General features: G+C 38.7%; 2 protein-coding genes and 2 pseudogenes across 7 annotated transcripts in view; all 4 read left to right on the top strand.

Annotated features, from left to right (window-relative positions):
- Window positions 1–3,687, top strand: part of LOC110837756 (amine oxidase [flavin-containing] A) — an 11,614-nt gene extending 7,927 nt beyond the window's left edge. Inside the window, 3 exon segments of the mRNA XM_087359173.1 lie at window positions 1,045–1,253; window positions 1,869–2,081; window positions 2,878–3,687. Of these exon segments, the coding sequence (XP_087215299.1) occupies window positions 1,045–1,253; window positions 1,869–2,081; window positions 2,878–3,084 (629 nt within the window). The 3' untranslated portion in view covers window positions 3,085–3,687.
- A 10,923-nt stretch (window positions 3,688–14,610) lies between these two features.
- Window positions 14,611–23,949, top strand: LOC147872201 (amine oxidase [flavin-containing] B-like; annotated as a pseudogene). The gene is made up of 8 exons (XR_015537900.1): window positions 14,611–14,780; window positions 16,956–17,139; window positions 18,100–18,302; window positions 18,389–18,511; window positions 20,219–20,344; window positions 21,550–21,758; window positions 22,372–22,584; window positions 23,372–23,949. The product of XR_015537900.1 is annotated as an amine oxidase [flavin-containing] B-like (transcript).
- A 9,783-nt stretch (window positions 23,950–33,732) lies between these two features.
- On the top strand, window positions 33,733–42,240 carry LOC110837959 (fatty acyl-CoA reductase wat-like; annotated as a pseudogene). Its single transcript, XR_015537978.1, has 9 exons — window positions 33,733–33,945; window positions 34,691–34,902; window positions 36,916–37,164; window positions 39,103–39,248; window positions 39,902–40,011; window positions 40,352–40,547; window positions 41,070–41,315; window positions 41,410–41,667; window positions 41,836–42,240. The product of XR_015537978.1 is annotated as a fatty acyl-CoA reductase wat-like (transcript).
- Window positions 42,241–42,710: 470 nt separating this feature from the next.
- LOC110837957 (fatty acyl-CoA reductase wat-like) lies at window positions 42,711–67,383 on the top strand. 4 transcript variants are annotated; one of them, XM_087359138.1, is made up of 10 exons: window positions 42,712–42,888; window positions 54,029–54,131; window positions 61,781–61,992; window positions 62,971–63,219; window positions 63,539–63,684; window positions 64,353–64,462; window positions 65,217–65,412; window positions 65,937–66,185; window positions 66,292–66,549; window positions 66,752–67,383. In XM_087359138.1, the coding sequence occupies exons 2-10, from the start codon at window positions 54,050–54,052 to the stop codon at window positions 66,840–66,842; spliced, it is 1,593 nt and encodes a 530-aa protein (XP_087215264.1). In that variant the 5' UTR covers window positions 42,712–42,888; window positions 54,029–54,049; the 3' UTR covers window positions 66,843–67,383. The 4 variants fall into 4 exon arrangements, with proteins under 4 accessions (XP_087215266.1, XP_087215264.1, XP_087215263.1 ...); XM_087359140.1 differs by lacking the exon at window positions 54,029–54,131 and having other exon boundaries at window positions 42,711–42,888; XM_087359137.1 differs by lacking the exon at window positions 42,712–42,888 and having other exon boundaries at window positions 53,688–54,131.
- Window positions 67,384–72,089: the final 4,706 nt, after the last annotated feature.

Below are 72,089 nucleotides of genomic sequence, written 5' to 3'. Positions count from 1 at the left end.
AATGAATATTCCTTTACTCTTACTTGAAGCTTAAAAATAGTTAAATCAGTCATGAAAAAATTGCGTAACACACAATCTGTAATAGACTAAAATTGTTCCTTCTTAAACCAGCACTGATTATCTTTTTTTAAAGGTAACCAAAGTGAGATTTGATCATTTGACTACCTGCACACAAGTCCATGAGATAAATTGCATGTTGCTTTTGGAATGTAACATTAAATACCTGAATATGATGTTAATACATTTTTAGAACATTAAATGTGTGAGCTATTGTTCTGATTTTTATTATTCATTGGAGATCAACTTACTGTTATCTAAATATGATCCACTTGCTTATATATATGTTTATTTCTTCATAATGTTTTCTGCTGCACGTCTAGGCCAAATTAATATTTTAATATCATTACGTATGTAGAGAAATATAAGTTAGTGTCCATAAAAAGTTCTTGAATAGTGACAAGGATTGAAACCCCAAGTATTTTACATATTTAAATAAAGTTATGCCCCACTTAATGGTACCTGCACCTTGTCGTGGTGGTGGGGCTTGAGTACCTCAGTGATCCCAAGAGCTACTGGTAGGGCCTCCATAGCCACATTGGTCGAGGGGGAGAGGTCAGACTAAGACAGGTACCCTGGTCCTCCAGGTTGGGGGTTGGTCGCAAGGCTAACAACCCTGCACCGTAAAAAGGAAGACGTTTCGAAACCTCAATCAAAGCCTCGGACAGACGGACCTAACAGAGGACTGAATGGAAGAGGAGAATTGAGGAGACCATGGACCGAATACGTACCGGAGAGCCACAGAAGAAGAAGAAGAAATAACCATAGGATTATGTGTAACTGGAAAAGACCATGTCAAATTCATGGTCTTTCACTATCAGGCTTAATGTTAAGACACCTGCAGTTAATGTTAGGGATTTTTTTTATAATACAGTCTTTCTGAAATCAGTAGCAACTGCAGTTCAGAATTATACTTTGTGGATAACAGAAGTAAGCAGTAACATGAAACCTTTCCAACTTATTCTGTGGATGTTGTTATCTGTTTAGGATATAATGGATTTGTGTCCTGCATGGATGGATTTGAGGTTGTTGGTGATGTCCATGAGGACCGAAAACCAGGTATATCTCTCTATGGACTCACTTGCTTCATATTTGGAAAGCATGCCATCCAACTTAAAGACATGGAACAGTCTGCTCGCAGAGATTCCATCTGCCGTTCCCTTGCCAATTTTTATGACAGTCAAGAAGCTCTTGAGGTATGTGTGTTAACCAGACAAATATGGAAATATTTAGTAAAAATAATGCAATGTTAAAGAGAACTCATCTTTTATTCTTTAATTGCAACTGTATCATACCTGAGGGTATCCAATGTTCTTGGCAGTGGCAACCCTGAGACAATTCAGTTGCCATTCTGTATATTATAATGAGGTGGCAGCCATATAATAACATGGTTATTTGTTGATTTTTATTCTTACTGTGCTGCTGTTCATTCTTCCCATCTGTGAAAATCAAATTCAGTGGGTTCTCTAAAGTTTATTTGCCATCAAGTTGATGTTAAGATGTTTAAATGCTGCCATTAAAAATCTTCCTCTTAAATATGTGTTAATTATATATGATAATAACAGTTTGTGAGGATTACACACTAATTTATTTTAAAATTCAGATATCTAAGTATATTTTTTGGGCTTTATCACCAAGTATTAAACTGAGAGAAAATTGTCCTTTACAAAAATTGTAAGGATCTATAAGATACAAATGTTATGGTTAATATTAACTTCCTGCTATTGCCCTGCCATAAAGCTGATGTTTAAATAATGCAGGCTCTATTCTTATTGCTAATAAAGTGTGTTTTATTGCATTGTTGGTTCCAGTCAGTATATTATGTTGATAAGTTGTGGTTAGAAGAACCGTATATTGGTGGCGGTTACTCAAGCTACTGTCCACCAGGTGTCCTCACTAGATATGGGCCAGCAATACGAGAGCCAATTGGAAACAGAATTTATATTGCTGGTACCGAGACTGCATTAGAGTGGACTGGCTACATGAATGGAGCTATCGAGGCAGGAGAGAGAGCTGCCAGAGAAGTGTGTGGCTTATTTTGATGGTTTTATTAATATAATTTTAAACAAAGGAAATATTTTATTTATAAGTAATTTAGCCAAATTCAGTGTATAATATATAGGCTGTTGTATACACATTCTCAAAATATTTGGATGTACAATGTATTTAACATCATTTCTGCAAAATAATTATGATTCTGCATGTCAATTTAATACCAAAACTTGATTGTTTGCTTTAGCTTGATTCTGAAATTTCTGTTCCCCAAGGATTTTGAATTGTTACGGGAAATGACATTGCAGTTCTAGTTACTTTCACTCCATTGAAGACTTTGACCCTGTCCTATGTAATTTAATGTGAAAAGTAAAGTAAAATAAAGGTGTCTCGCTACACGCTATGTATATTTTTTTTGGGGGGGGGGGGGTGGAGTTATAATTCCCACTCTTTCTTAACTTCGGCACTAGATGGGGGTGAATGGTCAGCATTACACCCTGGACATGCTTTACCCCTGGGAAAGGACCATGGTACCCATTGGACATGAGGCTGAGTGGGCCCCAGAAAATCTTCTGCCCTCGCCAGGGATAAAAACCAGTCGTCCAGCCCATAGCTAGTCACTATACTGACTGAGCTCCCCCGGCTCATAATTTAATGTGAAAGTAAAATAATAAAATATCTATTAACATCTACAAATATACATTGCAGATTCTATAATATTTTACTATCTTCTGTCATGACCATAATACCCAGAGAAAGTGGAATACCTTTCTATTTCATACCTGTTCATGTCATAGTAACACTGATTTTATGTTTCTCACTTGACAGGTACTGCATGCACAAGGAAAAATCTCAAAGAGTGACATTTGGGTGAAAGGACCAGAATTTTCTGGAGTACCGTTAAGACCTCTGCAGCCATCATCTTAGGAGACATGTCAACTCAACTTTGAAACAATGTTGACAGTTACTGCCCTAATTATTGGTCTGCTTGTAGCACTATTTCAATGGATTCAAAGTACCATATACTCTAGATAAATTCTTTGAGGTTGGGTATGAATAATGGACACACATATTGTACTGAAGATGCAGCTTTCAAACTAACAGATAATGTGCTAAAATCTGTTAACCAAAAAATGCATGTTGGAGGAATTTTCTGTGATTTAGCTAAAGCCTTTGACTGTGTAAATCATGAAATTTTGTTTTGATAAATTGCAAGGAATAGCAGCGCAATGGTTCAGATCCTATTTAACAGATAGAAAACAAAAGGTCAAAGTAAAAGCACCTAAAAACAAACAAAGTTTTTTCTCAAACTGGGGAACAATAAAATATGGAGTTCCCCAAGGGTCAATTTTAGGGCCCTTGCTTTTTATAATATACATAAATGACCTGCTTCCAACAATAAAAACAATAAATACTTTAACAGACCCCATAACATTTGCTGATGACACAAGTGTCATAATTTGTAATAAAAATTTTGATGATTTCTGTTCAACATCAAACATAGTTCTGACTCATTAGAGTAAATTGTTTACTGCTAACAATCTGGCCCTGAATCTAGATATAACAAATATAATAAAATTTATAACAAATAACTCACCACAATATGCTTTAAGTATTGGTTATAATGGGAAGTATATACAAGAGTCAATAAACACAGAATTCTTGGGTTTGCAAATTGATAATTACCTAAATTGGACTAATCATATTGATAAACTGATACCTAAGTTAAGTGGCGCATGTTATGCAGTTAGATCTCTGTTGCATGTCAGCAACACTGACAAACTCAGATCAGTATATTTTGCCTATTTTCACTCTTTAATGAAATCTGGAATAATTTTTGGGGGAAATTCATCAAGCAGTAAAAAAAAATATTCACTTTACAAAAGAAAATTATTAGATTATTGGCTGGTGTCAAACCTAGAAATTCATGTAGAAGTCTATTTAGGAGATTAGAGAACTTAGCTTTTTCCTGTTAATACATATTCTCATTAATGAACTTTACTGTAAATAACCAAGAACTCTTTCAAACTAATTCTGCTGTACACAGTGTCAACACAAAGAATAAAAATCAGCTTCATAGACCAATTGCCAACCTCTCACGCTTTCAGAAGAGTGCATATTATGCAAGGATCAAAATTTTCAACAGTCTACCATCAAATCTCACAAGTCTTGTAAATAAGAAGGAACAATTTAAGGTAGCATTAGAAAGATTAAATTACATACTCCTCTTACTCTGTCAATGAATTTATGTTGTTTACAAATAAATGATAAATTTCTCTTGTGTGTAATGGGTAGATCTAAATGTGGCTTATCATTTCTCTAGGTGAATACTTTGTTTTGTATTATGTGATGTTTATATAATAGTACCAATTGTACTTTATAATATGTATTGTATTATTATTATTATTATTATTTTTATTATGACTTTTTCCACATTCTATCGTCATCTGACTGCGTTATGGATCGATGGAATGTAAATAAATTATTATTATTATTATTATCGAACCAAAATTGATCACAAAATGAATCTAATGTGCCAGGTGCTATATGTTAAAATTACTGTGTGAAAATGTGTCAGCTTGTACTGATCTTTGTGTACCTTAACACTGTAACAGTTACAACCGTAACCAATGAGTGCGTCACTACGGCCATTTACTTAACAGGACTAAGGTTTATATCTTTCTTATTCTCTCTGGTCATACAACGAGAGTCAAGAGAAATTGACATACTTCAGAGGAATGAATAGCAACAAATGTGAAATACAAATGAATATTTCAATTTCATTTTCCACTTTGATGAAATTCAAAAATTGACTACAAAATTCTTGTTGTAGTTTCCTAAGAGTATTATTGTACTTACTGGGAGTGTTAGACATGTGTATTTATTGTAGAACAGGAAAATATATAAATTTATTTTCCTCAACCGGTTTTGAGAACAACGGGTAATGTCTTTTGACAGCCTGCACCATTCTATACAACTCATGATTATGGAGTTCGTTTCTTGCTTAGTTGGTCCACATTGGCACAAAGGAAAGTGAGATTAGTATTGAAACTTTCATCTTTCAGTTGTAGGAATATTTCTTCTTTTTATTGTGTGTCCGTATTTTTTCAAGCAAATTCTGTAATCTCTTTATGACTGTATCAAACCTCATCAGTCAAGAACTGCAGTTCTATGGTGCATTATTATATTGGGAGTTCATATCTTCTAGCAGGGATATGAAATATGTGTGATTGAAAAATTTGCTATTACAAAATTCACATGTTTTACAACTGTTCATATTACATGATGCCTAATCAAACTGGTTTGCAGTGTAACTGTGGGTAAACTGTATGTAAAAATATATATTCCTCGTTCTACACATTTAAAACTCTGAACTACCTACTTCTCATTTCTTTTTCATAATAATTTTGTAAAGGGAACATTCATCAATTATTGTCCCTCACCTTATAACAGAGGACTAAACTAAGGGTAGTAACTTCCGAGGTATCTCTCTTTTGTAAACATCATCCAAAATTTCATCAAATATTCTTCTGACGCCATTATGAATGAAACTATCGGAGACGATCAATGTGGATTCCGCCGTAAAAGGTCAACTATTGATGAGATCTTTAGCGTTCGATAAATATTAGAGAAAAAGTGGGAGTATAATGGGTCAGTACACCAAATATTTGTGGACTTTAGGAAGGCATATGACTCAAAAGAGAGGAACTGTATGGCATTTTGATTGATTCTGGTATACCAAAGAAACTTGTAAGGTCAAATACGATGTGTATGAATGGAGTATCTAGTAGATTTCTTATAGCTAACCTTCTCTCGGATCCCTTCCCAGTGCACATTGGCATAAAACAGGAAGATGCTTTATCCCCAATGCTTTTATATTTTGCTCTAGAAGATGTAGTCAGGAAGGTAAGATGGAATCAGGAAGGGCTCGAATTGAATGGTCTGCACCAGGTACTTGCCTATGCTGATGACGTAAATTCGCTGGGGGAGGGTGTGGGTACCATAGCCAAGAATGCAGGAACTCTCCTGTAGACTAACAAGGAAATAGGCCTAGAAGTAAATGTAGACAAAACTAAATACATGAGCGTAATACAGGATGAACTTCAGCTACAACATAATTTGAAAATGTTTTTTTAAAAAATTATATATCTGGGAAAAACAATAACAAATAGAAATGACGTCCATGATGAAATTAAGAGTACGAGGTGCGATCGGAAAGTTTAAAGACTGTGTAAATAGAGGGCGAACCGGATGTAGTACGAGCATCTGCCGCTAGAGGTTGCGGCCTACATTCATAGTGAATCAGTGTGCCAGCCGGCATCATCGAATTAGCATTTGTTTCTTAGTTACGGGCGTTTTGGTAGTGCATTACACCGACCCTCCTGCGCTTTCGGAATGGCGTGTGCATCAAATTTTGCCAAAGACTCGCCAAAACGGCTACGGAAACGTATGAAATGCTAAAGCAAGCTTTTGGGGAGTCCAAAATGGGTCGTGCACAAACTTTTGTGTGGCATTCACGTTTTAAGAATTGCCGAACCTCTGTCGATGATGACGAGCGTTCTGGACGAACATCTTCGAGCACAACGCCCGAAAATGTTACGAAGATTCGGCATGCCATTCACGAAGATCGACGTCGTACCATCAACGAATTGTGCGACATTGTTGGGATAGGCAATGCGACCTGTCAGCTGATTCTAAAGGAAGAACTCCACATGCGACGCATCCTGTCTGAGGACCAGAAGCAGAATCGACTTCTCGTTTGTCAGGAGCTGAAAGATCTTGCAAGAACCGACCCCAACTTCCTTTCGAAGCTCCGTGTGACTTTTTTCTCTTCCCAAAGATGAAAATTCAGTTAAAGGGAAGGCGATTTGAGACGATAGAAGAGATTCAGGCAGAATCGCAGAAGGTGCTTGACAGGCTGACAAAAAAGATTTCCAGGGATGCTTCCAGGCTTGGCAGCGGCGCTGGGATCGTTGTGTTCACTCCCAGGGGAACTACTTCGAGGGTGATGGATGAATTTAATACCTGAGATAAGTGTACGGGTTTTTATACGCGCCGTCTGGAAACCTTTCGATCGCACTTCGTAGAATATACTCGGGGAATGTTTAATTTTTTTGAATTCAAAAACCTTTTATAATCTCGTTTGCTATCCAAAATCATTAGAGATTGAGATAACCTGTTCTTTATGTTACTTCTCCTTTCTGTTATAATGGGCTGATTGCTTGTTCTTTCCGGTCAAAGAGAATCCCTCCACCTCTTCGAGGGTCTACCTACGTCTTTCTTTCCTTGTGGCGACTTATCCCTTACAATTTTGTAGATTCTTTGTGGTTCCATTCTGCTGATATGGTCGTTCCAGTATCTTCTATCATCCACGTGGATACTGGCTGTACGTCACACACTTCTCTAATCTCCTTGTTTCCGCCTCTGTATTTAAAAATCTTCCCTACTATCGTTCTCAAACTTTTCATTTCGATGGTTTCTAATATCTGTCTACATTTGGCTGTTTCACATCTATTTTCAGCAGCATATGTCAAAGTTGATCGTACGACCGTTCGTTATCATTAATTCTTCTCTTGGGTAAACGAGACACGAGACTCTTATCCTGGGTTTACATTGAGATCGCCTCACCTGTGTTTTTAGGTTCCTATTGCTGGTGATTGTTAATTGAATTTCTCCGCTCGATATTGGCAGATGATGCAAATTTGTTTGTGAACAGAGTAAAGCGAATAGACGTATGCGTCCGTGATAACCGATTAATATTTTATAATGGAGCAATTCGAAAACGAACTCACGACTAACAACTGACAAATGGCAACTCGACTGGGCTAGGAAGAAGTTTGTCTCTCAAATATATCAATTTCTCTCACTCATTCCGAAATCTGAAATTTTGTAACGTCATTGGTTCGACTTCCCGGTTAGTTTTGTGATTGGTGGACAAATTTAAATTTAAGCCAAAATAACATTCCTCTGAGTGGTCGGTTCTATACCCGAGGCCAACATTGATAGTTTGCATCGCGTGGTGACGCTAGGTCACTTAAGCCTACTTTTGCATAAACCCGACCGCCTAGGGGGTGAAATACTGCAATGGCCTGTCAAAGTATCCGGTTAAAAGAGTTTTGAACTTCTCAAATGTGGATTTTTCGAAAGGACAGCTGACAGTGATAAATGTAGGTCTTTGATCCGCTGACAATTCGCGACATGTGCGGGTGTGAATGTATTGAAAACGGAAACATTGCTTCATATTTGATCGGTTGTCTTAGTCAGAGCTCGTCCTCCTGACTAGACGATTACAACTGCTTGTATCCAAGACCCTATAGTGTCATATCACGTCATTGAAGCAACCTGATATTCGGGATACTTTCATAACCTAAGTTTGTATCTTTTGCTGTTCACTCCCAGAGAGTTAAAATTAAATACTTCTTCGATTACGTTTCTTTCGACTTCAAGTTTACATCTAACGGGCCCCTTTACTGATTGCCATACACTTCGTCTTTTCAGTTAAAATAATCGTCTTTTACTGCTAACTTTTTTGATTACAAGCGCGAAAGAGTCTTTGTAAATCATCTTCTGATTTTGATATTAGAACCGCGTAATCAACGTAGCATATTATCGTTATTTCATCTCTTTGCATTTTATATCCTCTACCCTTTTTAACTTCGTTTATGATTTCATCCACATTAAAACTATGAATTGTAGGGGGATTATCGAGTGTATTTGTCTAATTCCCTTATTTACTTAAATTGAACCCAGACATTCTCCGTTTACTGATATTTTAATTTGATTATTCTGGTATATATCCTGAACTGAAATCACTGTTTTGTGAGGTACTTATTTATGTCTAGGAATTTGTAATACGTCCGGTAACATAATTCTATCGAACGCTTGTCAAAGAAACACAAGAATACAGTGTAACTGGAAGGACCTTGTTTCTATTGTTCTTGATATCTATTATGTTTGCGAGTGTGTACTCGATTTGTTCTGTTAATGAGGGCTGCGTGGGCAAACCGTGGTGAAGTTTCTCACGATCACTCCCTTCAAGGAAGGAGGCAATTACTATTGGGCAGTCTCTTGAAGGAAGGAATCCAGTTTTATTATTATTATTATTATTACTGCTATTATTATTATCCCATCTATTCACCACTTTATGGGGGATGTACTTTCATGTACCCGAGCAAGGCCGTGGCCTAGGCAACACGGAGTTTTCCTCCGGGGGCTTCCCCGGTTTCTCCGTGGCATCCCAACAATTACTCCATTCACACACAGAAGAAGGCAATGGCAAAACACTTCTGGATCATCTGCCTAGAACGTATATGAACAGGTCCCAGTCCGAGAAAAGGATGGAAGGATCCTGTTCATATGGACCTGTCTCCTGTCGTCAGACAGAACACTAAATAATAATAAGATGAGGTGGTCTAGCTGTTAGAACGCTGGCCTTGTAATCCTGGGGTCTCGGGTTCGATTCCCGGCGGTGCCCGAATTTATAACTTGTGTTGGGCAAGGCCGTGGTCTAGGCAACACGGAGTTTTCCTCCGGGGGCTTCCCCGGTTTCTCCGTGGCATCCCAACAATTACTCCACTCACACACAGAAGAAGGCAATGGCAAACCACTTCTGATCATCTCTGCCAAGAATGTATATATGTATGAGCAGGTCCCTGATAACCTGAAGAGGTTGGAAGGATACTGTTCATAATATATGGACTTGTCGTCAGACAGAACACTACAAATAAAAAAAATAAAACATGTTACATGTATTATATAATTTTATTTTATGACAGCGTCTTTCGGATGATGTTTGAAGTTCCCAAAATGGCAGTCTTCTGCAGTTCCCTGATGTCGTGTTCGCCCGGGATGTTGGCCAAATATTTCCTGAGCGACCTGCAGACAGTTCCTGTTGCCCCTGTAACTATTGGGATTACTTTTGCTTGAACCTTCCACATTCTCTGTATTTCTCTGAGAAGGTTCTTGTATTTCAAGATCTTCTCCGGTTCCTCCTTAATCACATTCCTGTCAGTCGGCGTTGCTATGTCAATTAAGAGGCAAGTTCCGTTTTTGTTTCAGATTATAATATCTGGTTTATTATTTGGAATATTTCTATCTGTTCTGACTTGTTGGTTCCACAAAATAGTTATTTGGCTATCTTCACTTGTCTCCACTGTCTTCGGGATCTGTTCACACCAGTTCGTCTCTTCTAGCTTTCCCCAGCGTTCCTGCATATGTTAAAATGTGACTGAGTACACACACGATCATGTCGTATATACTGCTCTTTTGCCAGCACGGGGCATCCGGACATAACGTGATCTCTCGTATCATCAAATTGCTGACATAGTCTGCATTTGCTGTCTTTATCTGTTTTCAGTATTTTTGTTGCGTAATATTTTGTGTTTAGTGCCTGGTCTTGTGCTGCTATAATCTGCCTTTCAGTTTCCCCTTTCAGATCTCCTCTCGTTAACCACAGAAACGTGACTTCTTTGCTTATAATTTGTTACTCGTTTTGCGTTCGATCCCCGTTAGCGACCTTAAGTCCACCCTGAGCTAGATGGAGCAAACAAACTTAAAATGTGGTGGACGGTTGTTACAGTCTTATTAAATTCCAATAATTTTTCTTATCTTGATTTAAAATTAAAACAGTCTATAAATCTTAGGTCGTTATAAGTGTTTCGAAGAAAACTGTCGTGTTCGTATCAACTAATTTCAGTAAGAGCTTACATAATCCTTGAGTTATAAGTTACCTTCGGGCTAGCAATATCAATTTAGTAATTACTTGTTTATTTTATCAAATGAATGCAATTCCTTTCAGTCACCTTGTAACGTCAACTTTATGTAATTTGCCTTTCCTCCTTCCCCTCGTCATTAATTTTATTCACCCTTTCCCCCCCTAAACCTAATGTTAATTTCCGCTGCAGCTCCATACCTCGGGGCATTTGACATTCAGGTCCTTGCGAGGTCGTTTCCATCTTAATCAACCCAGAAATTTTGTTAAATTTTTGCCGCACTGTTATGTAAATCTGGCCGTTCCGCGATACTTGTAGATATTGACACTCTACAGGTTGCCTCATCGTCTGAATGACCGTCTTCAAGGTCACTGGTGTGACCGAGGGGCAGCTGCTTTGAGTTACTTATCTGTAATGACAGCATTTGACTGGTTAACTTCCGCCACATCTTGTTTTCTGGTATAATTTGTTGTCTTTTTCTGTCATGTATGTTACTATCAGTGAGATATTCTTCTTTTGGGTCTGGCGTTGAGATTTAATATTTTATTGAATGTCGGTCTTTTATTGATTCATGATTTTGGCTTTCCACTCCGGGAACTTTAATTTCATTACTGTGTTACGCGCTGAGCCAGTCGTGATTACATTTATATTCTTAATTTTACAAATAACAGGTCGATAATATTTTATTGTTTTAATTTCTGAGATGACTTCTGAAAGACCACATATGGACGCATTTTTCAAGTGAAATCAGCACTTTTTCCTTTTGAACCTTACCACTCTACGGACGTGAAATCAGTTACGTTTTATTATTTGTGTAAATATGCATGGCATTGTGATCATAAATATTGAAGTTGGGATAAAAAACGTTTTCTGCTATTTCATTAACCAATCTCTGCATTCACATTGGAAATTACAACATTCAAGAGGAGCGTCACACAGTGGTGACAGCTGTCGACCGAGATTGTATTCAGTATTCTCGCGACTACAAATCAAAAATATTTATTACACTCTGAAGAACTGTGACAGAACGTGAGCATGGGAAATGATGGAGAGATTTTCATATGACAAGATTTGGTGTGTCGCTGGTCGAGCTTTATCCTTGTACATGTGCAGGAATAAGGCACAGAAGGTTTTACGTACTGGATCGTTGAACAAGTCGTCTAGACGCGATTCGATGTCCTTGTCTTTCTTGCTTCGGACCAGGAGGTAGTCGCTGCTGAGGTGCGGGCACGACCGGAGCAGTTTCTCCACCAGAACTTTGCTCATGAACCCCGTTCCACCCGTGATCAGAACACTGGCGCCCCGGTAGAACTCCTGGATCGTGGTGCCTCGCTCTCCGATACTTTCCATGTCTGACACTCCAAACACATTTAAGGCCAACTTTGTTCGATTTTATTTATGTCCAATGCTTCAAATTAATTAAAACATAAATTTGAGGCTTCCTGAGCGGTGAGAATGTGGTTCGAGGTTTCATGTATTGTGACGCCTTGCAATTTGTATGTGATTACCAAATTCATGGAGGTGGGGATAGCCTCTAAGGGGAATTCAGTTATAAATTACAGATGGAAGCGACATGTTCCTCCATTGTTGACAAATTTCGAAACTACATGGAAGGTACAGATGTCAACAAATTTTGAACTCGAAACTTTCCCATGGATTAAACATTAACCTTTTGCGGTCCTAAAACTTTGCATGCCGTGTAGTGTATTATAATATAAAATAAGTAAACAAACAACTATTAACACTACAAAAAAGACATTATTGTCATACGCGTTTCAACCTCAAGAGGACATCATCAAGGAAATTAATTCATTTATCAAATGGTTTAAACTGGATTTAGAAATAAATAAGGAGTTTCAGAAAAGTATTTGAAACGATACTGCACTAGATGTTATTCACAGAGCAGAACTATGCTCTTAGCTATTGATCCGATGGTTCGGTAACCGTAGAAGTTCAGCGGCGATCTGTGGTTGCGTCGTCCGTACTTGTGAACACGATTCTAGACACTTGTCAGAATAAGAAGAATTTTCTCTCCTGCCTCCTTTCACCATTACAAGTGTAATACATTTGGAAGTACCTGAGGTAACGTTGGTAATCGGCTTCCTAAGATGTTGGTAGTATTTCGTAGGATTGGCGGAGAAGTATTTCAAATGTAGAAGATTCTCAGTTTGTGGATACTAATACGAAGATTTTTATTAATCTCAAGACAAGATAAAGTAAAGTTGAACAGTAGGTTACTCAAAGTTCAGGCTATACTTCATGACCACCTTCTGATGATGTGCCTTGGGGTCATGAAGTTTATATATGATATCAAATAATGTGGGGTGGATGATCAATAGTCACGAGGTATGTCATTCTCCTTATGAGAACGACCCCACTCATGAGTGATCTCATTACAGGAAATCATAAAGGAAAGTTGTTCCATCACCACAAGAGGCACATACATAAGCTATGAACAACAGCATTGCCAGACCTAACATTAGCAAGTACAACAAACACATGTGAAGACGCTTTCATATTACATCCGCTTAATATTGTAACGTGGGTCGGCGTTTCTACCTGGATTGTCAACCCTGATGTATTCACGTAAAATTAAATCAGTTACAGAGGTCTGCACATACAGTCATCTCTCTACAGCAACAACAAAACACTTCATGTCTCTGTTCTCTGCACACACACACACACACACACTCTGTCCTCCGAGTCTATCTGGTCCCTCGAGTTCGGCGCTCTTCACACTCTTCGCTTACACATCGGCCCGTAGCACCCCACTGGACACACGCTGGCTCCTCGGCCGTCACGGTCCACGTACCCGGTTCCTGTTCACGCGGCCGACCTGTCTTTACTCAGCGTCGGCCCGCAGCACCCCACTGGACACTCGCTGGCTCCTCGGCCGCCACGGTCCACGTACCCGGTGCCTTCTCACGTAGCCGACCTGTCCATACTCAGCGTCGGACCGTAGCACCCCACTGGACACACGCTGGCTCCTCGGCCGCCGAGGTCCACGTTCGTGGTGCCTCACACGTAGCCGACCCGTCCTTTCTCAGCGCCACACCAGACCTCTCGTTGGCTCCACTTTCTCGGCTCTCACGGCACACTTCTCTTACCCCCGATTCACAGCTCTGTTCTTTCCACACTCCCTTTCCAACAACTGTACTTTCAACATTCTCTCTTTCCAACCATTAAACAGACACAACAATTATAAATGAATACACCAATTTCAAAAGCAACAATGTCTATAAGTAGACACAACAATGCCGAATACGACAATGCCAAATACAACAATGTCTAAAAACGATTACAAAAATTCCAAACTCATTAATGTTAATAAACAGACAACTAAACTGTTTATTGACATTGTTATGCTGCTCTGAAGGCAATACGTCACAATATCAACACGTGGAATTGGGACCTCTGTCGCTCAAGGTTCACAAAGTATTTCTAGGACAACAAGGATAGAACTCGTGCAAAAAAGGCTTGAATGATAATACTGACTCAGTTTTCCAGAACCAGTTTCGCTCCAGATTATGTAAAAATGCAATAAATGCATGGCGGACTCGGTCCGACATTGGACCGCAAAGGGTTAATGGTCTGTGTCTGCTGCATTTGTTTTATTTGCGATGAATACTACATAACTATATTTATAACGCGTGGAAATTTTTATTGTTATAGTTACAGTATTTATTTGCATGACAAAGGTTTGTGGTTAACTAGCCCGTGATGAGACTATTGTTTTTGGTTAATAAACAAAATGATAATGATATTAGCAGCAAATCATTAAACTGAACAGCTGGTTCCATTTTTAGCCACACACTTCATTTGCCTTTTGTGGGATATGTAATACGTCTTCTTTCTGTAATGTGTGTCATTGTCGTCCTCAACTCGTATGTCGTCTGTCAATATATATAAGCTGCTCTTTAGTATAGTACAGTCAGACTTCGATAAGTTATTCCACGAGAAGTATCAACATCAACATGTCCAGTAAGGGACCAGCTATAGTAATTGGAGCTGGACTTAGTGGTAAGGTTTTACGGAAGTGTATCCTGGTAGCTTTTCTATTTGCAATATAACCCAACATTAAACATAGAATGTATTTTACCCAGACTGGGAGAATAGAATCATTAAACCGTGTTGTTGTTTTCAGTTGCAGCACATATTGTTTAAGATCTAAGTTCCATAATGGATAAAGGCAGGCACGTGATTTTACCATTTCTAGTCAATTAACATCAGAGTTATCCAGTATTCATCCTCAATTGAGATGAAAATCATTAGACTCACATCATTTAATAGTACTGCAATATCTTTAAAAGTTATTAAGTATATTCATGTTAATTGCTGCATGTTGTATGTGGTAGGTCTGTCAGACTTGTGTTTACTTCATGAGAGTTTAAATTTTAGCGCAAGACGCATTGCGGAGGAAACCAGTATTGAACATTCATTTGAATCTGTTGTGACCAAGGCATTGTTCTATTTAAATTTTAAGTTCAAAATAATTTGTCCTAAAAATAATCAGGCAGGATGGGGTTTAAAAGTATCCAAATATGATTAAGTTGTAACCGTCCACTGGTCGTAACCACGTCTTTGGGTGGGTGTTCGGTTGTTCCTCCTTCCAAGGGCCATATATGATTGCTGGGTCCTAGCTCGTCGGTGGGTGGACTCTTATTTCGGGTGGTGTTAACGGCTTGGTTCATACCAGTCAATAATAATTAGGAAGTCACCACTATTTATTGACACTCGTTCATAATTAAGTTACAGAAGTAAATGATAAGTTTATAAGATATCTTAGTTAAGCTATTAATCACTTGCGTGCTTTCTGTACCTTCGGTATAGAGACTCGAACCAAGAATGATATAACATTAGTTCCCATTGGCGAAAGGCCCGGGTTCGGTGTGAAGATCCACCCCTTTCTCATGAAAGAGAGAGACTTACAATATCCGCACAACCCGGTTTCACACGCTTGCTCATAAATGCAACTCTTTGTCGATAATAAACAGAATTTACATGCGAGATCGAACATTAAGTAAATCCTTAAATATGTTTTCTGCTCACGTAACGTAAAGCCTACCTTTAGCACTTGGGGCGGAAGTCCACTACCGTTTCAAGCAAGTAGTGCTTAAATCTCAATTAGTTATCAATACAATAAACATTTTGAGAAGTGTGATACAGAAGCATGTGTTAAATTGAACAATTCGTGAGGTAACTAATGGTAAAATACAAATACTGTTAATAAACCGATATAAATAACACATGTCCCTATAGAGAGATATGATTAAATATACAGAATTAATTAACGAAAACTAAACTAATGTCCGATGAGCGGTTACAAAGTATTAGTCTAATTTTTACTCTATAATTTATTTATTAATATTTCATGAAAAGTATAACTGTCTGTAGTCTGTACTAAGAAAGAAGGGAATTTATATTTTCTTTCATTGGGGATTTTATGTAACCAATCAAAATAAACGACAAATTAAATGTCTGTATTGAGAGTGATTTGCTTGGGACAAGTATAACCTTGGTGTTACTAGGACTGAGGTCTCGTAATACCTTAAAATAGTTTGCGGATGCTTCCCTCTGTATTCCTTCCATTTCATTTACAATCATCTTCAATATCTCAATCTGTGCTTCATAACCTCAGTAGTTGATACTGAACAAAAACTAAGTGATCTATCAGACCTGAGTTTGAAGATGGCTGTCTTCTGGGTTGTTGCAAGGTATAGTCTGGTAGAAGAATACGAACGGTATAGAGGTCCTTGCTGCCTCTATCATCAGGGCAATGAGTAAGCCACGCACTTCGAAACAGAGTTATGGGAAGAGCTTGGCCTAAGCTGTGTGGACAGGAGAGTGGTGTCTTGTATTTGAATACGTTGGCCCAGGTTGACACTGTGTTTGGAAATGGCGGATTTGTTTCGTTTCTTCAGCCAGAGATGGTGCTGGTGTTCCTTGACTGGTCTCTTAAGAGCGGCTGCTCTGCCCTATGTAGACTTTACCACATATACATACATTTATTAACTTTTCTCACAAGTAAATATTACATACCTAACTAATATTACGGAAAATAATATATACTTCCCCATCACTCATGAGTAACCATAAAAATGATTGTGATATTTCTTGGTATTTAAAGATGATTATGTTACATTAAAACTGAGTGAAACTTGTGTTTTACAAGTCATCAAACATAATGTGTATCAGGTTTAAGTGCCGCAAAACTGCTTCATGAGCGTGGCGTGGAGGTGGTGGTGCTGGAAGCCAATGACAGGGTGGGTGGTCGTACTCTGACACAAACACCATCAGCAGAGGCAGGAGACCCACATTATGGTTGGGTTGACCTTGGAGCCTCTTAAGTTGGTCCCACTCAAAATCATGTCCTGCGATTGTGCAGGGAACTGGACTCTGAGACATATCTTTGCCGAGATAACCATGACAGCATATATTTTAGCAAGGTAACTAATACACATATTATATGTTATGGTTTCGTAGTCACACAGGATCATTTTTATGAGTACAAGTAATATTTTAATTTCTTATTTAAAACAGAGTTGATACCAGATTTCTTTCTAAACAAATGCTATATTCTGCAAATGTTGGTTCATGCTTTAAGGTTTGTGTGCTGCGCAATAAAGAAAATGAAACTATAGGACCTAAAACCAAATTTCAGCGATCAATTTTTGTGTATATTTTTCACAATGTACACATACGTTATGTCTGTTGATGTTTGTGTTTCATCTGAAATCAACCCAGAAGATTGTGATAAAATTTTATACTTTGGGAGAGAAGTCTACTCAATTTTTTTATGCTCCTTATAATTGGTAAACATTTGTATCAATGCAACCCACAAAATTAACTTTAAAAACGTGTTTTAATTTATTCATGTAAAAATCTGTTTATTTTAGGGAAAAAAAAAATAAAATTCTATATAAAGCAGTGTATCCAGGTGGGGTATGTGAACCACGTGTCTAAATAGTTTTTGTGCTGTGTGACAGCTTGCTGAATTGTGCTTTTATTAACTAAATGCCAAAATTTAATCAGGCTATGAACATCCAAAGTGGAGATTTAATTTTGGTATGATAAGATTTAACAACGAAATTTATATAAAAGTACTATTAAAAGACATGAAAATGTATGTACATAAACTTAAAGTGACACATGTCATTTAAACACTATTTTTAATAATTTTTACAATAAGATGAGATTATATCAATTCCATAGCAGAGATTAAAAAATTTTATAAGCCATCTAGAAATGTATCACCAATTTCTTCACTTATTTTTTGAATTTTATTAATGAATATATAAACATTTGTCTGTTCATACTGACTGGTTTGCATTGTTGACAGGGATGCAAGAGAATTTCTTGAAGGTATGGCTGTTACTACCAACACTGCTGAAGATCATGAGATGTCGTTACTCTTCTTTTTGTGGTATTTACATCAGGCACAAGGTGTGAATCATATCTGGAAGGTTAAGGGTGGTGCACAGGAATGTAAAATTATTGGTGGTTCTCAGCAACTTAGCATCAAGATGGCAAAAACTCTTGGAGGTATACAGTTAATTTTCATTCCTTTAGTGAGTAGAATAAAATGTTTCCTTAGTTATGGCTGATTGATTGAATTTTTCATTTTTCAGATCGAATTCATCTGAAAAATGCAGTGGTACAAATAATTCACATGAACGATGGTGTGATGGTCAAAACACTGGATGGAACTGTTTTCAATGGCTCACATGTAATAATGGCTATTCCTCCATTTGCACATGTAAGTAATATTTAGAAGATTTCTGTCTTCTGGGTTATTGCGCTGTGTAGTCTGGTCGATGTTAACCAACGTTTCAGAGGTCATACTGCCTCCGTCATCAGGGCGATGAATATTCAGCGCAATAACCCAGAAGACAGAAATCTTCATACTCACCGCTGTGAGAACCTCAAGTCTTACAAGTAACATTTACATCAATAATTTATTTATCTGAAAATCCAGAAGCTGTGGGTGCAAATTAAGTGGGTTCCCCCCAGTGCAGTGTGTTGTTAGGACTAAAGGAGATAAAACCATCCATTAATATATGACACTGAATTTGTTCTCAGTATTCTAGGAGCATAAACAAGGATATTTCTCCCATTGGAGTTACATTATGTAAAGTGTAATTCATCTTGTATATATTCATGTGAAGTTATAGGTTGTTGTTGTTGTTGTTTCTCGGCTGTACAACCCTGTTGTGGGTTTTCGACGCCTCCTTTCCGGAGGTTTCTTGGTCTTGGTCATGAAGTAGTGAGTGACCAGCCCACTGACTCTGCACAATTTCTACTCAATCCTAATTTGACTGCCAGAGCCATCTAGCAGTTAATCAGGAGACTTGTGTGAGGAAGGTGGTCGCTGAATTTTTCTTAAGAAACATCTTGTATGATACTCGTAAGGTTCTTTTGCATGCCGTATATCTACGACATGGGACCGCCGACTTTACTTGCCCTCTGAAGGAAGTTGTGCAACCGATTATTACCACCCTTAAAAATCCATTGACCTCAGCCAGGAATGAACCCACGAACATTGGGTCCAGTGGCGAGCACGCTAACCACTAGTCCACCAAGTGTGACAAAAGTTAAAAGTAAATGTAAATATAAAGTTGTCTCTGATGCTTAACCAAGCACCATATCAGACATACATATGTGGGAGTAGACATAAAGCTCCATGTTTTATCTCAGCACTAGAAGTAGGTGAGAGATCAGCTTCAGCTTCCTGGAGGAATATGGTTCTTTTTGTTCCTTCTTTGCACATGAAGGTTCCTTAAAACAGTTATGTATCAGAGCAGTGAGATTGTTCACACAAATTCAGTTCTGTTGGAAGGGAATTGGCTACATTATAAGTCTCTTTGATAAATGTAGCAGATGTAATAAACATAATCCTTTCAGAACCCCTGTACAGGGAATTTACAACTTTTATATAATCTGTATATTGATTTTACACTGCATCCATTCCCTACAAATCATTTAAAAGGCATTTGGTCGCTCGACACACAAATATACACACAGAGGTAGAAGCTAGGAGTGTCTGTTCAACTTTATCCTGGTCATATGCATTTATTTATTCATTTTTCCCTAAATGTATTAATTTTATTTCTGAGACCAACTATATTATGCTATGTAACCAAGAACTTGAATTAGTTTCACATATTTTCTATTACATTTGTCTGTTTGCCATTTAACAAATGGCACTTACATTGTTTAACATTCAAAATGTTAATTTTAATAATAATTAATTAATCATATTGACTTGTATATTTGCATAAATCACAGAAGTAAACTAATATTTCAATGTACGATATGAGATTTTCATGGCAGTGAGTCTGAAGATGGCTGTCTTCTGGGTTGTCGTGCCGAGTAGTCTGGTAGAAGTTTACCATCGTTCCAGAGGTCCTTGCTGCCTCCATTATCAGGGCGATCGAATGACTTCATGTACTGATCTTTCTTTCATCTCAAAATAAATTTTGATCCTCCACTGCCATCACTACGTCACGGATTAATTCAACGATGTCCTATGGGAATTGTTCTCAAATGCACTGTATTCTACAAGAGAGAATTCTGGGTAGAAAAAGGTGAAAGGATTAACATACTTTAATGCATTATGATGAAACCATATTTCTGTGGAGTCACATACGCATTGTTTATATTCTTGAACTTATATGCATGCTGTTGTTTATATACTGATGTGGTTAATTTATATCGAAACTCATTTTTCATAAACGAGGAGGCTGTCAGGTGGTCACATTAATCTCACCAGAATATTTCTAATAATTTACAAATGACATCGAAAATTTGCAGAAATGAATATTCCTTTACTCTTACTTGAAGCTTAAAAATAGTTAAATCAGTCATGAAAAAATTGCGTAACACACAATCTGTAATAGACTAAAATTGTTCCTTCTTAAACCAGCACTGATTATCTTTTTTTAAAGGTAACCAAAGTGAGATTTGATCATTTGACTACCTGCACACAAGTCCATGAGATAAATTGCATGTTGCTTTTGGAATGTAACATTAAATACCTGAATATGATGTTAATACATTTTTAGAACAGTAAATGAGTGAGCTAATGTTCTGATTTTTATTATTCATTGGAGATCAACTTACTGTTATCTAAATATGATCCACTTGCTTATATATATGTTTATTTCTTCATAATGTTTTCTGCTGCACGTCTAGGCCAAATTAATATTTTAATATCATCACGTATGTAGAGAAATATAAGTTAGTGTCCATAAAAAGTTCTTGAATAGTGACAAGGATTGAAACCCCAAGTATTTTACATATTTAAATAAAGTTATGCCCCACTTAATGGTACCTGCACCTTGTCGTGGTGGTGGGGCTTGAGTACCTCAGTGGTAGGACCTCCCTAGCCAGGTCCCCTGGTCCTCCAGGTTGGGGGTTGGTCGCAAGGCTAACAACCTTGCACCGTAAAAATTAAGATGTTTCGAAACCTCAACCTCGGACAGACGGACCTAATGGAAGAGGAGAATTGAAGAGGCCGTGGACTGAATACGGACCGGAGAGCCATAGAAGAAGAAGAAGAAATAACCATAGGATTATGTGTAACTGGAAAAGACCATGTCAAATTCATGGTCTTTCACTATCAGGCTTAATGTTAAGACACCTGCAGTTAATGTTAGGGATTTTTTTTTATAATGCAGTCTTTCTGAAATCAGTAGCAACTGCAGTTCAGAATTATACTTTGTGGATAACAGAAGTAAGCAGTAACATGAAACCTTTCCAACTTCTTCTGTGGGTATTGTTATCTGTTTAGGATATAATGGATTTGTGTCCTGTATGGATGGATTTGAGGTTGTTGGTAATGTCCATGAGGACCGAAAACCAGGTATATCTCTCTATGGACTGACTTGCTTCATTTATGGAAAGCATGCCATCCAACTTAAAGACATGGAACAGTCTGCTCGCAGAGATTCCATCTGCCATTCCCTTGCCAATTTTTATGACAGTCAAGAAGCTCTTGAGGTATGTGTGTTAACCAGACAAATATGAAAATATTTAGTAAAAATAATGCGCTGTTAAAGAGAACTCATCTTTTATTCTTTAATTGCAACTGTATCATACCTGAGGGTATCCAATGTTCTTGGCAGTGGCAACCCTGAGACAATTCAGTTGCCATTCTGTATATTATAATGAGGTGGCAGCCATATAATAACGTGGTTATTTGTTGATTTTTATTCTTACTGTGCTGCTGTTCATTCTTCCCATCTGTGAACATCAAATTCAGTGGGCTCTCTAAACTTTATTTGCCATCAAGGTGATGTTAAGATGTTTAAATGCTGCCATTAAAAATCTTCCTCTTCAATATGTGTTAATTATATATGATAATAACTTTGTGAGGACTACTCACTAATTTATTTTAAAATTCAGATATCTAAGTATATTTTTTGGGCTTTATCACCAAGTATTAACCTGAGAGAAAATTGTCCTTTACAAAAATTGTAAGGATCTATAAGATACAAATGTTATGGTTTATATTAACTTCCTGCTATTGCCCTGCTATAAAGCTCATCTTTAAATTATTCAGGCTCTATTTTTGTTACTAATAAAGTGTGTTTTATTGCATTGTTGGTTCCAGTCAGTATATTATGTGGATAAGTTGTGGTTAGAAGAACCGTATATTGGTGGCGGTTACTCTAGCTACTGTCCACCAGGTGTCCTTACTAGATATGGGCCAGCAATACGAGAACCAATTGGAAACAGAATTTATATTGCTGGTTCTGAGACTGCATTAGAGTGGACTGGCTACATGAATGGAGCTATCGAGGCAGGAGAGAGAGCTGCCAGAGAAGTATGTGGCTTATTTTGATGGTTTTATTAATATAATTTTAAACAAAGGAAATGTTTTATTTATAAGTAATTTAGCCAAATTCAGTGTATAATTTATAGGCTGTTGTATACAAATTCACAAAATATTTGGATGTAAAATGTATTTAACACCATTTCTGCAAAATTATTATGATTCTGCATGTCAATTTAATACCAAAACTTGATTGTTTGCTTTAGCTGGATTCTGAAATTTCTGTTCCCGAAGGATTTTGAATTGTTACAGGAAATGACATTGCAGTTCTGGTTACTTTCACTCCATTGAAGACTTTGACCCTGTCCTATGTAATTTAATGTGAAAAGTAAAGTAAAATAAAGGTGTCTCGCTACACGCTATGTACATTTGGGGGGGGGGGGTTGAATTATAGTTCCCATTCTTTCTTTACCTCGGCACTAGATGGGGGTGAATGGTCAGCATTACAACCTGGACATGCTTTAACCCTGGGAAAGACCATGGTACCCATTGGATATGAGTCTGAGTGGGCCCCAGAATATCTTCTGCCCTCGCCAGTGATCAAACCGAGTCGTCCAGCCCATAGCTAGTCACTGTACTGACTGAGCTCTCCCGGCTCCTAATTTAATGTGAAAGTAAAATAATAAAATATCTATTAACATTTACAAATATACATTGCAGATTCTATGATATTTTACTATCCTCTTTCATGACCATAATACTTAGAGGAATTGGAATACCTTTCTATTTCATACCTGTTCATGTCATAGTAACACTGATTTTGTTTCTCACTTGACAGGTACTGCATTCACAAGGAAAAATCTCAAAGAGTGACATTTGGGTGAAAGAACCAGAATTCTCTGGAGTACCGTTAAGACCTCTGCAGCCATCATGGTTGGAGACATGTCAACTCAACTTTGAAACAATGTTGACAGTTACTGCCCTAATTATTGGTCTGCTTGTAGCACTATTTGAATGTATACAAAGTACCATATACTCTAGATAATTTCTTTGAAGTTGGGTATGAATAATGGACACACATATTGTACTATATCCCCCAAACTCCATAATCCCTTTCACTATAAATAAATGATATTGAAAAAGTGGATGTTAATACTAACATCCATGATATATATATAAAGTATTAATATTTCTCAAAGGTTGTTCCTCCATTTTCCACACATGCCCGAGCACGACGTACCGAAGACTGATGGATTCATTCGTACACTCCAGGGTTTCCTCGAATCATCTGGCATGCATTCTGCCCAAGTTCCCATAGGTCGTCATCATTGTTTATGGGTTTTGCATAAACGACGGACTTCAAGTGACCCCACAGATAAAAGTCCAATGGAGTCAGGTCCGGCGACCTCGGTGGCCATGCTATGGGCCACTACGTCCAATTCATCGCTGAGGGTACTGTTCATTCAGATGATAAAATAACTTAACTGATTAAATAAAATACGTTGTCATACTTGGACACTGGTTTCTTCTTACGCAATCAAACAAACTGCCCGTTCGACCTTGCATTGTAATCTCTTCCTCGTCTCATATTCATGTCACAAACTCGATTGCCTTGACCGTGCATTGACTCATAATGCCTCCTCCTTATCAGTATATTGTTTCTTCTCCACTCTTATTATTTTTTCATTTCCAACGAAAATCACTTATCAAGAGACTACATTAAAACTCCCATCATGACATCTCGAAAATCCATTAGCTTTTTCAGTAACTGATAATTCTTTCGTTAAACAAGTGATTCCACGCCCCTGTTTATAGTACCTTGACCTCGTTTGACCACCCATTTCATTAAGCCTGACAAAGCCCTTGTATGGTTGTAAATCATGGTCTCTTACCTTGAAGGAAAAGCTTATATTACAATTGTTTGAAAACGAGGCGTTCAGAAGAATATTTGGACCTAATGGGGGGGGATGAAATAAATGTGGAATTTAGAATATTACATAACCAGGAGTTGTGAGGATAGCAAATTGATGAAGTTGGCTTAAGATCGTGGTCGGTGGCGGGCTTTGGTGTTGTCGGTCTTAAACCAGCGGGTTCTGTTTCCGGGGATTTAATGTCTAACGATAACAGCCAGACATCGGTCATCCGTTTCCTCAACGGGTAATTTTTGTGGTAATTGTACCAGGGAATCAGCTTCGAGTGAGTTTATTGTGGATTTAAGAGCGCAGTTCGATGTTCGGAGTCAAACATATCGGGAATATAATCTGAATGGAGGACTGAAAGATTTTAAGGTGGATTAACCAGCCTTATTAGGACAATACAACCCAGAAGATAGACTTTTTATAATCCACTTGTTATTATTTTATTTAAGCATTTTCTTTTGTATATGCATTCTAGTTCACAAGAATTATGAACTGTTTAAAGTGACGGGGAATGGAGCACACAAGAGGTGTTCGTAAATACAAGGTTACGAATGGCTATTAAGGAGGGATGCATTGTTAAATATGTATAAAGAATTATGAAATGTGCAGCTAGAGACAACATGAGTTGTGGAAGGATGAGACGTTCTTGGAATAAATCGGATTCACACCATATAACTTAACGATTGAAAACTTTATGCAGTAGGGTTAAAATAATTATAATACTGAGTGATTCAAAAAGGACTTTACAACTTTGAAAGTGTATAGAAATTTATTCAGAAGGCTCATAGAATCGGTTGAGGTGTCATTTTGTAGCAAAATGAATCAAGTTGTACCTCAAAGAGTCATTTTGGTTCGACGTGATTGCCATTGGTGATACGGCAGACATCCCACCTGAAATCAATTTCTTGCCAAACACGATCCAGCATATCCGGTGTCACTTCTGCAACTGCGGCGGTGATTCGAGCTTTGAGCTCAGTGAGATTGGCAGGTAAGGGTGGAACATACACACGATCTTTAATGAAACCCCATAAGAAAAAATCTAGGGGTGTCAAATCTGGAGAACGAGGTGGCCATGCTATCGGCCCTGTTCGACCAATCCACCGACCTGGGAAACGGTTATTGAGGAAACCCCGGACTTCTGTGAGGTAGTGAGGTGTTGCGCCGTCTTGCTTGAAGTGAAATCGTCCTTCTTGGTCATCTTCGTCTAACTGTGGTATGAGAAAATTTTCGAGCATATCCAGATACACGATACCGTTGATGGTTCTCTTATGGAAAAAGAACGAGCCGTACACTTTAACTTTGCTAAGGGCACAAAACACATTCACCTTTGGGCTGTCACGAACGTGTTCCACAACAGCACTAGAAACACGCGGGCGACCTGGAGATTTGTCATGGCGAACAGAACAACCAGTCTCAACAAAATTCTTGTGCCAAGAGTAAATTGTAGGTCTACTGGGAGGATCCTTGCCATACTGGGTTCGAAAATTTCGTTGAACCATTGTCGCAGATTTCGTTTCTTCAAACCACAGCACACAGCGAGCGCGCTCCGCACCTGTGAAAGTAGCCACTTTGAAATGCACTGCCGCTTGCGCTCGCGGGGACGGAATTCGGTACTACATCACAACGTGAGTCAAACTTGATTTGTTTTGCTACAAAATGACACCCCAACTGATTCTGTAAGCTTTCTGATTAAATTTGTATACACTTAAAAGTTGTAAAGTCCTTTTTGAATCACCTGGTAGTTATGAGCCTACATGGAAGGAAATGATGGTAGCTTAGTTTAATTCCTGTATACTAAATTCAGCGCCGTCATTCAGCGACAAAAGAATGACACATAAAAGCAAGATAACTTAGGACTTCGTCGTTTCATCTTAGCTGACGTTCAAAATGCGTGGTTCAGCTTCAAGTAAGGGAATTTCTTAAATACGTACTGGAAAAAGTATATGTCCTTTATAGGCTATAGAATAAACACGTCGTGTTTCAAATGTTATAGAATTTCAAGATATTTTATGTATTAACTGAATGGTTTAAGCTAAGAATGTAAAGATAAGAAAACTTACGCGTTTATTTGTATAGTACCTACTTATTCCATAAAGTAACTCTTTTGAGGGCAGTTAAAATAAAAAAGTGACAGTGGAACCACGGTTCCGGAGAATTTGACGTAAATACGTCTATACGTTAAGGAATTTTATACATTTGCTTTAGTCTAAATATTTTCTTTATACACGCTTTACAATTGATTAAAGTTTGAGTAAGACAATACTAAACAACCTCTGAAATGCCGGTAAAATTCTATCAGAATGCATAGTGCAACAATCCAGAAGACAGCCATCTTCATACTCATTGCCCTGAGATCCTAAAATCCCTAGGGTGCTGATGAGACGTAAAAGAAGCTATTGAAAGATGTACAGTGAAGAACTTCATAATTTTTACAACTAAAATATTATTTGGGTAATTAGATGATGGAGCAGCTGTCTCAGGTAGCATGCATGGAAAGGATGAGAAATTCATGCAAATTTTTGAATGCAGATTGGATTGGATGTTCCCCGCCTCAGGTGGAGTCCATCGGGAAGCAGGAATGGGAGAAGGTGGGTGATCATATTGCGCGTGTGCACTCTAACCGTTTCTGTTTCAAGTGCATTGTACCCCGTTGGTATTACCTGTGCTCCGTATATACGAGTAGTTTTGTTAAAGAGTACAAGGCAGCATTCATGCCCTTCCTACTCCCAGCGGACTTCTCTTGGCGTGCGGACCGCTGCAGAGACGAGAGAGTAGGCCTTGCATGCATAGCGACCAGTGACGGGTTCTTGTGAACACGGCATTGAACCTCCAGGTTTAAAAAAGGAAGTAATTTCTTGACCCGCTTAGCGACTACCAGTTTTTTTTTTTAGGATTCCTGGATCATTGAGGTCGTTAGTTAATTCGGACAAATTTCACGCATGAAACACGTGGAAGAAATCGTTTCAAATTGTACGGAACACAGAAGTTTAAATAGTATATTTAATGCACCAAGGAAGTAAAAGCAAGGATAGCCATGGCCAAGGCAGCTTTCGTCAAGAAGAGGATACTTCTCACTAGCAAGTTGGGCTTGGAGATGAAGAGGAAACTAGTGAAGTGTTCCGTATGGAGTGTCGCGCTGTATGGAGCAGAGACTTGGACACTCAGGAAGAAGGAACAGAAATACCTGGAGAGTTTTGAAATGTGGTGTTGGAGAAGATTAGAGAAGATCAGGTGGACGGATCGAGTGACCAACGAAGAAGTTTTGAGGAGAGTCAACGAGCAAAGAAGCATTCTGCAGGCGATTACACGAAGGAAAGCTAACTGGCTGTGACATATTATGAGAAGGAATGGGTTACTGAGCGGTATCATCGAAGGCCAGGTTGAAGGAAAGCGAGGACTGGGAAGAAGACGGATACAGATAACCGACGATCTAAAACAAGGAAAGAAGATGAAGTTCCAGGAGTTAAAACGAGAAGCTGAGAGCTCTTTTTGGGCAGAGCAATGGACCTGTCGTCAGACAGAACACTGAATAATAATAATAATAAGATAATACTGCCTACCTTGAATTAGTTACGCTTAAGATGGGTTTGTGGTAGCTGAAATATGTCATAAAATTTGTACATTTTAGAGTATCAACATTTCGTGCTAACACCATATCTATACAAGATTTTGATCTAGTAGTACTACATTGAGGATTTGACATCAACATTAAGCCAAACGTTTCCTGCATAAGTGTGACAAAGCTTTGATTTTCCTCCTTCTTTAATTCAATATTAAATTCTCCTGTCAATATTATCAGCATTGTATTAGGATTTTCTGTGGCCATAACTGAAAACATCTTTGTATAATTTCTCAAATGACTCAAAATAAATCTCTTACAATCATCAATAGGTGTGTGGTTACAAATATACAGGGTTACAATTTAAAAATTTTTCACCATTGACCATTCACTCTGGAGTTCATTATTTAATACTTCTATTTTTTAACGTTTTCTGAACTGTCTCATATATTCTGCGTTATGGAGTCTTTTAGCTTCAATGTCATCCATCTTGTACATAGTATGACGCAACAAACTAACACAACAACAGATTACTTAATAGTTCTTATATAAGATAAGTACCTGTGATATTCTAAAACGTTTTTACCAGCACAAAATTATCTAGTCTACGACGCACTTCTTCTACAAGCGTTTCACAGCTCAGCTCTTTCCGCAATAACGAAAGTAATGTAAGACAATGCCAAGTAAACAGATGACATAACAATGCAGTTACACTTTTTCGTTTCCCTTTTTCGTAACACTTTTTTGCCGAATGACCCTTCCTTACAGACGTATTTACATAAAAAAAACCATAATCTAGCTCAGATAGAGTCAACATATTTTCCACATTTTGTAGATAATCTGTAGAATAACTAACTGGGAGCATGGAGTGTGCAGAGTGGAGCTGTGGTTTCTATATTTTACACAGGAAAGTCGGAAAGTGTGACAGTTCGTAACTTAACACAATATATCTTAATAATAATGCAACCGAAGAATCCTAGTCTTTGAAATATATTTTCACTCTTTGCATTAGGTGTAGAAAATAATTTATTCTGCACATTACGAGCTCTCATTTATTCTCTGTACTACTCAGTTAAAGTGTATAAATGTGTTTGAGTGCACAAATATTCCATTAAGTTTGTGAAATATGAGATTTGAACTGGTACATAACAGCTTCGTTGGCCTTTCACACGATGAATAGTCACTGCCACTAGATGGAGATACTAACTGGTGAACGGATGGTTGAAATAGTTTTGTATTAAAAGATTAATACTCTTATATAATAGAAAGGTGGAATAGAAGAAAATACAGAGAATACAAAGTATATGTTGATGTTTGGTCACCAGAATGGAGGATAGCTAGTAAATTCTTTAAAAAATGTAGTTCGGGCCGGATATTTGGCAGCGACAGTAAGAAAACAAAATTTAATTTTAGAGGATATTAACAACAGAATAAACTGGAGTAAAGCTTGTTAACCATTCACTTCCGAAACCTTTATTTTTTTTTGACGTAAATACGTCTATAAGGAAGGATTATTCGGCAAAAAAGGGAAACAAAAAAGTGTAACGAATATAGAAATCGCAATAAGCAATTAGTGCAAGTTAATGCTTCCACATCATTAGCAAGTACAATCGTTCCTACGTGAATCGCACAACCAAGGTATGACAACGCAACAGAATATTTTCATAAGCAATTTATGCGTGACGAACAGAGAGCAGGCGGAGTGACTATGTACGAGAAACATGGAACAACTACCATGGCTACCCCACATCTGTTGATGAAGTTACCTAAGGAGGATGGAGAAGATTACAGAATAACTGCAGCTGAAAAGAGAGGTGATATCTGTCGGCAGAGTTTATGGTCAATGGTGAAACGTTTTAATTGTAATCCTGTATATTTGTAATCACACACCGATTGATGATTGTAAGAGATTTATTTTGAGTCATTTGAGAAATTATACAAAGATGTTTTCAGTTATGGACACTGAAGATCCTAATACAATGCCGATAATATTGACAGGAGATTTTAACATTGTTTTAAAGAAGGAGGAAAATCAAAGCTTTGTCACATTTATGGAGGAAACGTTTGGCTTAATATTGATGTCAAATCCTCAATGTAGTACTACTAGATCAAAATCTGGCATATTCATGAACAGTGAAGGTAAATTATAGAATAGTTCATAATTAGACTCTTCACTGAGTTTCTATTTTCAGAAACATGGAATGAGACACAATATTCAGGCAGTCCTCCCTTCAAGTGAGTCGAACCAATAGCTCAAGAGTTTATTTTTCTCCTGAACTGAATACAAAACTCAATGGACAATCTGGTGATTTGTCATTGTGCACCATTCTACCTCTTAATATATATAAATTTTTTCGTGATTGTTTTGAAGAATGCTGTATACATATACCCAGCCAGTTGTGCTACCGTCTTACCATATCGTCATAGGTCAGATACCGTAAACTTTTTCTTTTCATATTGCCTAAAATGGCATTTATTTACGCCTAAACGGACAAACACCGTACACGAATCATTGCCCAAGACGAATGCAACCAGATCATTACATTTACCACCACAACCCATCTAGAACTTGATTAAAATGTATAAATATACAACCCCACTAATCATTTACCTTCATGGTGCAGTTGTCATTCTAAATCATAATTTATACACAATATAATTTTTTGGCTTAATTGCGGCAGGTCTGGAATTGAACGTATTCCTGTATACAACTACGTTTCGTCTTGTGAGAATCCAACAACTTGGATCAACCTTATTAACACGAGCATGAAGCACAGCTGGCAGGTACCATTTGATAATGCAGTGTGGATGATCACTTTCACCGAGGTACATGTGCACTCCTTGTACAAAGTGTATGCATTGCTGATTCACCTTCTTCCAGCACTATTGGGAGACACTGCATTGCTTGCCATTGGACAAAAGCCCAGGTACACTAAATTGTAACTAGAATTGAAATAAATATGCTGAAATTATAGACCCAGCTTTTAATGTTTATTCCATAGAACAACTAATGTGTGTTTGCTTATATTCAAGGTTGATTACGATTTACAGGATGATAAACAAGCTTTTAGATGCCACTTCATACTTCCGCAATCGACAGTGGGCGTTTTCTAACCAGAACATGATTCATATGTGGAACAAGCTCAGTGAAGACGACCGAGAGATTTTTGACTTCAACATCAGTAACCTGAATTGGGATCTGTACTTGAGGCAGGGTCTCATGGGAGTTCGTACATTTGTGCTCAAGGAAGACCCAAAGAAACTCCCACAAGCTATTAGGAAGAGATACAGGTAGACTTCCCTGCTTACGTGGTGAAAGTGATATTAATAATTTGCTTGAAAATCTTACAATATTTTAATATGTTTTGAGTATACATGATGAATTCAAACCCTGCTACAAAATAAATAAAATAATTAAAACTGAAAAAAAAGGTTGGGAGTCAAACTGGAGGTTATGTTTGTGAAGATTAAATTTTGATTTGCTTGTTTCAGGCTGTACTGGCTTCATCAGTGCCTGAAGTTCTTTTTCTTCTTCATATTTTTGTGGCTTTATTGGTTGGCCATCATCTCCATCTTCTGATTAAATGGAGGAGAACCTGAGGAAAACCTGTCATTGTAGGAAAACAGTTCATGAGTTACTTGGTTTGAACACTGAAACTCCTACGGTTGAATCTTGGTATGACATATAATAATTATAAAAGAAACTTCATTCTTAAGAACACGTTAAAAAATAAGATTAATACTTGAAGTAGATACATATAATTATTTTTAATCTGTAATGTGTCCGTCCGGAGTGATGGTGCCGACAGCTTTCACAATCCGTCTCGAAGGTCTCGCATTTAGTGACGTAAATTCTGTCCTTCACGTAGCCCCACAAAAAAAAAATCCAGTGACGTGATGTCAGGGGAACGTGGAAGCCAATCCGTAGAATCTGCACCTTGTACGCATAGAGACGCAACCGCTTTCGGAGAACCTTATGCACAGTTGCTCGTGGCATCTGCAGTTCCTGTGAAGCCCGACGAATTGGCTTCCTTGGACTTATGAACCTTCTCATCGGAGACACGTTGCCGGCCTCCTCCGTGTCCTTTAAAACGCTCCCAGTCTCCAGAAACTTGTTGTGCCATGCTTTAATCCTCTTGGTCTCTGGTGCTGCTTTCTGATAAACACGACGGAACTCCCTCTGCAATCTCACAATGGACTTAAACTCAGAAAACCACACAACTCGCGGCATCTCCTGAACTGACGCCATCTTTGGGTGAAATGACAACAGCGCCCCAACGGTGGCCCGTGAGGTAGCCTAAAAATTTAGGCTGGAATTTGAACTCCTGTAGTAGAAAATCTTTTGCCTCTTTTTAAAAACGCTCCAAAATCAGGGCGTTTCACTGTGGATACTCTGTATGTTCCACTGGACATGATTTAAAATACGTATGATCACTATAAACTTGATTTTCCTGGTTGAAAGAGAAAAAAGAACAAGGTTATTTGCCAAAATGGAAACCACACCCATAACTTGCAATAACAGTATTCCAGTGACCATGGAGAATTTGTCGTGTAGCTGCATCTTCAAAATAACTTCTTCATTCGAAACTTCAGTGTAAAGCTTTAGCGTGGGACAACTGGAATTAAAAGGCAAGAACATTTTGAATTGCGCCGTGTCTTCTCAAGTAATGTCCAAAGTGCGTGTTCCAGCCTCGCGTGAAGAAATTTCTTCAATACGTAGCAGAAAAAGTAAGTGTCCTTCGTGGGCTATAGAATAAACACGTCGTGTTCCACATGTCATAGAATTTCCGGGTATGTTATGTGTTAACGGCTTAAGAAAATAATATATCGATAAGAAAATGTATGTGTTTCATTGTAGAATACCTAAGTATTCCATCAATTAACTCTACTTGCAACGAAAACAACGAGATATTTAGAACCTACCGTAATGTAGCTCAGATAGAGTCAAAGTATTTTTCAAGTTTTGTAGACAATCTGTAGACTAACTAATGGAGACCATGTTATGTGTAGAATGGAGCTGTCGTCTCTAATTTTACACAGGAAACTAAGAAAGTGTGACAATTTTTTACCTACCACAATATAACTTAACATAGTAAAACCAAAAATCTAAAATTTTGAACTGTATTTTAACTCTTTTTATTATATGTAGAAAATGCTTTATTCACACATCTCGAGCTCTCACTTAAAGTGTACAATTATGCAATATTGCACACCCATTCGATTAAGATTATAAATTATGGGGAAAGTACCTTTAAAGGCTTTTTATTTTTACATAAAAATCCACTTCTTGGACTGGAACACAGGTACTTCGTTGACTTTCCACACGATGAGTAGTCACTACCAATGGATGTATGTTATTTATTTATTTATTTAGTGTTCTGTCTGCCGACAGGTCCATATGAACAGGATCCTTCCATCCTTTTCTCGGACTGGGACCTGTTCATATACGTTCTTGGCAGATGATCCAGAAGTGGTTTGCCATTGCCTTCTTCTGTGTGTGAATGGAGTAATTGTTGGGATGCCACGGAGAAACCGGGGAAGCCCCCGGAGGAAAACTCCGTGTTGCCTAGACCACGGCCTTGCAAAACACAAGTTATAAATTCGGGCACCGCAGGGAATCGAACCCGAGACCCCAGGATGTTAGGATGGACATAATAGCTGGAGAGTGGATGGATGAATTGGTGTATTTTACCATTCTTCTTAAATCTAGTCGTGTTTACATAACTAATCGCCAATGCTGGTTACAGTTTTGAGTTAAACAGATGAATGCTATTATGCAACATGCGTTGTTACTCATTCTGACATAACCCATTATCATTATCGTATTGTATGTATTGTGCGTAAATAAAGAGGATAGGTAATGGAAGACGTCAGTCAACTGAAGAGCTCGGATCCGTTCACTTGGACAAGATATGTCGCTTTCCTGGTGTTACAGTATGTTCCAACTTTCTAATTATTTAGGACTTTAAATAATTTACAGTCGAATTATATGCTTCGAGATGGAAATAAGATCTGAAACTGAATATTATTCAGCAGGCTATGAAAAGGCAGAAGGATCGGAGAAAAGGCATTAGTAAAATGTTGTCGCTACTATTTTGGTACTTAATTCCGAAGGTTTGTGACGATGGTGCGGTGTTGAAGCAAACTACAAGCTGGACATTATCCATCGCCCCAGATTTAATAAAATACGATGTTTTGGTGAATGGAATCTTTCTCCGTGTTCAGGTAAAACCTATTCTGTTGGGCCCAATCGAAAAGCTAGTCCATGTTTTCGAACAAGAGTAGTAGTGAAAATCGGGGCATATAATCGTGAAATTTTTTTAGCTCTTTGCGATGATTACGACTGATTTTGGGGAGGGGATAAGATAACACGGAAACGACGCGGACAAGGACTGACACGCAGAAAGGAATTCGCAAAAAAATCGGGAGAAATGACGTTGACACTTCAAACTGCTACAAAAATCATGGATTAAGACTGAAATCAGCAAATATGTGTGATAAAGAGTGAGTTAGAAGCAAAGACGTTCTAGCGTACATGAAATTTCAGATTCGGATCACTATCCTCAATGCAGTGTTTTGTTGTATGGAATTCCCGAGGATTGTGCGTCTCCGAAGAAATATTGCTTAAGAAATGCTACGAAGTTCTGAATTCGTGTCTTAAATGCTTTCATTACTTTAGAGATGCACTTGTCAGAGGACAGAGGCACGACGGTCCAGGAGTTCTACAGGGGAGCCAATGTTCTGATCACGGGTGGAACGGGGTTCATGGGCAAAGTTCTGGTGGAGAAACTGCTCCGGTCCTGCCCACATCTCAGCAGCATCTACCTGCTGGTCCGAAGCAAGAAAGGCAAGGACGTAGGACTCAGGATGCAGGAAATTTTCGAGGACCCGGTGAGTGCGAACGGATTGTTCAACACTTTTAATGCCAGCCAACGCACAAGTTGCTTCTGAAGCACGTGGCTTCACTTTAGGGGTGTATTCTATGCATAGAATCAAGGAAATTTGACTTCGTGAAAATTCGTCTTTGCACTCCTCCTACTAACGTAACACGTTTGGAATTTTTGAGCACGTGTGACAGTTGCAAACGCCGATTTCAAACGTTTTCTCTTTCGAGTTCAATTCTGCGCTTTTATCCAGCAACAAGTCTTGTCTCTTCTACGCTGCGGTCACACTCCACGCGTGCGGGCAATGCCGTACGTAAGCGAGGGAATCACTTGTTTTGTCCTGCGTAGGAGAACGCAAGAGGCGAACGTAGCTTTCCTGCTCATGCGCCTTCCCTGTACTGTACGGCCAGCACAGCGATTCGAGCTAAAATTTCAAAATATTTGATCTCGTAAACCGCTTGGACTTGTGGTAAAACTGCAAGCTACAACGCGGGAATGTTTGTGGTTCCAGCCGTCAGTATGAAAATGGAGCTTGAGAAAGAAATGTATTTGTTAAATTACGGTTTGCTGAAGTGAGTGGAAGAAACGCACGACGATGTTGGATCAATAATACATACCAAGACAGACATGAAAGTGAATTTCACGTTTTTTTTTTTATAAATTGTGCTTGCAAGCAACTAACTTTCATGACTATTGTAGGATGTTGAATAAACACCGACGAGGAAGCAATAAAAAGGCAGAGTTCTTTCCGAGAGTGTATTTCACCATCAGAACATTTGGCACTGAGGTAAGATTAAATATGAACATTACTCAATAAGTGTATATAAACTGAAGCAGATAAAGCTTATAAAAGACTCTCGAGTTACAAGCCGCGTCAGGTGGCTGAACGGTGAATAAACCAGGAGATAAAACAATGTTTGAACATTGCGAGAATTACCAAAATATGACACAGATACGAAGCGAGCACATGCTTTTGGAAAAAATTGTAAAAAAAAAAAACCCTGCAATAACTGCGAAGCACAATAAAACGAGGTATGACTGTATATGCTTGTTACATAACATTATTATTAAGAAACGAGATATTTATGTTCTAACTATTACTTCGTCGACAACATAATAAATATAAACAGATCGCAATCAAATGCTAGGTGAGCACAACAGGCTTGAGACAGAAGAGATGAGTTTAAAAACTATTTTAACAGTAGTAAAAGAGCATTATCCAACAGTTCAGCGTTCCCTAATTATCTGTGCAAAAATCAAACTGCTTTAAAATGCATATATGTAGAGTTGATACTGATGTAGCAAGGAACAGTTTGCAATACAAAAATTGCATTATTTGGTCACTTGAGACATTCATAACCTCACTAACATTTCCCAAACCTTCCTTCAAACCTCTCTGTTGTGATAAGTTTTCATTTTCTGGTACTGCGAAGCATTTTCATTGAACACAAGATTAACTAATTTTTCAGTATCCATCTTTTCGCACGACTGAAAACAAACCTGTGTTAAAGGCGACGGGTGTCAAGGGATACCGCGATAAATTCGCCTGCACCTTGACCTGTTACGGAACTTGTAACGTTTTTGATAGTTCGCCCGACCTTAAATTAGGGTCGAATACGCGTGCAGTGTCACCGCAGCCTTAGTTTTTACCATAGTATGAATAGTCATTGAACGTGGAATTGTAACATGTCGAAATATACGTCGGTATGTTTACGCTTTGTTCCTTGTATGGCCACTTTGCACGTGAACGCGTTTTGTTGCATCGGTCGTCCCGTACGTGACGTTTGGTTCAGGAAACAAACCGAATGAAGGTGTAACTCCTCATTGCAGTGGCGGGAGTGACGTTGAACTTGAGTTCCACTATTCGATTGAACCGTAACGCATAGGCACGATAGCAAATTGTTGGACGCTCAGATTGAACCTACATCTGACTATTATTCCATTATTTCCAATCTCTTTCAAAAACATTTTTTCACTTTTGTAACCAAGAAACACAGAAAAAAACTCCGAATTATTGCAGCTGTTTGAAAAGTTGAGAGAAGTACAGCCTGGCTTCAGAGAGAAGATCCTTCCTGTGGAAGGCGACTCCTCAAAGGCGGGTCTGGGTTTGAGTCCTGACGACAGACAACGCATTGTGGATAATGTGCACATTGTGTTCCACATGGCAGCCACTGTTCGATTCGACGAGAAGCTGCAAATCGCCACAGCCATCAACGTGGTTGGCACTCGAAAGTTGCTACTGCTATGTCGGGACTGTCCCAACATCAAGGTCAGTGCAATAAGTTTCTTTTTACCTGTTTAATGATGATATTATGGATAGGATTAGTCCTACTAATGTTGGTAGCGTAGCTTGGAATGTAGCAAGGCAAGTTCACAAGGACGCTGTCGTCAGCTTAAACATACTCAGCTGATATGATATTTCTTCCACGAAGCTACAGCTGGTTCCCTAAGACTATACACCATTTATTTCTAACACTAAGTATTACATAAATTTTACATTTGAAGTAAACATTACCTTCCTAATACAGGCTAGTTCACTTTATCTCAACAACAGTTTTGTTACGTAAATTTTGAAGATTTAATAATCTACCCGCACTATACTCGGAGTCATCGCCTCAGCGCTTACCTGTTATCAGTAGCCCGATCAGAGTCCCCTTGCCCATGGCTTCAGTGACCTCTTTCTATCTTCAAAGTTCGGCGGTTCTGACCGCGTTCAATCTCCCACTTCCCTGGTCAACATTTTCGCTCGCGTTTCCCATATTTCTGCTGACTGCCCAATGGCTACGTCTGCATTTCCGGATAATTTCTCCTTCTCATCCCCTTAGAGAAAGGTGAGTTAGCCTTGCTACTTTACTCAATGCCAGGAAATGACATCAACTCATTCCCACATTATAGCAAATTCAAATGTCTGCTACACTTAATTCTATGTAACTTCAAATCTCTACATTCCTAATTTACCATATGTTAGCTAAAATTAATTCACTACACCTGAATCTCTACATATCTCTCTCTCTTTTATATTGTTGTAAAAAGCGTCATAATTCTTCCCTAAATGAGCATAGAAATGCATACCATTCTTTATTCCTCTCTCTTTCAAGAAGTCTTAGAAGGTCATATACCGAAGAAAAATTTCTCTCGAAAGTTGGAGAAGGAAGATACGAGGTGCGATCGGAAAGTTTCAAGACTGCGCGTATAAAAACCCGTACACTTATCTCAGGTATTAAATTCATCCATCACCCTCGAAGTAGTTCCCCTGGGAGTGAACACAACGATCCCAGCGCCGCTGCCAAGCCTGGAAGCATCCCTGGAAATCTTTCTTTGTCAGCCTGTCAAGCACCATCTACGATTCTGCCTGAATCTCTTGCCAAAGACTCGCCAAAACGGCTACGGAAACCTATGAAATGCTAAAGCAAGCATTTGGGGAGTCTGCAATGGGTCGTGCACAAACTTTTGTGTGGCATTCACGTTTTAAAAATGGCCGAACCTCTGTCGATGATGACGAGCGTTCTGGACGACCATCTTCGAGCACAACGCCCGAAAATGTTACGAAGATTCGGCAGGCCATTCACGAAGATCGACGTCGTACCATCAACGACTTGTGCGACATTATTGGGATAGGCTATGGGACCTGTCAGCTGTTCTAAAGGAAGAACTCCACATGCGACGCATCATGACAACGCGCCAGCGCACACCGCCCTCAAAGTTCGGCAGTTTTTTGCCTCAAACACCATGACCGTCATCCCGCACCCTCCATATTCGCCGGATTTAGCTCCGTGTGACTTCTTCCTCTTCTCAAAGATGAAAATTCAGCTAAAGGGAAGGAGATTTGAGACGATAGAAGAGATTCAGGCAGAATCGCAGATGGTGCTTGACAGGCTGACAAAGAAAGATTTCCAGGGATGCTTCCAGGCTTGGCAGCGGCGCTGGGATCGTTGTGTTCACTCCCAGGGGAACTACTTCGAGGGTGATGGATGAATTTAATACCTGAGATAAGTGTACGGGTTTTTATAGGCGCAGTCTAGAAACTTTCCGATCGCACCTCGTATGTTAAAGACGCTCATAGAAACATGAGATATAGATTGTAAAGTCCTGAACAAATTTTGCAGCGAGGCTTCATATATTTTTGTGAGAATATTTTGTTTCGTAACTCTATGAAGATCAGTTGTAGCTAATTTTCCTTTTTACATGAAGTGGATTCTTTCTGTAGGTGGTGGTTCATGTATCCACCGCGTTCAGTCACTGCCACCGCACATCCATCGACGAAGAGTTCTACGACCCGCCCATCACTGGCGAGGGGATTGTACAGTTAGCCGAAATCTTCGACGATAATACTTTGACCACCATTACTCCAAAGTGAGTTGCCTGTAGATTTGTATTTGTTCTGACTAGAATTTTCTGTTACTGAACTTTCAATATTTAAATAGTGGACGTATTTTCATAGCGTTGTGAGGAATAGTTTATTGCAGTGTGTAATAAATAGACTTTAATGATATATTTAAATATATTTGTCTATGTAGTACAATATTTAATGTTTATTATGAAATGTTAAACTTTTTCGTACTTGTTAAGGTAAGGTTTCAGATACATAGCGACACAAAGCTTATCTAAATAATATTTAGGACTAGATTTCGTACTTGGTCTCCTTTACAAAGATACATTATTTAATGTTCCTTATGAAGTAATTGCTGTTTGTTAAAGATGCAGAGGTATTTAATGTTTAAGAAGTGACAAGTAGGCAACTCCGTGCTTTAAAGCATTAAATTTAAAATATAAAATTAACTTCACATATGTTACAGGATATGACCTAAGGGTATTCATTTGCATAATAAACACAAAATCTTTGATAATGAGTTGGTGAAAGGTAATGTACTCAGTCTGAAAGGAATTATTTTTGTCAACATTTCTAACCTGAGTTAATAAATGGTTTTTCATACATTTTCAAACCTCCTAGATATGTTCAAAATTATACAATCATAAATTTTTGCAGCATGTTTTTATTCTCGCAGGATTTTGGGTGCCTGGCCGAACACATACACTTATACCAAAGCAATAGCTGAAGATATAGTGAGGACTGTCGGCAAGGATCTTCCTGTCGGAGTGTTCAGACCCTCCATCAGTGAGTTGACTGTAGACTGCAAATTATAGCTTCTTGTTATATAATGAATGCAAGGTACAGTGATTATTATTAGGATCTATGGCAACAGAAATTATGATGGAATAAAAATTTTGTAAGCATTAGATTTGTAACTTGACTATTTTTCTGGTAGTGCTGGCTGATATTTGAAAGGAGCTTATTGCTTCTGACATTGGTGATGGAGGCATTAATCTCCACTGAAACATTGGTAAAAATCTAGCATCTATCTGCTGAAATTTTCCAGAAGACAGCCAACTAAATTTTGCAGACATGTTTACTGTGTTTTGTTTCTGCAAATGACTAGCAATGTTTTCCTTTTTAGTCTTGTGTACAAGGAGTGAGCCTGTGCCAGGGTGGATTGACAACCTGTATGGACCGACAGGAGCAGTGGCGTGTGTGGGTCTCGGGATGATTCGCACCATGCACTTTAAAGGAAAAATGGTGGGGGATATGGTTCCCTGTGACATGGCAGTTAATGCCCTCGTTACTTCTGCCTGGCATATCCATGAGCAGCGAAGGTGAATTGTTGATCATAATTAAGACACAAGAATCATTCATAATTAGACCTTTCAGTGAATGCAATGAGATACAAGAGTCAGTGACTTCTCCCTTCAAGTGATTCCATCCAACAGCTCAAGATTTTCTGTTCCTGCTGCAGTGGAAAAAAAATCACTGTAAAATCTAGTGATTTGTCTTTTTGCAATATTCTACTGTGTTATAGATTTTCAATGCTGAGAATGTTTTGAGAAATAAAGTAATTTATGCTACCCTCTTGATGTGCCACCATCGAGCAGATGCTGCAGATTCTCTCTCTTCATATTTTCTACGTTAACTTTATATCTACCCATAATAAACAAACAGTATCTGCAGATTATTTCCCAAATTAATGAATAAAACCTGACCTTGAAATTCACCCCGATCTTGGACCAAGATTAAGAATGTATAAATATACAACACCACTCATCATATACCTTCATGGGATAGTTGTCCTGCAAGATGATAATTTTTACACAGGCTAACTTTTCGCTTATCTTCAGCAGATCTGGCACTGGAGCTATTCCTGTATACAACTACGTGTCTTCTTGTGAGAATCCGATAAGCTGAGGTGACTATATTAACAAGAACATTAAGTACAGCTGGCAGGTACCATTCGATAACGCAGTGTGGATGGTTACTCTTACCGAGGTACATGTGCACTCCTTGTACAAATTGTATGCATTGCTGATTCACCTTCTTCCAGCACTAATAGGAGACATTGCCCTGCTTATTTTGCGACAAAAGCCCAGGTGCGTTGAACTAAAATAAATATGCTGAAATTATAGATCCAGCTTTGAATGTTTATTCTGTAGAACAACTAATGTGTATTTGCTTATAATAAAGGTTCATGAAGACCTACAAGAAACTGCACAAGTTTACAGATGTCATTTCATATTTCTGCACAAGACAATGGAAGTTTTCCAACCAGAATGTGCATCACATGTGGAGCAAACTCAGTGAAGATGACCGAAAGATTTTTGACTTCAACATCAGTAACCTAAATTGGGATCTGTACTTGAGGCAGGGTCTCATGGGACTCCGCACATTTGTGCTCAAGGAAGACCCAAAGAAACTCCCAGGCGCTATCAGGAAGAGATACAGGTAGACTTCCCTGTGCTTGTGACACTGATATTCTGCTATTTATGAGTATACACAATGAAATTCAACACTGCTGCAAAAGAAAGAACATATTCAAAACTGAAAATGCTTGTAGGGTATTTAATTTGATGTTATGTTTGTAAATATTAAATTTTTATTTGCTTGTTACAGGCTGTACTGGCTCCATCAGTGTGTGAAGTTCTTTCTCTTCTTCGTATTTTTGTGGCTGTGTTGGCTGGCTACTACCTCTATTTTTTGGTTGAATGGAGAACCTGCAACTGTAGGAAAACAGTTCATGAACAAGTTGTCTTGAACACTGAAGCTCATACAGCTAATACTTGGCATGGTATACAATGGGTCTGAATGAATCTACGTTTTTAATAATAGGTTAATAAATAAAAATTATATATTTGGTAAGATCAGTGTTTCGATTTTAAAGTCCTTGTATTTCTTTCATTTTGACCTGATGTCAAGGACAATTTGATGCCTGTGAAGATAAGGTAAAGATCTATACTGTATATTTGTATATATTTGGTATCAATGGATTTACTGTGCCTACATAAATTTTAAAGCATTTGCGTGGTTGTTTGTGTTTTTAAATAAAGGTGAATAATGTGTAGAAATGGCTGTTTACTTACCTGTTGCCCACAATTCAGACACAGAGAAATCGTGTCTTGAATGCTGTTTAAATGATGACAGCGTTAACATATGTTTAAACTTTCAATATATTAAGTGTTTAGGCTATTTCTTGATAGAATTTATTGTTCTAAAAAGTATTTGGTTTTCCCTGAAGGCCATGAGCAAATATTTCTAAGGAATGGGATTTCCTTTACTTATTAAAAATGAATAGGTATTTTAGATGTGGTTGCAATGGTGATTTCATCCAAACAAACTGCATCACAGAAGAAATTTAAAGTGCTTTCCTCTAAGTCTACAATTATTATGTGATAATTTGACAGTGTGTACTTATCTTGTGTGTTACGTAACACTGTAAAATGTTCTACCAATACTGATAACATTATCATTTTGTTCATTTACGGAATGAAATGAGTGTGTTGTACCCTTCTGTTGTCTGTTTGGTTTCTGTGAGGCCACAGCATAAGAATCGAGAGAATTTGACACACTCACGTGGTATGAACTTGTATTTTCAGTTCTCCACCAAACTGCAAACCAATCAGCTCTAATTACAGATTATCCGGAGTTGTTCAGCGTATAAGGAGAAGTGTAAGTGAACAGTTTAATTTCATTTTCTACTTTCTTAAAATCCATAAATGGACTACATACTTCTTGTTGTGGTTTCTTTAAACGTTTGTTGTACTTACTGGAAGTACCAGAACTCGTGTGTTCTCTATAGAGTTCGAATATACATTAATTTATTTTTGTATCGTGTTCTGAGAACAAAGGTAAGTTTATTTTGACAGCCTTTGCCACTTATACAACTCATGAATAAAGAGTTCGTTTCTCACTTAGTCGTTCCATATTATTACTAAGAAAAGTCAGGTTAGTATTACAGCTTTCATCATTCTATTATGGGAACATTTGATCTTTTTATTTGGTGTCTACGAACGTTAATCACTCACTCACTCTACGGTTCAGGATATTGTTTTAAAAGTCGATTGTATACTCGGTTTGTTTAAAGAATATCCCACTTTCTTTATAAAACCCGAAGGTTCATCACTCTGTTCACAGAAACCCGCCACCAGACTCTATCCTGAGCCAGCTGTATCCAGTTCCCTCCATCGATTTCTCTCTCCCTATGTTCCGTCTTAACATCATCCTCTCACCTACTCCTAGATCTTCCCAGCGGTCTCCTCTCTTCAGACCTCCCAACTATTACCCTGTGGACACCCCTCTCCTCACCCATGCGTGCCGCGACTGACTTGTAACATTTACTTGTAATGTAACATTCGCGGCGAGCATGTTACATTACACCACAACTGGTGAGGCGTATCGAATGCTCGTTTTGAACGCTCGGCTCGACTGTGCTCGTGTGTGCTCCATTCATTTCATTCAATATGTCGGACGTGGAGGTTGTGTTATCTTTGTTTCATTTAATACGCTACTCTTATCTAAAGAACTCGTGAATGCTCGTTACGACGCCGCTCGACTGACTGACTTGTAATGTAACACTCAAAGGGATTCGCGAAAAAACCGACAACACGATGGAGCGCCCGCGAGCGCGAGCGGCTCCGTTCGCTGTCTTCACTTGTGTAATGCTCGATTTGTAACACGTTACATTACAGGCAAATGTTACAAGTCAGTCGCCACCTTAAGGCAAATCTGAAAAGCAGCGGAGATCGAGCAGCTCCTTGTTTCAGGCCATTCTGAAGAGGAAATGTATTAGACAAGTGTTTGTCTACATGATTTTTGTTTTTAAGGTATTTCCTTTTCTTCGTACCAAATGTTCTACTGGTTTCATGTCTTAAATTTTACAGATTATCTCCATTGATTTGGCTTGGTTTTCGCAGTCGTAATTTAGTCTGCTTCCGTGTGTCCATTAATTCTGAGCACTCATCATTAAACCATGGTTTACTATGCTTCAGCTTGTGATATCCTAGATTCTCCTTTACTGAGGTCTTGATATTATCCCTAATACTTTCCCATGCTTTATTAATATCCAAACTGTCATCCAAGCTCTCTAAAGCCGGAAATCTTTTGGAGATTTCTATCTGGTACTTTCCCATAACTTCTACACTATCGAGTTTCTCCAAATCAAATATTGCTTCCTCACTGAAAGTCTCTAACTTAATTTTGCTGCTGTCAGGTAAATGGTAGGTATCACAGTCAGTTCCTCAGAAAGATCTGGCATCTAATATACTGGAGTTTCGTCCTTTGTCAATTAAAACGTGATGTATGTGATTAAGTACAAGTATGTTTATCAATGTCACGGTGAGGGAACCTTGTGCTTTTGACAATTCGATTTTTTGAATTTCCAAAATTTACTACTCTGACTCCATTTTCATTAGTAACGTCATGTAGACTTTCCTTTACAATAAATAATCTGTTTAAAAATTCCTTCCCTACCTATCTTCGCATTGAAATCTTACAGCAACATTTTCATATGGTACCTAGTAAACTCGTCAAATACCTGTTCTGGTTCCTAGTTGAAGTTGTCCTTTGTGTCATCGTCTTTATCCTCTGTTAGGGCATGCACATTCTGTACAATGACACCACACCAAGGACCCTTTAGACCTTGCGTGCACGAGCGGTTTGGACAGCAGTGGTTTTTCTGCTGCATTGATGGGGCGCACTGTTTCAGTAGGAAGCCAGTGCACGTGCGGTAGTTTTACCGCTGCGGGTCTTCTGCCGCGATAGGATTCATTTTCGATGTGGTGCGGTGGCCGCACAGCGGCTGGCGGTGGCAATAGAAGACGAAGAACCCTACCTGCGTGCGCGCACGAGCGTCGAAACAGCCGCACTGCGAACATTGTTTGCACAACCTTGGTGTAACTGAATAGGAGGAAATGCTACTGTACAGTTCGACCATATCGGAGTACGTTGACAAAAACTAAAGAGAAATTGTGGATAGAAGTCTGTAAAGTTCTACTGACGAAGTAGAGCCAACTTTACAAAAAAAAATGTACGAATAATTTCTTTGACTTACGAGTGGAGGGAATCAAAAATTATTCCTACGCTTTGCCCTTACTCTTAGCAAAAAAGCGAACACAGCGACAGTCCCAACAAAATCCATGCTTCGACTTATCAGCCTAGAGCACACGCCAACTGTCTCCACAAAACCCAGCTCCCAACTGAAGAGAAAACGAAGACAATGCGTTTATTTCACCGTCCGTGCGCACAGACAACAAGAATTTGCGGTTGCGGTAGGTTTACCGCTGAGGCAGGAAAACCGCTCGTGCGCGCTAGCCCTTAGTGTTACATGAGGCATAATGTCACAAACACACTCTACGCTTTTAACTGCTGAAATAATCCTATTCTGTCCCTAAGTGGTGATTAACGTTCCCTTTTCCAGAGAGAAACGTGTAATTTTCTGCACTGTGATATCCTTCCCACCTAACCTCTTGTAATTCCACTAAATATAGTTTTTACTTCTCTAACTTTCCCGCTACTGGCTTGATTGAAGCTTCCCTGTACAGACTCTAATTATTCCACGTGCCAAATCTCTTGCCCTTTTATATTGCTTAGGTCCGAGGCGCTTTGAGGAATTTCGTAACAAAATTAAGTTTTTACGGTGAAGAGTTGTTAGCTCCACGCCCAACCCCAAAGCTTGAGAACCACTCCTTCTCGGCTGTCCGCAACTGCTTATTCAACAGATCCGGAGGCCTTTATCCCAAAAGGCAATCTGAGGATGCCCCATGCCGAGGTGACAAGGACCCACCTAACATGGTCACGAACATTAATAGGCATCTTAATTTGAGTGAATGCTAATCTCTTGAGAAGTTTAATTTAAGCTTATCGATCGAGCGTAGGATTTGTATGGCACATTATTTTCTTGGGAGTCCATATCATATAGCAGCGATATGAAATCCGTCTCATTCGAATCTCTTGTTCATAAAATTCACACGTTTTGCATCTGTGCGTTACATGTCATAGACAATAAAAACCGCTTTACAGTGTAAATGCTGGTAATTTGTATCTATAAAGAAATATTGCTCCTGCCACAGCCCGTTAAAATCTTTGAGCTCACTATTTCCACTGACTTTTACACTACTTCTACAAAAAGTGTTCATATTAATTGAAACTAAAACATGCTCAATATTTTATGATGTTCACTAAGCACCTGTTCTCATAGACAAAGTAGACCATCTACCGCTAACCACAGAGTTCATGGAAAATTCACATTTCAATGTCTAGGAACCAATGTAAATCTCGCTTTGATTTTCAGACTTACCATTGCTTCAGTCAACTAATGCAATCAATATCACAAAGACTGTCATAAAAATAGTAAGATATTGTTATGGGAAAAATTAATCATGTTATTCTACTAAACAAATGTCTGACCTTATATTGTATGCTATATTTCACGTGGAGCTAAAAATTTTCTTTAGAAATTATTCAAGGTTTAATTTGTTGTTAGGTAAATAATTGCATAGCTTTAGCTAGAGAAAATGTTTGTGTAGGTTGCATCTGGCGTACTGTAGTTTGTTCATGACTGAATTCAAGGAAGGCTTACAATATAAAACATTTTATGTAACATATACTTGTAGAATCAATAAAGAAGTACAGTGTCTATTTGAAGTGGGTTATAACATAGTATGTATTTTAAACAAAATCAAGGGATATTTATTTATTACTCTAAACAGTTACACAGTATTTATTTATTAGATATATAAACAAAAGAATTCGTGACTATAGAACAGTTCAGTGTTCATACCGGCATTCGGTTGTGGCAAATGTAGAAATTTATGTGCTTCCTTCATTTGTGTCATTGATTTCATCTTCAGAATTTATTTCTTCTTTGATTTTCGATGCTGTCTTAGTTATTGAGTTCATTATTACTTGAGACCTGTCGTGTAATTTTATGATATTAACATATGGATCCTTCTGATGCTTTATGTGCAAATACTCTGCAATATTAACTATTTCAATTTTGTATGCTGCTTTAATTTGTGCAATTATTATTATTATTATGAATTGTTTAATTGGTCCACAAGCAGCCAAAAACTTCAGGCGTGTTGCCGTCATAACTCCGATGCTTGCAGCCCAGATGAAACTGTAATCACGGCTCGAACCACGAGATGGGCGGCTGCAGTGAGTTGGGGTCGTGCGCACGCGCAGTAGTCGGAGCGACCCAAGAAGCACGGCCTTTTGCATCCGGCTGAGTAATGCTTCAGCGTTACGCTGGCATGCCGGAATGAGCTTGATGTTAGCCAGCAGCGACGACTTGACTCCTCCAAGAACTCCAATTATAAGGACGATTAATTTGACAGTGAATCCTGGGTACAGCTGTCTTAGCTCAAACACAAGGTCTTGATAATTGGTCCGTTTTTCAGCCTCCTTCACAACAGGTTTAGTGGCTGTTAACTGCCTGGTAGTGGGGAACGAATAGTTCCAATAAATTTTACATTTGTCGTTCTCAACGACGGAATCAATGTCCCCAGGAGCGTACGGCAAAACGGGTGTCTTATCTATGCCGTAAAAGTGTCTCAGGTGGTAGTAGAGTATACGTAAAGCAGCATTATGTCGATGAATGTAGGCGCAGCTGGCATAATGTTTACATGCCGACAAAAGATGCATCAACGTCTCTGGTTGCATTCGGCATGCCCTGCAGACAGTATCCACTACCCCCACACCCATCACCATTCGGCGGTACACAAGTGTGTTTACAACACCATCTTGGCACGCTAAGATGAAACCCTCGGTTTCAGACTTTAGTCCAGCCGACCGTAGAAAGGCGAACGTCAGGTCTTTTGACAAGCCCATTTTTTCTACATTTTTGAAGAAGGCCCCATGCATGGGTTTATCTGCATGTTGCTTGAGCAACAAAGTTTGCTCAGCCTTCTTAATAGTGCCCTTGAATTGATCTGACGTCAGTGTCAAGAGGGGCAACTGTCTTCGCTGTCCAACTGAGCTGGTGTCGAAGTCAAGTCCGAGGTCATTTGCTGCTCTCTTTGCCGCCTGAAATATAAACGCCCCTACACCCGCAGACTCATGCGAACATACGAATGTCAAAAGGGGGTCAGAGCTATTAATGATGGAATGAGCTGTGCCCAGAACTATCCTGTTGTGAAGATTCTCCAGACCCAAGAGACCTCTACCGCCAAGATGACGCGGGAGGTATATGCGTTGGACAGAAGATTTAGGGTGAAGACTTCGGTGCATGGTCATCATTTTTCTGGTGGCCCTGTCCAGGTTTTTCAACTCGTCAACTGTCCACTTCATTGCTCCAAAAGTATATAGCAGGATCGGAACAGCAAGCATGTTGGTGGCAGTGACTTTGTTTCTACCAGACAGCTCGGAACTCCAAATCTGTCGTAGGGTGTGTCTATACTTGCTGCACAGAGCCTCTTTGACCTTGGAGACATCTTGGACGTGACTCTCACTCACACCAAGATATGTATAGGACTCTTCGGCATCAAGATGGTGTATGATGCTTCCGTCCACAAGTTGCACGTCTTCGCCGAAATCCCTATTTCTTTCCCTTTTCAAATGCAGAACTGCACACTTGTCCAATCCAAATTCCATGCCGATATCCTGAGTGTATACTTGCACGGTGTTCAGTGCACTATGAATGCCACTGTCGCTGGCAGCATAAAGTTTTAAGTCATCCATATAGAAAAGGTGTGTGACTTTGTGCCTAGGGATGGACGGTGCACCGCACATGTAGCCACGCTCACGTCTTAGCACAACGGAAAGAGGAAGTTGCGAGATGCAGAAAAGATGAGGGCTCAAGCTGTCACCTTGAAACACTCCGCGGTGGTAGCATACCAACTCGGTTGACACTACACGCTTCCCAGATGTTAGAATGAAGCGCGTTTTCCAGAGCGGTAGTAGATTTTCAATGCATTTCACTATGTCAGGTTGGACTTTCAGCACTTTGAGCAAGATGACAATTAGCTCATGAGAAGTTGTGTCAAAAGCTTTTTTGTAGTCCACCCAGGCCATTGACAGGTTGCGCTTATAATGGACCGCATCTTGACAGATGCATCTGTCAATCAACAGATTGTCCTTGCAACCTACAATGCCACGTTTCGAACCCCGCTGCTCATATACCTCTTTCCAGATAGGGTCAATATGGTGCAGTATGCGTTCGTTCAAGATGGAGGTGAACGCCTTGTATACAGTATTAAGACAGGTAATAGGTCGGTAGTTTTCCGGATTAGACAAATCTCCATTCTTCGGAATAAGAACGGTGCGCCCTTCTGTTAACCAAGGTGGAATGGGCTCTGTACCACACAAAAAAGATGTAAAGATACGAGATAGATGTTTGTGTGTGCTCGTGAAAGTTTTCCACCAAAAATTATTGATGGCATCTATTCGAGGAGAAGAAAAATTCTTTTTGCCAGTAAAGGCACGTTTCACATCTTGTTCGGTGATCACTAGGGGCACATCATCATCCTCTAAATGGCGATCGCAGAACTGCCTAAAGAGGCCAATGGCCGGAGAATCTATGTTCAACGGAAATCTAGTTTCGTAGAGTTTCTTCCAGAATGACTCGACCTGCGTTGCTGTTGGTGGGGTATGAACGACTGGAGTGTTCTTGCTGAAGAGACGGGAAGGGCATACACGAAAGATGGTGTTCTCCTTTACGGCCCTATAACGTTTCACTAACTTCTTCCTGTCCGCGGTTAGTGCCCGTATTTTGTCCAGAGAGTGCTGCTTGATGGTCAGCAGCGTATTCTTGTTCAGTGTGTGATACTTGGCCTTGAGAGAGCGGGCGATAAGCCTCAGCTTGGTGGTAAATCTCCTACCAGAGTTTACATACTCAATCACGCAGTGAATTCTGGATACCAGTTGCCTTTACAACTTTAACTTCGCGTCCAGACGTTTTGTTTGTTGCTCAGCTTTTTCTGCCACCCTAAACGGGGCTGGGGTTACTAATAACCTAGCTGCAGCGTAAACGGCGCGATTGATAGTAAGCAGATCAGAATCATCTTTTAGGAATTCATCTAAGATTTCGTTCATTTCGGCCAGATGTTTGGCCCGCAGCGATATCTTGTGGTGAACCGTTCGCTGCCTGTCCTTCAGATATTCACAGGAGTTCAACAATTGGTAGAAGCGCGTTTTAATGTCGATATCAACAGTCGCAGCTGGGGGACATGGTGCGATATTTTTAATTTCTTCCGCTTTATGCGGCGTAGCTGCAACTGGATCTTGCGGCTTGAAGTCAAAGCCTTTCCTTCGCAGATGGTTCACATAGTCTCGCAGGTTTTGTTGCGAGAGACCGGAGTGCTCAGGATGCATCTCGCACCAAAGGGAATGCATCCGTGCCATGTATCCTCTCCGCGAAGGATCACTGGTGGCGTGACACGCAAGAAGGCCACGCCGTAGATCGTCCGTCCACACCATGCGAACGACCCCACGGTTTGTGCTACTCCCAGCGCCTCTAGGGCCCACATCCGAAACAGGCCGGCTGGAAGTGGCTTTACTATGATTCTTTTTGGGAACCAGTTTAGACTGCGTGCCGGGTGGTTGGCCCGACACACAGACGGCAGCATCTGTCAGTACAAAGACTGTCCAGGGCACGCCACGAGGAGGCTGCTGATCCGATTTGTGCCTCTTATTATTATTATTATTATTATTACAGCATAGTATTCATACTGGCATTTGCCTGTGTCAACAGTAGAACTGCGTATACTGTAACGGACAGTAAAAGCCAGAGCACAACATTAAAGATGTCAGTGCTCTCTAGAACAGATTGCATATTCCTTCTCTGATCTTGTAAATAGATTAAGAGACAGATGGTCCAGACGTTTGTTATGCACTTAGGAATTACTATTGACAGGCATTATGACACAATGCCAGTGATCAACAGTTGCCTCTCATAATCAGGGAGTAGAAGCTTATGAGTTTTGTTTCAAAAAATTATACCTAGTACAAGGAAACTATCCTAGGACTAGGTTAGAGACCTCACCGGATCTAAATTCGAATTAAATTTAGTATCCGTTGCATACATAGACAATTGCATATAGCAAAGTTCCAAAGTGTAGTGTTACGAAGGGTGGGTTAACTTATGCATTAATCAGGTTGGTCTAAGGGCATTCTGTTAATCTCATGCTGATTAAGTGAAAATTTTTGTTACTGAAGCACAATTATATCAATTCGAAGACGCAACTGACTGTACAGTTATGTGCATTTTCGCATAGGCATGTTATGTTTCTCCATTTTTCAACGACATTCAGGGACATACTCGCTTTTTTTCATAATACCACAAGAAAATAAGTTACAATTTTTCTCAAAAACAGATCATTTGTGTGAAAATGGTCACATATCAAATTCCAGATTCTGTTATTATCATTATCTGGAAATACTTTCTACATCATAAATATTAATTTAAAGGCATTCTAAAAATTTGAATGCAGCTAATCCGTCTGCAATAGGATTACAATAACAGGACTGTACTTACTGTAGACAAAAATATGAATATTTATGGAGATTTGTTATTGTAACTGAACTTCACATGTAGCAAATCTACTTTAAGCTTCTATAATGCATTGTTCTTGGCACAGTCAAGGAAAGTTTAATTTACCTTTCTTGACCTACGACACCCTGTGGAACTGTGGAGAGGTCGTCCTTCATCAGGTATATCCTGATTCCCCCGACATAGTTTTAGCAATAATTATCCCAGTCAAGGCCATCGATATCGAAGTCAAACAATTTCTTGTCATTTTCATTTAGTTTCTCCCACAGTCCTTGGATATTGTTGTTTGTGAACTTCCACTCACGGTTACCAAAGTAAGATAAGACACTGCAGAACTTATTGATCTTCTTGTAGATCTTTACTAACCTGAGGGAAAAGTATTAAGCTTAAAATTATGACTTCTATGTTCTTGCGACGTGAAGTGTGGTATAAGTTTACGAAGGTTTCAGAGGTCCTTGCTGCCTCCATCATCAGGGCGATGAGGCCTCATCGCACTGATGATGAAGGTATAACTTCTGGGTTATGACGCCATGTAATTCCGTTGGTTCTTACAAGTGTTTCATAGAAATTGTGGTGTTCGTATCTTCTAATTTCAGTTAGAGTTTACGTAATTCTTGAGTCGTAAAATATCCGCGGGCTGGCAATATCCATTTTAGTATATAATTTAGTTTATAATTTGTTTATTATAAAAAATGAAAACACCGCCCTTATTTACCTTCCAACGCCATCTTTACATCCTTTGCCTTTCCTCCTTCCAATATAAATTAATTTCCTTCATCCTTACTGGGATACTGGGAACGACCCGTTCTTCAAGTGCATGAGCACTGCGAGTCCCAACTTTTTCGTTAGCTCGATCTATAGACATTCGGTAGGACTACTAGGACGAGGGATCAGCCCGTCGCAGGGCCTCTACCTGTACACAGGACAGCACAACACAGAAAAACGCGGACAAACATCCGTGGCCTGAGTGGGATTCGAACCCACGGTCCCAGCGATCACGCCTCAGACCGCGCGGTCACTGTGGAGCCCTTCATTCAACCTTTCTTCCCCTAAAGGTACAATTTGGCTGCACGCGACAGAGACAAGCGACCGATTTAGGCGACAGAATTGCGAGACCGAGACTGGTCGCTTCCTGTCTGCTCTCTGTACAATCGTATGAAGTACAATTACGAGCGCGAGACAGAGACAAAGCACAGGAGACCGCTCTCGGACCAGTAGTGTCTCGCGACGGACTCAGGCAGCACGTGTGTTGTTGAGTAAAATAATGGCGGAAATTAAATTTACTGGTGACCAAGATGAGCAATTGGTAGAATTAGTAGCAGAAAACCGACCACTGACCACCGACAGAAAGATCCTTCTTCACGTCTGGTTTTGAAGATTGAACTCATAGGTTTTCTTTGTTTCTTTCGCAACAAATAACACAGCAACACATCATCTTCTTCTTATTCTTCGAGTAACCTTTTTAGAAGCATTTGTGTACTCATTTTTCACAGAATATGTGCACGTATGTCTCAACAAAACAAAGAAAACAAACACTTTGCCGCATGTCTCGGTCGTCACCTCAGAAGTGTGTGGCGACAAGCTGCGATGTGTCCGTCTCCCGTCTCTGTCGCCTGCCTCGGTCGCTTGTCTCTGTCGCGTGCAGCCAAATTGTACCTTTACTCCACCGTTCATTTCCGATGAAGCTCCATACCTCGGGGCATTTGACATTCAGCTCCCTGCGAGGACGTTCCGTCTTATTTGCCCCCAAAATTCTGTGTGTATGTTTTCAGTGGTTTTGAAATTATTGCTGCACTAAACTCTGCCCGTTCCACGATACTTGGGGAAATTATCACTCTGCAGGTTGTCTCGTGCTCTTATTGACTGTGTCTTCAAGGTCACCGTCGTGGCGGAGGGGCAGCTGCTTTGAGTTACTTATCTGTAGTGAATGCATTTGTCAGGTTTTCTTTGGACAATGTTTAATGTTTTGCACTAAATATTTGTTTTTGTTTAGCTTTTACGATAATATAATTTTGATGTTGTTTTGGGACTGACAGTCAGATTTAATATTCTGTTCTCTGACAATTTTTTATTTATATGTGATGTTGCTTTCGACTGAGGTCATATTAATTAACGACTGTTATTGTGGTCTGAGCCAGTCGTAAGTACTGTTTGGTGCAATCCATTATCTTGTTGTTGCTCTCCACCTGATCCCCGCCTCTGATGTAACCCAGTTCGATTTCCCGTCTTTCCCCACTACACTCCGCCGTTCACTATATTATTATTCGATTGAAGGCAGGGATTGAGGAGTAACATACTTCAGGTGATTTCTGAATATTCCAGCAGGAACTGATTGTCGCTCTGATAATGGAAGCAGCAAGGGCCTCTGAAACGTTGGTAAACGTCTGCCAGACTACACGGCGCTACAACCAAGAAGACAAATACCGTCGTGAGTAGCACAAGTCCTGCTAAGAAATAATTTGTTTCACCATCTCCTCGATATAATAATTCATTTAATATAAGTAACGAATTTTAAGATTATAATGTATTCTGTAAATGAGGAGTATCGATTATATTGTGCAATAATATACATTATGTAATCAGGAACATGTTGTATAGGCTTACTTTGTTTGTTACGATTTGCTAGTGATTTAGACTGACCTACTGCCTTGGAGGCTTATTACATGCAATTTCAGTTATTTATGTGTTCATTTTATAAATGACAGTTATAAATATTTGATTTTTTTATTTTTGAGATGATTTCAGAAAAGCAGTAGACGATTTTTCCAAGTAGATGTGCACAATTGTTCTTTATTTGGATATTAACAACCTCAGGTTACATCTATGACGACTCCGAATCAGTTATTTGTGATGATTTATAAAAATATATATGACATGCTGATCATCAATATTTAGGCATATTTTTTTGCTATGGACCAGCAGATAGACGCTGCTGAGATGTGGGCAGGCCCAGAGCAGTTTCTCCACCAGAAATTTGTCCATTAAGCCCGTTCCACCCGTGATACTTTCCATGTCTGACACTGCGACACACGAAGGGCCAGCTATGTTCGATTTTGTTTACATCCAATGCTTCAAATTAATGACAACATAAATTTGAGGTTTCCTGAGCGGCGAAAATATATGGTTCTTGGTCTCATGTGTTGTGACGCCTTGCAGTTTGTACGTGATTACAAAAGTTATGGAGGTTGGAATCGCCTCCCTCTAAAGAGATTTCAAGTATACTCTGTAAATGGAGACGATAAGTTTCTTCGTTATTGAGAAATTACGACACTCTATGGAAGATACAACAAAATTTGTACTCGAAACACTTCGACGGATTAAACGTGAAGAAGGTCACAGGCAAAGCTGATTTAAAGGAAGGTATGAGACAACAGTGACGCTATGGATTTGCCATTCGAGTCATGAAACGTTTACTTTTATGAATCAACGAAGTGAAATCGAAATGTGGAAATTCGTCAAAATGCCTTCAAGCTGCTATCAATCGCAAATCAGGTGCACGTGTGTCACCCTGTGGTTGAAGGCGGTTGTGCGTCAACAACTGTAAAATTTGTAATATTTCGTGCACGAATTACTTTTCGGATATTGTTATGTGTCCAAGTTTAGTGCGCCTTCTTTATATTCCTATCAGTCTATTGTTGTAGTTCCAAATGTCGGCATTACAGGCGTCGGTTTCTACTATGGCGCCGTGCCGGACGTCGTTGTCAAGTAGTATTCGGGAGGTCCGGGGTTCACATTTCGGCCCGTAGACCGACTATTCTCTCTGGTGATTTTTGTGGCTGTCCCCAGTCAATCTAGACAAATGCCAGAATAAATTAGTCCACGATCGACTCCTTTCACATTATCATCCTCTCGAAAATGCTACATAATCTCAGCTACTGAAGAAGCGTTGTTAAATAAACTAAGATAACTAATTAAATAAAATAAGTCGTCATATTTGGACCTTGGGTTCCACTCGCCACTTGTGGCATAAACAGCTATTGTTGATGCATACAAAAAACTGACCGCAGGACATTGCATTTTAAACATGTTTCTCGTCTCATTTTCATATCACAAACTCGATTGCCTTGACCGTGCAGTGACTCATAATGCCTCCTCCTTATCAGTATATTGTTTCTTCTCCACTCTTATTATTTTTTCAATTCCAACAAAAATTACTTACCAAGAGACCACATCAGAAATTCCATCATGACATCTCGAAAATCCATTAGCTTTTTCAGTAACTGATAATTCTTTCGTTAAACAAGTAATCCCACGCCCCTCTTTATAGTACCTTGACCTCGTTTGACCACCCACACCATTAAGCCTGGCAAAGCCCTTGTATGGTTGTAAATCATGGTCTCTTACCTTGAAGGAAAAGCTTATATTACAATTGTTTGAAAACGAGGCGTTTAGAAGAATATTTGGACCTAATGGGGGGATGAAATAAATGTGGAATTTAGAATATTACATAACCAGGAGTTGTGTGAATTATAGGGGTTACCTGGCCTAGTGAGGATAATCAAATCCTGGAGGCACGGAAGGGCTGGACATGTAGCACGCATGGGGAGGCAAAGTATGATACAGGATTTTGTTAGGGAATTCTTCAGTAAAACGAGCACTCAACAGACCAAGAATTTGATGGGAGGATAACATTAAGATGGATCTTAGGGAGGTGGGCTGTGAGGATAACAAATTGATGAAGTTGCCTTAAGATCGTGCTCGGTGGCGGGCTTTGGTGTTGTCGGTCTTAAACCTGCGGGTTCTGTTTCCGGGGATTTAGTGTCTAACGATACCAGCCAGACATCGGTCATCCGTTTCCTCAAAGGGTAATTTTCGTGTTAATTGTACCAGGGAATCAGCTTCGAGTGAGTTTATTGTGTATTTAAGAGTGCAGTTCGATGTTCGGAGTCAAACATATCGGAAGTATAATCTGCATAGAGGACTGAAAGATTTTAAGGTTAATTAACCCTTGGGATTTCAGCAGAGGGACTGTGAAAGCAGCGAAATACTTCAGACGAAATAGGTTCAGAAAGAAAGCAAACCCTCATTCAGGTTTCAGTTATAACTGTTTTCTGGCCAAATATTATACAGCAGAGGTTATCAGAGTTGCAGGTATAAGGCACGAAGGGAAATGACGATATAGCAGAAGTTGTTGCGTCACGCCGATTTTTGATATCGTTCATGCAGCAGTGCAGTAATGAATTGTGACCCTACTTAAATTTATGGCAGGGAAGAAAAATGTTTGGGAATATTGTATGGTCCTACGTTATTACGTGTTAATGCAAAATTATCGTTTCCACTTCCTTGAAACGGGTTCTGCGCCTGTATTTCAAGAAGGTAATAGTGAGTGTAATGAGCGGTAATGAATATACAAATATTCAAAGAAGTGACTCTTACTGTACAAAACAATGAGAAAGGAAACTATGTGACACGTTGTTGAATGTCTGATTATTTCTAGCTTGTGGAAAACTAACAGAAGATATGCATTAAGATGAATTATAACATTGCGTGGACTTTTGTTTAAAAGTTTCCTGGGTTTACATCTCGGCCAGGAGACCAGGTGCTCTGACTGAAGCTTCTTTCGGTTTTATTCAGTTCCTCAGACAATTTCAAGAAAGTAAAACCTCAAAGTAGACCACGATTATTTCTTTAATTTTGCTCACCTTTTCATTATAGTTTTACTATAATTAACGTGCAGAAAGACCCTGTGTATTTTGAGATACCGAGAACGTCGTTAAATAAACCAGAAAGAATAAAATATTTAATTTGGTGAAGACGGCTTTCTTTGGGTTGTTGCACTCTGTATTCTGGTGAAAGTTTTCACGGTGCTAGAAACCAGAAGACAGTCATCTTCAGACTCACCGCCGTCAAATCCTCACAATCGAATAAGTAAATTGATGCACAGTAAAATGTGGTGGAAATTCTTATGCAAGATATGTAAAATAACTGTGTCTGAGAGAGGCGATATGCTTTAATGATCTATAATCATGGCAGTAGGATTTCGGGTTCTCATAGCCCTGAGTACAAAGATGGCTGTACAACAGTGCAGTTGGATGGATGTTTACATACTTTTCCATAGATGCTTGGGGAAGGAGGCAGCAAGGATTAATGAAACTTTGGTTAACTTCTACTAGGCAGAATGAGGCGTTACAACCCAGAAACATATTTTTTAGTCCCTTCTTATTATTTTATTAACACATTTTCTTTTGTATATGCATTGTATTTCTTAAGAATGCTGAGCTGTTTCAAGCAACGGGGAATAGACCACACAAGAAGTGTTCTTAAATAAAGTGTTAAGAATGGCTGTTAAGGAAGAGTGCAGTGTGAAAAGGCCAAAAAGTTATTTGAAAAGTACAGTTGGAGACATCAAGATTTGTGGAAGGAGGAGACGTTCTCGAAATATGAGGGAAAACTACAAGCAAATGTAATAAGAAGATTTCTGTTTTCTTGCTTGTTACGCTTTGTAGACTGGTAGATGTTTACCAACGTTTCAGAGGTCATACTGCCTCCGTCATCAGGGCGATGAGTATGAAGATTTCTGTCTTCTGGGTTGTTGCGCTGTGTAGTCTGGTCGATGTTAACCAACATTTCAGAGGTCATATTGCCTCCGTCATCAGGACGATTCTTAGTATGAAGATTTCTGTCTTCTGGGTTGTTGCGCTGTGTAGTCTGGTCAATGTTAACCAACGTTTCAGAGGTCATACTGCCTCCGTCATCAGGGCGATGAGTATGAAGATTTCTGTCTTCTGGGTTGTTGCGCTGTGTAGTCTGGTCGATGTTAACCAACGTTTCAGAGGTTATACTGCCTCCGTCATCAGGGCGTTGAGTATGAAGATTTCTGTCTTCTGGGTTGTTGCGCTGTGTAGTCTGGTCGATGTTAACCAACGTTTCAGAGGTCATACTATGATTACCTTAAATCATACATTATGTAGTAGGTTTGAAATAATCACGAACGAATAGTCATGAACCTACGTCGAAGGAAATGGCGGTATCCTTGTTTAATGACTGTATACTAAATTCGGCGCCATCATTCAGCAATAGAAAAACGGAATATAAAGGCAAGATCACTTCGGATTTCGTCATTTCTTCTCAGGTGAAGTCCCAAGTTCGTGGCTAAGCGTAAAGTGTAGAAATTTCATCAATACATATTGGGAGAAGTAAGTGTACTTCATTATCTTTCAAATGAACACTTTGTGATTCTCATGATATAGAATTCCCGGGCACTTTATATATTGACTGAACGGTTTAAGAGAAAAATATATCAATAAGAAAAAGTATGCGTTTCATCATAGAATACCTAATTATTCCATTAAGTGGCCAATTTTTTGGAAGTTATAATGCAAAACCACGAGGTATTTAGAAAATACAACGATCTAGATCAGATAGGGTAAACATATTTTTCACGTTTTGTGGGTAATCTGTAGAATAACTAATTGAGGGCATTGAGTGTACAGAATGGACCTGTGATTTCTATATTTTACACTGCAGAGTCAATTCATCACGTACCATAATATAACTTAATAAAAATGCAACCAAAAATTCTAATCTTTCAAATATATTTTACTCATTTCATTAGGTGCAGAAAACACTTTATTCTACACATTACAAGCTCTCAATCATTTTCTGGATCACTCAGGTAAAGTGTAAAAATATGCAATAAAACCTACCCAATCGATTAAGATTATAATTTATGGGGACAGTATCTTTAAAGATTGTATATTTTTCAAATATCTACTCCTTGGACTGCAACATTGCTCCTTCGTTGACCTTACACACGATGAGTAGTCACTACCGGTAGAATTATTTCAAGGATGGAGAGAATAACTGGCGAGAGGATGGATGGAACACTTATGTATTAAAGATTAATGCTATTATATGTTAGAGAAGGGTGGAATAAGAGGTAATACAGTGAATATTAAGTATGTGTTGATACCCGTTCACAAGAATGCAGGCCAAAATCATAATATAAAGATAATAAATTTAATTTTTTAGTAAATTAACAACAGAATAAATTGGAGTAGAGCCTGTTAACCATTTACTTTCGAAACTTTTGTCTGCTGTATAATAATGTAAGCATTAAAATGTACGAAAGTACAAATTTTCCTGTAGTTTTTTGTATTTTTGTGGAAATTTTTCTCTGACACTGGGATTATATGACAGTGTGCTCAGGTGAAATTTTGAACCCAAACGGGGTGAATTATAAGGAGGCTGGAGGAAGTTGCACATTGAAGAGTTTCATAAGTTGTAATCCACAACAAATATAATTAGACTTAATCAGTTATTATGGCTGAGAAGGGCATGGCATGTAGCACTCATAAGAAAAATGTTAAATACATAAAGGTTTTTGGTAGGCAATCCAGTACGAAAGGGACGCCTGGGAAATCCAAGATGTCTGTGGGAAGATAATATGAAAATCAACCAGAAAAATAGGATAGGATGCTATGGACTGATTTCGTCTGATTCAGGGCAAGTGCAAATGGCGGGATCTTTTGAAGATGGTAATGGCCTTTATGTGCGGTACAATGCCGAGAACTTCTTAAGTCGCTGAGCTACGTTTGGCCTCTCACGAAGGTCTGAGTACCATGGAGAACGTTAGTACATAATGGAAGACACCATCAGGCTGAAGACTACGGGTCTGTTCACTTCGGCAAGATGTGAAGCGTGCCTGAAGTTACTGATTTTCTAGGACTTAAATAGGTTTATATTCAATTTACACACTTCCAGATATAAATAAAATCTGGAACTGAATAACAGACAGAAGACTGTGGAAAGACGGAAGTCTTGGACAGTGTCATTGGTTCAAATTCTGTTGTTACTCTGCTGAAATTTCTTTAAATTTCCGATTTACCGAGGGACAACGGAAATTTGATTCTGCTTGGTTAGTACAGGGGCCGGTGGGGGCTTTGGATAGTTCGGTGATGAACATTCGGTTTCCCTGAGCCATCTACTTAGTTAGTTAGTTAGCTACCGGAAGACATGTTACAGAAGAAAGCAAAATTAGAAATTTCTTTGAATCACAGGTACACGGACTATTGCTGCTTATAAACGTATAAGTCAAGTCGGGTTCTTACAGTCATTGGTGAATAATAAACATGCTAAAGTCGCTGTATGCTTAAAGAAGAAAATATAGAGAAAATATAATCCAAATTCAAAGACACGCCTCTGCAATCATTGAGAAACCTTGAACAAGGTGACTCTTTAAATTCGGCCGTCCATTGTGAATGTGGATCATATTCGTACTTTGCAGAAACGTTCTTTTTCTGTCAGGATTAATTACTAAGGCTGTGGTTTTAATCACTTAATGAAAGTTACATTTAAATTCACTTAACGTTACTTTTATAAAGAGTGGGTAAATTTGTACGGAAATCTTCTTCTTCTTTAGCGTTTGTAAAGTGTGGTTTGGGGGTCCGAAACTTTGGCCTTTTGACTCCATTTGGCGCAATCGTGTGCCTGATTGGGGTGTAGGCCGGATTGTTTCAGATCTTGATGCAACGTGTCGAGCCATCGCTGCCTCGGTCTCCCTTTCGGCCGTTTTCCTTTTACCTCCAGTTGTAGTCAGATTTTCGCGATTGTTAAATTTGTACGGAAATATTTCTTCAATAATAATCGACATTCGATTTCGATTTCTTCCTAACGTAATTAAATTATGATTAAAGAAAAGGACCATGTAACATAATAAACTGATTTTATTACTTCTATGTAGCGATTCTACAGTCGAATCGTGAAGACCTTTTAGCTCATTGCGATGAGAACGACTATTTATTGGGAATGGCATAAGGTGAAATGGAAACGACACGGACAAGCACAAAAATCCCGAACTGAATTCGGAAAAATATCCGAGAAAAAGACGTTGAACGCCTCAAATTACTTCCGTACAAAAATCGTAAATTAAGACTAAAATGATCAAATGTGTGAGATAAACAGTAAGCTGGATGCAAAGACGTTTTTGCGTACATGAAGTTTCAAAATTCAAATCACTATCTTCAATACAGTCTTTCGTTCTATGGAATTCCCAAGGACTGTGCGTCTCCGAAGAAATATTGCTTAAAAATGGTACAATGTTCTGAATTCATGTTTTAATTGCGTTTATAATTTCAGAGATGCACTTGTCAGAGGACAGAGGCACCACGGTGCAGGAGTTCTACCGGGGCGCCAATGTTCTGATCACGGGTGGAACGGGCTTCATGGGCAAAGTTCTGGTGGAGAAACTGCTCCGGTCCTGCCCACATCTCAGCAGCATCTACCTGCTGGTCCGAAGCAAGAAAGGCAAGGACGTGGGAGTCAGGATGCAGGAAATTTTCGAGGACCCGGTGAGTGCGAACGGATTGTTCAACACTTTTAATGCCAGCCAACACACAAGGTGCTTCCGAAGCACGTGGCTTCACTTTAGGGGTGTATTCTATGCATAGAATCAAGGAAATTTGACTTCGTGAAAATTCGTCTTTGCACTCCTCCTACTAACGTAACACGTTTGGAATTTTTGAGCACGTGTGACAGTTCTTCGAGCCGATTTCACGGATTTTCTCTTTCGAGTTCAATTCTGCGCTTTTATCCAGCAACAGACTTGTCTGTCTTGGATTTTACCATTATATGAATAGTCAGTGAGCGTGAAACTCTAACATGTCGAAATATACATCGGTATGTTTCCCCTCTTTCCTTAAACGGCCACTTTGTTCCTGAACATGCTTTTCTGAATCGGTCGTCTTGTACGTGAAGTTCGGTTCAGGAAACAAAGCAACTGAAGGAGTAATTCCTGTAAGATTTGAGGTTTTCACAGCGGTGAGTGTGAAGACTTCTGTCTACTGGGTTGTTGCGCTGTGTAGTCTGGTCGATGTTAACCAACGTTTCAGAGGTCATACTGCCTCCGTTATCAGGGCGATGAGTATGAAGATTTCCGTCTTCTGGGTTGTTGCGCTGTGTAGTCTGGTCGATGTTAACCAACGTTTCAGAGGTCATACTGCCTCCGTCATCAGGGCGATGAGTATGAAGATTTCTGTCTTCTGGGTTGTTACGCTGTGTAGTCTGGTCGATGTTAACGAACGTATCAGAGGTCATACCGTCATCAGAGCGATGAATAACTCCTCATTACACAGGTCAAATGCATTGAACTTGATTTCCACTATTCGATTTGATCGTAATGCGTAGGTTCGCTTCATGGAGTTGCAATTTGCTGGACGATCACTTTAAACATACACCTGACAATTATTCCCTCATTTCCAGTCTCATTCAATTACACTGTTCAATTTTGTAGTCGAAAAAAACAGAAAAGCAACTCCGAATTATTGCAGCTTTTCAGAAAGTTGAGGGAAGTACAGCCTGGCTTTCGAGAGAAGATCCTTATTCTGGAAGGCGACTGCTCAAAACCGGGTCTGGATTTGAGTCCTTGCGATAGACAGCGCATCGTGGATAATGTGCACATTGTGTTCCACATGGCAGCCGCTGTTCGATTCGACGAGAAGCTGCAAATCGCCACAGCCATTAACGTGGTTGGCACTCGAGAGTTGCTACTGCTATGTCAGGACTGTCCGAACATCAAGGTCAGTGCAATAATCTTATTTTTTTACCTGAAGGCACCATATCTTTGTTCCGAATGTTATTAGCAATTATACAGTTCAACTCTCTTGAAGAAGTCATAGAATGTCTTGTACCGGAGAAAGATTTCGTACTTTCGATGGTTGGAGAAGGAAGAAATGTTAAAGACGCTCCTACAAACATAAGCTACAGATGATGAGGTCCAGAACAATTTATGCAGCGAGGCGTCATACATTTTTGTGATAATATTTTGTTTCGTGATGGCTCTGTGAAGATCAGTTTTAGCTAATTTTCATTCTTACGTGTAGTGGGATTTTTCTGTAGGTGGTGGTTCATGTATCCACCGTGTTCAGTCACTGCAACCGCCCATCCATCGACGAAGAATTCTACGACCCGCCAACCACTGTCGAGAGGATTGTTCAGTTAGTCGAAATTCTCGACGATAATAATTTGGCCACCATTACTCCTAAGTGAGTCTCTTGCAGATTTGTTTTTGTCCTGACTTTAGAATTTTCTCTTGCTGAACTTCTAATATTTAAATATTTGATGTATTTTCATAGCGATGTGAGGGCCCGGTTTATTGCAGTGGTGTAATGAACAGACATTAATAGTAGGCTTAAATGTATATCTGTATGTCGTATAATATATAAAGTTTATCATTCATGAATTAAAACATATTTCTGCTTGATAACCTATGTTTTAATACAGAATGCTTATCTAAATGCTATTTAGAACTTTTTTATTTTAAAGGATAGCTAACACTTTGTGTCTCCTTTGAAAAGAATAAATCGTTCATGCTGATTAAAAGGGGAATCTATATTTGTTAAGAAAATTCTGAATATCTTAATTTGAAACACGTGACACGTCGGCAGTAGTGTGCTTTAAATAATTAAACTTACAATAGAAAATTGTATTGACGTATATTACAATATACGGCCTGAGTTTATTCGTCTGCCAAAGAAATATGGAATATTTAATAATTAGTTGATGAGAATAAATATACTCATTCAGGAAAAACATTTCGTTCCATTTCTTAATGTGGGCTAATAATAATAGTGTTTGATGGATGTTAAGCCTTGTGGATATTTTTGAATGTGCGCATTTCTAAATTTTTTGATTTCTCCTTTGATTCACATAGGCTTTTGGGTGCCTGGCCGAACACGTACACTTACACCAAAGCAATAGCTGAAGATATAGTGAGAACTGTCGGCAAGGATCTTTCTGTCGGAGTGTTCAGACCATCCATCGGTGAGTAGAGTGTATACTGCAGGTTATATTTCCTTGTCAATTGGACAAATATTATAGTGGCTAATAATATAATTTAGGGAAACTTAAATTTCAACGCAATGAAGAATATTTCACCGACAAGAGCACTGTAAGTTTTAATAATATTTTGGTTAGGAAGACTTTTAGTACACAGGAAGAAATCAACACAGACAATACTTTTAATTGCATAAATAAGAAATTGCATTTCTAGAGAAGGTGTATCAGGTTACTTTATACCGGTATGGGCTTTGAAGATTTCAGCACTGTCATCAGAAATACGCTGTTTTTTATTTTGTTCACAATCTCAAAATATATCTATAATCCATTTCGATATTTTTATATCCAACTGAGCTAACACAATTTCTACAATTTTATTTCCAAGATGTTCCTTGCTTTAAATATTCAAGCTACGACTCTAACAATCGTAAATTGTATTGGATGGAACTGGTGTATTTTTGGATGAAAATGTTGTTGATACAGTCACAATTGAGGTTCTCATAGCCATAAGAATAAATTTCATTCATTTATGGGATTCTGTGAAACATACTCTGATAGGTTCTTCCTGACATTTCAGAAAAACTTACTACTTCCAGGCAGTAAACTCCCGTAAAATATCGATCAACCACTACCAGACATATGGTGTAATATTCCAGACGAGATCTACCTTTGCCTTTCAGATATCTTCGCTGTATCCTGTTTCTGCAAATGATCAATGTTATGAATTTTATCCTTTTAGTCTACTGTACGAGAAGGGAGACTTTGCCAGGGTGGACTGACAACCTGTATGGACCGACAGGAATAGTAGTGGGCGTGGTTCTTGGGTGGATTCGCACCATATACTCCAACGGAAAACTTGTTGGGGACATAGTGCCCTGTGACATGGCAGTTAATGCTCTCGTGACTTCTGCCTGGCATATTCATGAGCAGCGAAGGTGAATTGTTGATCTTAAATAAAGGCACAAGTAACATTTGTAATTAGATTCTTCAGTTAGTTTATATTTTGAGACACATGGAATGAGACACCAGAGTCAATGACTTCTCGACTCAAGTGAGTCCAGCCTAAATCTCAAGATTTTCTCTTTCTCCAGCACCAAATACAAAACTCAATAAAAAAAATGTGGTGATTTGCCGTTGTGCAAATTTCTGCTTCTTAATATATTTGCAATTCTATTTCATTGTTTTGAAGAATACTGCAAGTGTAAAGCGATTTGTGCTATTGTATTCGGTTAATACCATTCCTATATTTTGTTTACAATGACTTTTCTTTACACCAATAAAAACAAACAGCTTCCAAGAATCATTACCCAAGAAAAATGAAAGTTGAACTTGTAATTCACCTGGAATGTGATTAAAATATATTAATAAGAAACATCATTCATCATATACGTACCTTCATGGGATAGTTGCCCTGCAAGATGATAATTTTCACACAGGCTAACTTTTCGCTTATCTTCAGCAGGTCTGGCACTGGAGCTATTCCTGTATACAACTACGTGTCGTCTTGTGAGAATCCAATTACCTGGGGCGACTTTATTAACAAGAACATTAAGCACAGCTGGCAGGTACCATTTGATAATTCAGTGTGGATGGTTAATCTCACCTTGATACATGAGCACGTCTTGTACAAATTGTATGCATTGCTGATTCACCTTCTTCCAGCACTAGTGGGAGACATTGCATTGTTTGCCATTGGACAAAAGCCCAGGTACACTAAATTGTAACTAGAATTGGAATAAATATGCTGAAATTATAGACACAGATTTCAAATTTTATTCTATAGAACAACTAATGGGTATTTGCTTATAATCAAGGTTGATGAGGACTTACAAGAAAGTACACCAGCTATTAGATACCACTTCATATTTCCGCAATCGACAGTGGGCGTTTTCTAACCAGAACATGATTCATATGTGGAACAAGCTCAGTGAAGACGACCGAAAGATTTTTGACTTCAACATCAGTAACCTGAATTGGGATGTGTACTTGAGGCAGGGTCTCATGGGAGTTCGTACATTTGTGCTCAAGGAAGACCCAAAGAAACTCCCACAAGCTATTAGGAAGAGATACAGGTAGACTTCCCTGCTTACGTGGTGAAAGTGATATTAATAATTTGCTTGGAAATGTTAAAACATTTTAATATGTTTTGAGTTTACATAAAGAAATTGAACGCTGCTACAAAAGAAAGAAAATGATTAAAATTATAAAAAGTTTTTGCGGAGTCAATCTGGAGGTTATGATTGTGAAGATTAAATTTTGATTTGCTTGTTTCAGGCTGTACTGGCTTCATCAGTGTGTGAAGTTCTTCTTCTTCTTCTTCATATTTTTGTGGCTTTGTTGGTCGGCCATCGTCTCCATCTTCTGATTGAATGGAGGAGAACCTGAGGAAAACCTGTCATTGTAGGTAAACAGTTCATGAGTTACTTGTTTCGAACACTGAAACTCTCACTGTTGATACTTGATATTGTATGTAATAAGTATTGAAGAAACTTTATTGTTAAGAATACATGCAAAAATAAGATTATTACTTTTAGTTTATATATAAACAATATTTTATTAAATCTCTCTTTTTTTCACGTTGATTAGATGTCAAAAAGAATTTTGATGTGTAGGTGGACAAAAATGAAACTTTAAACAGAATTTTATAAATAAGTGCCTAAACATATTTCAGAATATTTGGCTGTTTTATATGTTTTCAAATGAAGGTGAATGCTATATAAAAAGGCTATATTCACAAATCTGTGGCCTAAAATTGATACACAGAGAGATCATATCACGATTACTGTGCAGATGGAGGTCACGTAGTTTTTAGGCTATTAACTTAGGGATGTAAGCATCGTGTAAATAACGTAAGCTTGTAAATTACTTTTCACAATTAATTAAAATATGCTGTTTTTGTCATAAAATGTTTGTGGGTGATATCTGAATGTTATGTTGAACTCTGAGGGGATGAATTTTGCGAGCAAGAACAGGTAAGTGATCAAGAGCAGTCACACATATATCGACTATCAATATACTAATAGTTTAAGCTACCCGGTCTACAATTTATGAGGCTGAGGTCGTGCCTACATTGCGTTATCGGCCGCTGCTGTTGACGTAGGCGGGACTTGTACGCGTGAGTCAAGGGCGAGTCAGATTTGGTGCCGCTAGTAACGGCGAACTACGAATATTTCTCGTCACTGATACATGTTATTACATTAATTGTTTTTATCTTAAATCACAAAAGATGTTCAAATTGACTTCCTTGTGATTGCAAGCAAGCTTCACATCTCATTAACATGTTTAGAAATACTCGACGAAGCTCTTCTTGGGAAATTGCCGAAATCAACTGTTCAATATTTTCTTTAAGTTCTTCTGCAGTGTGCAGATTGTTTACATAAACTTTGTTCTTCAGCATGCCCCACAGATAAAAATCGCACGGGTTTAAGTCTGGGGAACGCGACGGCCACTGAACGATAACGTGTTCACCAAACACTTCTCTTAATGCTAACATCGGCCGATCAGCTGTGAGCTGTAGCATTGTCTTGCATGAAGAAACCTCAAGTCTTTTCTTCATCGGTCATCTCTTGGAAAAAGGGTCTACGTATTAAATTTGCATAACTTTTACAATTTACCCGCATTATTAATGTAATAACATGCATTAGTGACGAGAAATATTCACAGTCCACTGTTTCTAGCGGCACTGAAACTGATTCACCGGTCACCCACCGGAAGAACGCGCACCACTCTCGCCCACATCAACAGAGCCCTGGCCGACCACGTAATGCAAACACGACCGCAGCCTTATAAATTGTAGGCCCGGTACGTTTTGATAGGCATTTTTACTATGAAAATGGTTTGATGTTCCAAGACGTTTTGGAAAGGTATGTACAGGGAATGATATTTCTTCATTTCCTTCAGCTGGTCAATGAAAAACACGTATTTCAGACTTGATTGCAGTGGTGACCTGGTCCAAACAAACTTCAAAACAAAATAAATCGAATGTTTCATCCCCTTCTTGACGTAAATACGTCTATATTTTCGGGTCAGTGTCATTCGGCAAAAAGTGAAACGAAAAAGTGTAACTGCATTGTTATGTTACCTAGCAAACGTCAATTGTACACTCGGCATTATTGTTACCAAGGAAACGTCATCTGTTTACTTAGCATTGTTGTTACCTATAAAACATATCGTTACATTACCTTACATTACATTACCTTACGTTACCTTACGTTACCTTACCTTACATTACATTACATTACATTACATTACTTTACATTACTTTACATTACATTACATTACTTTACATTACATTCAGCTACCACAGACCCATCTTAAGCGTAACTAATTAAAGTTAAATAAGCAAAGTCTTAATCAAACTTTACCCAATTGTAAAGCGGGTATAAAGGAAATATTTAGAATAAAGACAATTTATAATCTTCCTTTCCGTATAGAAGTATTTACGTCAAATTCTCCGGAACCGTGGTTCCACTATCACTTTTTTGTTAAAATTATTCTATGGAAATTCATCAGCTTGTACTGATCTGTGTGTACTTTAACACTGTAATACTTTCCAGCACAACCAAGAAGCGTGTTGCTATACCCATTTATTTAACGAAACGGGGGTTTGTACCTTCATATTTTCAGTTTTCTCTTCTCACTAGCCATAGCTCAAGAGTAAAGAGAAATTGACATCCTTCAAAGTAATGAATTTGTCTCTTCAGATCTTCATCAGTCTGTAAGTCAGTCAGTTCTAGCTGAAGATAATCTGGATTTGGAGTTCTTCAGCAACAAAGGAAAAGTATAAGTAAACATTTTAATTTCATTAACTACTATCATGAAATTCAGAAAAGTACTACAGATTTCTTGTTGTAGTGTCCTAAGAGTATCATTGTAATTATTTTAAGTGTTAGACTCGCGTGTTCTTTGTGAAACAGGAAAATATGTGAATTTATTTTCCTCAACATTTTTTAAGAACAACGGGAAATATCTTTTGACAGGCTGCACCATTTTATACGACTCTGGTATATGGAGTTGTTTTTTCACTTAGTTGTTACGCAAAGTCACCAAGAAAAGTGAGATTAATGTAGCAACTTTCATCATTCAGTTGTAGGAATATTTATTCTTTTTATTTTGTGTCCATAAACTTTATTATTTCTATTTCTTCAAATAAATTCTATGATCTCTTTACGACTGTATCAAACCTCATCAGTCAAGCACTGGAGTTCTATGGTTCATTATTACGTATGTGCCGTGCAATTGTTTCAGTCAGCATTGTAAAGAATACCATAAAAATTGTAAGATTTTTAAACCGAAAAACTTAAAACATGCTGCTAATAAACAGCTGCTGCACCATATCTTATTTGCTATATTTTCCATTGAGGTAACCAATCTGATTTCGATATCAATACAAGGTTTAATAACTGTATAGGTAAATAATTGTATAAATTTTGGCTGAGTAAAAGTTGGTGTAGGCTGCATCTGGCTTGTGGGCTGTAGGTTGTTAATTTCTGACTTCAAAGAAGGGTATTAAATCTACGTATTTGTAATGTATTCCAGCATGGTATTTATCTCTACTCTTTACTAATTAGATATATGGAAAATAATTAGTTATTACATAAGAGAGTAGTATTCATACTGGCATTTGGCTGTATCAACTGTAGAACTCGTACCATAATGGTCACTAAAAGCCAGAGGGCAACATTAAAGATGTCATTGTTCTCTAGAACAGATTGCATATTTTTTCTCTGATCTTGTGAAAAGAATAGGAGAGAGAAGGTCCAGACAGCCATCATGACATTATGCCAGTGATCTTCAGTTGCCTCTCATAATCGGGGAATGATAACGTAAGAGTTTTGTTTCAGAAATTATAACTAGTACAAAGAATGTAGCCCAGGACTAGGATAGAGACCTCACCAGATCTACATTCGAATTAAATTTAGTATGCGTTGCATAGTTAGACAATTGCATAAAGTAAAATTACGATGTAAAGTGTTACAAAGTGAGGGTTATCTTATACAGGAATTTCTCGAAGATGTTGCGGATTCGGTTCCAATACACCCCAATAAAGCAAATATCGCAACAAAGGAAGTCACGAATTTTTTGTTTTCCCAGTACATGTAAAAGTTATATTTACACTACACTGTAGTCTATTAAGTGTGCAATAGCATTATGTCTAAAAAACAATGCGAGAACATTTCGAGAATTACCAAAACGTGACAAAGAGACACGAAGTGAGCACATGCTGTTGGAAAAATGGCGCCGATAGACTTGCTCGACGCAGAGTTGCCACAAACCTTCAATTTTGTATAAAAAAACCCCGCAATACCTGCGAAGCGTAATAAAACGAGGTACGCCTGTATATTAATCAGGTTGGTCTAAGTGCATTCTGTTAATCTCAGGTGGATTAAGTGAAAATTTTTGTTACTGAAGCACAATAATATCCATTCAAAGACGCAACTGACTGTACAGTTATGTGCATTTTCGCATAGGCATGTTATGTTTCTCCATTTTTCAACGACATTCAGGGACATACTCGCTTTTTTCATAATACCACAAGAAAATAAGTTACAATTTTTCTAAAAACAGCTCATTTGTGTGAAAATAGACACATATCAAATTCCAGATTCTGTTATTATCATTATCTGGAAATACTTTCTACATCATAAATATTAATTTAAAGGCATTCTAAAAATTTGAATGCAGCTAATCCGTCTGCAATAGGATTACGATAACAGGACTGTACTTACTGTAGACAAAAATATGATTATTTATGGAGATTTGTTATTGTAAGTGAACTTCACATGTAGCAAATCTACTTTAAGCTTCTATAATGCATTGTTCTTGGCACAGTCAAGGAAAGTTTAATTTACCTTTGTTGACCTACGAGACAATGTGGAACTGTGGAGAGGTCGTCCTTCATCAGGTATATCCTGATTCCCCCGACATAGTTTTAGCAATAATTATCCCAGTCAAGGCCATCAATATCGAAGTCATCAATTTCTTGTCATTTTCATTTAGTTTCTCCCACAGTCCTTGGATATTGTTGTTTGTGAACTTCCACTCACGGTTACCAAAGTAAGATAAGACACTGTAGATCTTATTGATCTTTTTTGTAGATCTTTACTAACCTGGGGGAAACGAATACGAAAAAAATGGCTGACTTCTGAGTTTTTGCGCCGTGTAGTCTGGTATAAGTTTACGGACGTTTCAGAGTTCCTTGCTGCCTCCATCATCAGGGCGATGTAGCCTCAGCGCCCTGATGATGAATGTATAACTTCTGGGTTATGACGCCACGCAATTCCGTAGGTGCTTGCAAATGTTTCATAGAAATTGTGGTGTTCGTATCCTCTGATTTCAGTTAGAGTTTACATTTCTCTTGAGTTGTAAAATATCCCCGGGCTGGCAATACCAATTATTGTAATTCCTTGTCCATTTTATAAAATGAAAACTCAGTCTTTTCGTTACCTTTGAACGCCATCTGTAACATTTTGCTTTCCATCTTCCGTTTCCATTAATTATCTTCTTCGTCTATCCTGAAATCCCCTACCTATCGTTCTCGATGCAGCTCCATTCCTCGGGGCATTTGACATTCAGCTCCCTGAGAGGTCTTTTCCGTTTCATTCGGCCCAAA

The sequence above is a fragment of the Zootermopsis nevadensis genome, unplaced genomic scaffold (assembly GCF_977971745.1).
Source record: "Zootermopsis nevadensis isolate Lab colony 2312 unplaced genomic scaffold, Znev_1.0 Znev_ptg000030l, whole genome shotgun sequence".
Classification (NCBI taxonomy): domain Eukaryota; kingdom Metazoa; phylum Arthropoda; class Insecta; order Blattodea; family Termopsidae; genus Zootermopsis; species Zootermopsis nevadensis.
The sequence above is the reverse complement of the archived record's forward strand: the minus strand, read 5'-3'. Positions and strand labels throughout refer to the sequence as shown.

Coding starts and splice junctions, on each gene's coding strand:
- LOC110837957 (XM_087359138.1), top strand. CDS start 54,050: ATGGAAGCAGCAAGGGCCTCTGAAACGTTGGTAAACGTCTGCCAGACT. Junction 63,685..64,352: donor TTGGCCACCATTACTCCTAA/GTGAGTCTCTTG, acceptor TGATTCACATAG/GCTTTTGGGTGCCTGGCCGA. Junction 65,413..65,936: donor CATATTCATGAGCAGCGAAG/GTGAATTGTTGA, acceptor GCTTATCTTCAG/CAGGTCTGGCACTGGAGCTA.